At 42.5% G+C, this 72,089-nt stretch overlaps 1 long non-coding RNA gene across 15 annotated transcripts; it reads left to right on the top strand.

Moving 5' to 3' along the window:
• Window positions 1-14,899: 14,899 nt before the first annotated feature.
• On the top strand, window positions 14,900-54,963 carry LOC120375535. Of its 15 annotated transcripts, none has more exons than XR_005586615.1 (6): window positions 14,900-14,988; window positions 16,295-16,401; window positions 17,761-17,829; window positions 46,984-47,150; window positions 50,581-50,815; window positions 52,475-54,963. It is a non-coding gene; the product is annotated as an uncharacterized LOC120375535 (long non-coding RNA). The 15 variants fall into 15 exon arrangements; XR_005586623.1 differs by lacking the exon at window positions 14,900-14,988 and adding an exon at window positions 15,943-16,102; XR_005586606.1 differs by lacking the exon at window positions 17,761-17,829 and having other exon boundaries at window positions 46,981-47,150.
• Window positions 54,964-72,089: the final 17,126 nt, after the last annotated feature.

Raw genomic sequence — 72,089 nt, 5'->3', positions numbered from 1 at the left:
ATTAAACAGCTAAAATGTCTTGACATATGTTTCATTTGTATTAGTCAATCATATCACTTCTAGCCCAGCTGACATTACAGTGTGACAAATGCAGCCTATGGAGAGGCATCTTGGGAAGGAGCATGAGGCCAAACACAGAGTATAGTTTTTCCTCACTCAAATACCTCATTTTCTCAAATTAGAGCAAAATTCTGCCGCCCTTACTCAGGCAAAATTCCCACTGATGGGTGTGGGAGTTTTGCCTGAGTAAAGACGCAGCTTTAGCCCATAAATTAGTATGTCCTTTCCCTCATCAGGAGGCTGGTAATATAATCTTCCTAATACATTTGTATTGTTGGGATTTATAGCTATAACAATTTATAGTGTATGATAGTCTGAACTCAGAAATTTTACTCTAGAATCTTTTAGGTGTAGTGCTGCTCCTCCTCATCTCTAAGATCTAATCCATAAGTGTTTAGCCGAGTATTAAGGAATACTGTTGGCTTGTCATGTCATCATGTTTCAGTGATGCCTTGTTTCTCAACATCCTCTTCTATTTCCAGGCATTCTTCACCTGTTCTTGCTTTTCAACTTCTCACATTAGTGTATAGGTATATTTTAATTTTTATTATGACCATGTGCTGACCTTTGTGAGTCTAGTCTGATATCCTGCTACCTTTCCATAACTTACCACTGTGATATCAACCTATCCCTCCTTCAGTTCATCTGTAAGCTTGGTCCTACCCTTTGTCAGATACAGAGTTACCGTTGTATTTACTGCCATCCTTAGTAGATGGTTTTATCCAACCAGACTGCTTCTCAGCACATGCCAGCTTTCTACCTGCTCCTAGTTTAAATAATAACTCTGAGTCTTGTAAGTTTTCTGTGACAGCTATTTGGTTTCACTTTAGTTATGATGGAAGCCACCCTTTCTGAACAGATGTTTTCTTCCTCAAAAAAATTTCTTGTTGAGCTGGTCAGGAATTTTTCAACAAAAAGATTATTTGCTGGAAAATGCTGATTCCTCAAAACCAAAATTTTGTGAGAAAAGATTGTTTTTTTGATAGATTTGCCAATTTGGAAAAAGATTTTAAAAAATCAACATTGTTGACATCCCATTTTGACACATTTGAAATAAAAAAGTGCTTTTTTCAAATCAAAATATTTTTTGTTTTGATATTTAAGTTAATCTATAGTAAAAAAAAAGTAATAAAAGTAAAAGGTCAAAAATAGCAATGAAATATTTTCAAATGGTTAAAATGCGATGTTTTGATTGACCCACTATGAATTTAATTTTTTTAAATTTTCCGTTTGCAAAAATTTTGAACTTTTTGACTTTTTGTGGTGATTTGGGACAGGAAAATACTTGTGAGATTAGAAAACTTTTTCCTTCCAATTTCTAGTCCCCAGTGCCTAATAAATGGTTTATCTTCTTAAACCATCTTTCTGTCCACACAATAAACCTCTGAAATTCCCCCTAGTTATGCCTGTGCAGGTAACCAGAAGCACTTCAGAGAAAAAAAACATTGAAAACAACCTTTGCCCTAGTACTCGATGTAAATTCCAGAACCTCTGCCTTACACCTCCTTATATTGCTGGTACCACCACATAATACTGCTATGGACCGGTGGTGTTAGAACAATTTTTATAGTGGGGATGCTGAAAACCACTGAACAAAACTGTAATTCCTGTATATGATGGAAAGCTCTCCAAGCCAGGAGGTGCTACAGCACCCCCAGTTCCCCTAGTTCCAGCACCTCTGCAATAGACTCCTCTCAGCAATCACTAGAAAGTTGTCTAGATGCTGAGAGCCATCATCTTTGCATCTAATAGGTGTATCACTGAGCACTTCTCAGTCAGTGCATATGCAGCTACCAGCCAAATCCATAAAACACTTGAATGTTATTTATAAATCTTCCTAGAGTTGTCTCAACTATAGTGAGTGTGAATATGCTGCTACTCAGTAAAGTATTTTCTCATGTGATTGATTAAATGTTTTTTGCCCTAAAGGCAAGTTCCAATAGTTCTTTGCTTTGATTTGGCCAAGTAATGAACTGGAAAAAAATATCACCCCTGCTAACCTTCAAGATGATAAAGGCAGAGTGGCTTATACGCACTGGTGAATTACTATGGGGCATAGAAGAACAACCCATGTTCCTGATGGAGAGAATAAAAGGTGATGTCTCCTACTATATCAGGCTTATATAGGAAGAAACAGTTCAAACTCAGTCACTATTTCAGACAAATTTGGCTATTTTCTGTTTCTGTCCTTCCCTTTGCTTATGTTATGGCTCAGTGCCCAGCTATCTAAACAGATGGCATATATCAGATGACAGCGATGTACTGTATATGTTTCTGACAGGTGCCATCCCACTGACTTATTGTGCAGCCTCATGTCAAACATCACAGAGATGCAGATAACTTTTATCAAAATAATAAAAATATGATCTGTCCATCGGTTAGCACAGTGTTTCTCAAACTGGGGTTGCCGCTTGTGTAGGGAAAGCCTCTGGTGGGCTGGGCCAGTTTGTTTACCTGCCCCGTCCGCAGGTCTGGCCGATCGCGGCTCCCACTGGCCGTGGTTCGCTGCTCCAGGCCAATGGGAGCTGCTGGAAGCGGTGTGGGCCAAGGGACTTACTGGCCGCCGCTTCTAGCAGCCCCCATTGGTCTGCAGAGGTGAACCGCAGCCAGTGGGAGCCACGATCGGCCAGACCTGCAGACAGGGTAGGTAAACAAACCGGCCCAGCCTGCCAGAGGCTTTCCCTATACAAGCAGTGACCCCAGTTTGGAAAACACTGTGTTAGCATCTGTTAGCCCAAAAAGCGTTGGAAACTGGCCAATGGGAGCGGCGGGGACGGTGCTTGTGGGCACAGGAAGCACACAGAGACCTGCTGCCCTCCTCCCCCCAAGAGGCATACAGAGATGTGCCAGCAGCAGCCGGCTGCAGCCACTTCTGGGAGCGGTGTGGGGCCATGGCATGCAGGCAGCCTTCCTGAGCCCTGCTGCACCGCCAGCCAGGAGCCACCTGTGGTAAGCGCCTCCCGGTCACAGCCTGCATCTTGCACCTCCTCCCACACCCCAACACAGATCAAAGACCTGTTTGCTGGGACCAACCCTACCTCCAGCATGACAATACTTTCTTTCCTCTGCTGTTCCCTAAATAAGGCATGGCTCTTCCTCTCTTCATTAAAAGTCATTCTTTTTCACTATAAAATTTTATTTAATATCTGGGAATAGTTATGGTAGTTAGAAGTGATGTTGTGAGCATGTTGATTGGGAATTCTGAGGGTAGTGGACAAATACAGCTGAGGGATTTAAGTAGCTGTCAAAACAGAGAGGTTTACACAATCTTTGTGTGGTTATTGCACAATAACCATGTCTATATTGAAAAATAACCAGACAGTGATTATATAAATTCTGGTGCTTGGTTATCTGACAGCCATTGTTAGGAAATCAGGGCCTTTGAATACTGGAATTTGAATGCTGTAATGTTATTGAGGAACACTGTAACTGTTCAGTCATTAGGCAAATCAGACGCCCACGTCAAAGTGAAGGGAATTAAAGAACTGAGAAATAAGTCTGTAGTTCTGGGTCAGTAACTTCCATCCTGATAAGCTGAGGGAATTCCATTTTAATGGACAGTGCATAGATTTTCTTAACATTATATAGAGAGGTGGCAGAAGGTGTGAAACAAAATGTTTTGTTGGCTGATACTATCATAGAAATATCTTGTATTATGAATGAAGATAAAAGTATCTTCAACCTTGCCCGGCTGAGTACAGTGGCCTTTACTGGGATAGGGAGGAGTCCCACCATGGTGGTGTGTGGATTTAGCCCATATACCACCTTTGTTAGAGATACTCCACTATCTCTCATTCTGACTCTGTTGTGAAACAAAGGAGTGAATACAAAAGTGCTCGACTAGTGTTAGTAATCCTTGTATAGTGAATACGTCAGCTCCAGAACTGCTTATTATTGGCATGCTGCGGCAACAGATTTGACAGTAACATTGTAGTTGTTGCTGTTAATCACTGTTTATATTCTGGAACAAAAAACTAAGTTTCTGATATGGGATGTCTTGTCAGATGAAGAGGGGAAATATGTTACTGTGCACATACTGTGTGTGACGTACTATTAATAGGGCAGGGCAAACTTGTTTGGATACAATGAGAACAGATTTGAATTTTCACTCAAACTTGATCTAAATCTCTGAATGCTGAAACTCACCCATTGCTCATTATTATATACAGCTCCATTCTGTGTGATGAAAGTGCTCCCCAAAGGTATCATTTGATAGAGTCCTGGATCCTGATGTCCTTGATTTAAACACACAGCGAGTGAAATGCAGGCAGTGAGAGTGGAGACCTCCCTACCTAGCACTGACTAGGTGCCTCTACCCTAAGCAGCAAGGCCCACCTCTCAGGTGGCAGGAAAAGTAGTTTCTGTTCCCATTCTAATTCCAGTCTTTGGGCCTGGATGAGCAGTGCAAAGTGTGAGATCTGAGGGGGGCAAGCTGCCTTTACTCCCACTGATCTGCATGGATCACTGAGTTGTTCAGCTCCTGGAGCAACCTAGAATCATCTCAAGACTGCTCTAAAATATACCCTGCTGCAGCAGTTCCCTAGGGACCATTCCAGTATCCAGAGATTGATGAAATGTACCTAATTCTGCCACAGTGCAGGAGGATCGACCAGATGACCTCTTGAGGTCCCTACCAGCCCTATATTTCTATGATTCCATAGGAGGACCCTCTTGCATCATCCTTTTTATGTTGAAGGCTGGGAGAGAGAACAGTGTGAGGTTGGCTACACTGGCTTTATGCTACTGCACCAATATTCCCCTGCTCAGAAGGAATGACCGCTAATGCCCAGAGATATGCAGATTTCAATTCTGCCATTTCTACATGAAAAATTAATTCTCAGTAGAGAACAATCACTTAAAATGTGTCAGCCATTCACATAACACACACAAGTATAAAACCACATACAGAACTACACACAGTGTAACATGAAAGCTACACTAGCCCTATACCAAGCATTGAAACACATGAGCACATAACGAATTGCCATGTTTGGTGCTAAGGCTGCGCATTAGTTGTTCACAAGGAGGGTAGGAATTTGTCAGCTGTGAGTAGCAGGGAGATAGATAGCTGGGGTTGAAAGGAGAACCATTGAATGGAGTATAAATGGGGTGTTGTATAAGTGCATTGCTTAGTTCTTTGCTTATTATCATTTACCTTGGTGGGCTATGCAATTTTTCATCCTTCACTCTACATGAACAAAGGGCTTTGCCTATGTTGTTATTGGAAAGGACAGGCAAACCAGTTTTGATGAAAATAAAAACTGGCTCCAACCTTCTTCCAGATTTGAGAAATTTAAATGGCCTATTATTGGCTTTTGTCTCTCTAATTGCCTATTAATTTTTTGAAATTATATTTTATTTTCACGCACCCTTGCACTTGCTGGCTTTGGCCAGAAGTAGAAGTGCTGAAACTACCATGAACCAGGCTGTTCTTTGGGAAATCTCCAAGTAAGACAATGAGCAATTTCTTTTTTGTTCTAGGTGCACAAAATCTGTCTTACTTCCTCCCCATTTTATCTTTCCGTTACTTCTTCTGCCCTGCATGTTTTCTTTGTCAGAAAGTAAGGAATGACTAATGCCTGCTTTAGATTTACTCAGGACTTTGTGTGAAGTAAGATGTATGGGCCCCCAGGCACTATCCCAACACACTTTGTGGGAAGGGGGTGGCAGCCAGGCAGGGGAGAGGGAGAGAAAGCTGTCAGAGCTGCTGGGAGGTTTGAATTGAGGTACTTGTCATTGATAGGCCATGGAGAGTTGGATCCTGAATCTGACCTTTCATGATATGGGCAGGCCACAGCAGGGAAGGAGAGGTTGTGTCCAGTGGGAGGGGAGGTTGAATGAGCAGAACCCTCAAAAAGTGCAAGGCCCTGAGAGGCTGCACACTTAGCATATGCTTAGGGCTAGCCCTATGGATGGGCAAACTGGTTCCGATGAAGAACAAAACAAAAAGTGCCTAGCCATTGTTATTATCGGAGAAGCTCTATGGGGGCCGAGTGTGTGCAAGCCAGGAAAGCATGTGTGGGCATCTCGAGAGGCATCTTTACAAGATGAAGATGCTGGAGCCTGCAGTCACTTCAGTCCTGTGATAGCTTTGATTAAAAGACCAAAATGCAATGACTAATATGTTGAATGAAGATGATAAAGATAATTAAAAACTTCAAGGACAAGATTGTTGTTTTCTATTAGTACCTAGCAGTATCTTACCCACCCACGGTTATAATGTTGAAGTTGATCAGACCTATGTTTAAATGACTGTACCTAGTGGAGAGTCGTGAGAGATTAACACACTGTAGGTGTTCATTTTCTAGGTTTTTTGCTCCATTTTTTTTAAAATTGCTATTTTCTTTAAAAGTAAGAAGCTTTTCTATTTTGTGCCTTTCTTCGGGTTTTTTTTTTACAGATGTCTCATTGTTTTATGTACATATTTATAAGCCACAAAAGTGCACTAGTACCGGAACAGGTTTGGCCTCTAATTTCCCCGCAGATCCCAGAAGGTAATTAGCAGCTGCGATGACAATAGCGCCAGTCCTGAAAGGCTCTGAGCACACTCAACGCCCATTGAAACCAGAGGAACTGGGTCCTTAAAAAAGCAGTGTTTTTTACATTACCTTAGCTGGCTATCCAGCTAGTCATCCATCATTTCTCTCATTTTGTCATTAGAAATTATTCACAACTAACCTCCAGCTGACCTCACTCCCCTCCGCCTTTGTATATATTCATCCAACTCCTGTTAGCCTTGCTGTCTGACTACTTTGCAGGCTTCTCCATTCTACTATGAGATAAATCCATTTTCCTCAGCTCAGCTGGGGCTAGATAGTCTAGGGTTCTCAATGTGTCCTGTGAAGTGCTCATAGACTTTAAGGCCAGCAGGGACAATCGTGATCATCTAGTCTGACTTACTGCACATTGCAGGCCACAGATCACTCACCCACTCCTGTAATAGACCCCTAACCTTTGGCTGAGTTACTGAAGTCCTCAAATCATGATTTAAAGTCAAGAATCCACTTTACTCTAGTTTAAACCTGCAAATGACCTTCGGAGGAAGGTGAAAGCCCCCAGAATCTCTGCCACCTAACCTGGGGGAAAATTCCTTCCTAACCACAAATATGGTGATCATTTGGACTCTGAGCCTGTGGACAAGACCCTCTAGCCATACACATTGGAAAGATTTCTATGTAGTTACACAGAGCCCTCCCCAACTAGTGTCCTGTCTCTGGCCGGTGGGGATATTTGCAACCGGCAGTTGCAGATGGGCCACCTGCCATTGTAGGCAGTCTCATCATACCATCCCCTCCATAAACTTATCAAGCTCAGTCTTGAAGGCAGTTAGGTTTTTTGCCCCCACTGCTCCCCTTGAAAGGCTGTTCTAGAACTTCACTCCTCTGATGGTTACAAAACTTCATCCAATTTCAAGCCTAAACTTGATGATGGCTAGTTTATAGCCATTTGTTCTTGTGTCAAATTTGGCGCTTAACTTAAATAATTCCTCTTCATTCCTGGTATTTATCTCTCTGATGTATTTATAGAGAGCAATCATCTCTCCCTTCACCCTTCATTTGGTTTGTCTAAACAAGTCAAGCTCTTTGAGTCTCATTTCATAAGGTAGGTTTTCCATTCCCTGGATCATCCTAGTAGCATCTGCAAATTTTACTTGTGCACTCCCACTTTTTGTGCCAAGGTCATTAATGAAAATATTAAATAAGATTGGCCTCAAGACCAATCATTGAGGAACTCCACTAGTATCCTCCCTCCATCCTGACAGTGCACATCTCAGTATGACCAGTTCGTTACCTGCATTTCAATTCTCATATTAATCCGCATCTTCTCCAATTTAACTAAGAATTTCCCATATTTAATGTATCAAATGCCTTACTGAAATCCAGGTAGATTAGATGTACTGCATTTCCTTTGTCTAGTTATCATCTCAAAGAAAGAGATCAGGTTGGTCTGGCACAATCTACGTTTTGTAAACCATGTTGTATCTTATCCCAATTACCATTACCTCTATATTTTTAACTACTTTTTCTTTCAAAGTTTGTTCCAAGACCTTGCATACAATTGAGGACAAACTAACAGGCCTGTAGTTTCCAGGATCAATCCCTCCCCCCCTTTTAATATTAGCAATTTTCCAGTCATAGGGTATGACTCCGAAGTTTATGGATTCATTAAAAATCCTTGTGATTGGGCTTCCAATTTCATGTGCCAGTTCCTTTAATATTCTTGGATGGAGATTATCCGGCCCTTCTGATTTGGACCCATTAAGCTGTTTGAGTTTGACTTCCACCTCAGATGTGGTAATTTCTACTTCCCTATCCTTGTTTCCAGTAGCCACCCTGCCACTATCCCTAAGCTCCTCAATACCCTTGTTAAAAACTGAGGCAAAGTATTTGTTTAAATTGTTGGGCCATGCCTAGATTATCTTTCATTTCCACCTCATCCTCTGTGTTTAGTGGTCCCACTTCTTCTTTCCTTGTTTTCTTTATATTTATATGGCTATAGAACTTTTTACTATTGGTTTTAATTTCCTTTGCAAGATCCAACTCAGTTTGGCTTTTGGCAGTTCTCACATTTTCCCTATGCTTTCCGATCTCCATGAGATAGCTTTCCTTGTTGATCCATTCCATCTTCCATTCCTTGTAGGCTTTCTGTTTTCTCTTAATGATCTGTTTGAGAGGTTTGCTCATCCAGCTTGGTCTGCAACCATTCCCTATGAATATTTTTCCTTGTTTGGGATGCAGGCTTCAGATAGCTTCTGCAACTTTGACTTGAAGTAATTCCAAATGTCCTCCACATTCAGATCCTTGAGTTCTTCAGTCCAGTCCACTTCTCTAACTAACTCTCTTAATTTTTGTTGCCCTTTTGAAATCAAGGACCTAGTTGCAGACCTATTTTTGCTTATCCTTCCATTTAGCTCATAATCACTCAAACCAAGGTTGTCCCCTCCAACTCATTCTTCTATGAGGTTCTCACTACTTACCAATACCAAATCTAAAATGGCATTACATCTTGTTGGTTTGGTGACTATTTGGTGAAGAAAACTGTCAGCTATCACATCCAGGAAAATCTGGGCCCTACCATTATTAATACCATTTGTCCTCCAATCTATATCTGGGAAATTAAAGTCTCCCATAGTCACACAATTCCCAGTAAGTATTCCAATTAAAAATATTAAAGAGGTCTCTATCCAGATCCAAATAGAATCCTTGGGGGTCTGTAGCATATGTCAAAGCACTATCCCAAGGGAGCCTCTAGTAACTTTCTTCCTCAAAGTGATTTTGACCCAAACAGATGCTCTTTTGTCCTTTCCATCACTTCTAATTTCTTTATGGTCTACTTCATCATTGATATGCAATGATACTCTACCACCTTTACCTTTATTTCTGTCTTTCCTGAACAGCACACATCCTTCAATACCCATACTCAAGTCATGACTACTATTCCATCATGTTTCTGTTATCCTTATAATATCTGCTTTCACTTCCTGCACCAGTAGTTCTAGTTCCTCCATTTTGTTACCCAGGCTCCTTGCATTGGTGTACAGACATCTTAGTTGTTTCTTCTTGGCTTCACCCAGATTACTTACCCGATTAAGTACAGTCATTCTACTGCCAGTATCACCTACCTGACTGTTCGCTTCATTAGTATCAGCACTATTTTTCTTCCTGATGTGCTTTCTACTACTCTTGGCTATTCCTTTCTCCATTTCTGTATCCTCTCTTTCATGATTTTCCTCCCATTCAATACTGGAATCAGGTATGGAGATTACATGAGCATCTCCCAACCATCTCCCCTGAGTTCCTAATTTAAGGATCTTCAATTGTGCCAACCTCCATCTCAGAAATCTATTTCCCTCCCTATTCAGATGGAGTCCATCCCATGAGAACAGTCCTCTGTTTGTGAATGACCCCCAGTGTTCAAATATCCCAAAACCCTCCTTATAGCACAACTACCTGAGACATCTGTTGATCATCATACTCTTGTTTTGCCACAGGCAACTGGAAACTGCTGATGGGAGAGGTGAAGCGGCAATGGCAGCTCCTCCACCTCCCACCACGGTCAACTTCCTGGTGACTGCCAACACTTTCGACCATGGCGCCACCCTGAGCACAGCACCCTGGGCGGTTGCCCACGTCGCACTCCCTTAAGGCTGACCCTGACAGGGTTGGCCTTAGGAAAAATGGCCCCTGAGTGAACTTGTATTTTGGTGCCCTGACCCATGCTGCCTCCCCCAGCCCATCACCCATCTCAATTGCCCCTACCCCCCCGCCTCCCCAAGCTCCCCCCATTGCTTCTGGCCCCCGCTGCCTCCCGCAGGATCCCATCCACCACCCCGACCATGACTGTCTCCCTGGGCTCCCCACCCCCAGCTCTCCTGGGCCTCACTGCCTCCTCCCCATTGCGCCAACTGGCTCCCTGAGCTCCCTTCTGCGCACCCCAGGCAGGCTAGTCCAGACACATACTCGAGCAGGTAACTGCAGCTGCTGGCCTGCAAGGAAGGGATGTAACTCAGCAGGCTTCCCTGTGCTCCCTCTGGCAGGAAGCTGTGCTTCCAGCCTGGTCTCACTTCCCTGCTCTGGGCGATACCTAGTGGAGCTCAGCAGGAGCACTCGCTGCTGGTGTCTTTCTCAGCAGCAGAGTCCCTTCATCTGCTCTCAGCCAATGCATCGCCTGTGTGTCTTGCCTTCATTCTTCTCCTCTAAGGACAGGTAGAATCCTACTGAAGATCACCTGAGCCTCCATTTCTTTAAGTGTCTTCTCCAACCTGACATAGCCTCCCTTAATACACTCCAGTGAGATTCTAGCAGTATCATTCATTCCCACATGAAGGACAATTAGTGGATTCTTTCCTGTTCCCATTTGGATCCTCTTCAGCCTCAGCACCACATCCTGTATCATAGCTCCTGGCAGAGAGCACACCTTTCTGTTCCTTAGATCAGCTCTGGTGACAGGCCTGTCCATTCTTCTTAGGGAGTCTCCAGTCACTCAGACCTGCCTCTTCCTGGTGTTGGTGTGATTCTCCAGCCTTCCTCTTGTTCTTTCTGGCTGTAAATCCTCGTCTTTAGTTCTCCCTTACAATCTTCTGTGAGTCATTCTCTATCCTCCTGGGGCTCCAAACTTTGTCTCTCTCCCCTTGTTGTGTAGGACTAGCCCGGGGTCGGCAACCTCTGGCACGCGGCTCACCAGGGTAAGCACCTTGGTGGGCTGGGCCAGTTTGTTTACCTGCCACGTCGGCAGGTTCGGCCGATCGCGGCTCCCACTGGCCGTGGTTCGCTGTCCCAGGCCAATGGGGGTGGCGGGAAGCCGTGGCCAGCACATCCCTCGCCCGTACCACTTCCTGCCACCCCCATTGGCCTGGGACAGCGAACCGTGGCCAGTGGGAGCCGCGGTTGGCCGAACCTGCCAACATAACAGGTTAACAAACTGGCCCGGCCCGCCAGGGTGCTTACCCTGGCGAGCTGCGTGCCAGAGGTTGCCGACCTCTGGACTAGCCACTCTTCTCTTCCTTCTTGCCCTCCCACCTTCTGTTACTGCCTGCTGTGCCCCTTCCTCATTTTCCAACTCAGCAAACCTGTTCCTGAGCTCTATTTTTCCTTTACTACCTGGTCTTTTCCTCAGCCTAGTTTGAGTAGTCACTTTCCTCACCCTGCAGTCTGCCCTCACAGTTCGCCAGTTCAGCTTGCATTTGTGAGTCTTGAGTTTTCCCTTCAGCCTCCTCTTGCCTTCCCTCCATCATCTACTTGAATTCCCTTTTAAAGTCAACCTGCATCTCTAAACCTCAGATCTTCTCTTCCATAAGCTCTATCAAGGGGCACTTCATACAAACCAAGCCCTTTTCAGGTACCCAAAGGTGGGAACTTCCAAGGAAGCTGAAGCCCTCAGCACTTTGTTAGACTCTTCCAGACTGTTTTCAACTTCTCTTTCTTTCTCATGTTTACACTCTCATGTTCAATGATGCATGAGTAAAATCATTTTTCCAGAATTTTTAAACGTATCTATTTTAATAATATGTGTTGTATATTCAGGTGTTGAGACACCTACCTAGTGCCTAATTAAATTACTTTATTGCACCTCTGTACATTACACAAATGCGAATGTTTCACTTTTTATAGTACAAATTACACCTAAAGGATGTAAATCACAAGCAAATTATATGAAACATGACTCATGTAGGTCATGCAACTTCCCATAATGCCCAGATGTATGTGGGTAAAGTTTAATGAATGGGTAATTTATTTCTGTGTTATTGCCATAATCCATTATCTTGCTATTATAATCATGTATTGCAACCATAATTGGAACTTTTCGATGTGTGGGATACACATTTTCCAAGCCTGACCCTTTCTTTATTGTGGATGATTTCTGGTTATTAAATCATGAAGGTTTTGTTGAGGTAAATATTATGTACCTACTCCATAAAGAAATACAATAGGAAGATATCTGTCTGGCCGTATATCTGAGGAATCTCCCAAAGGATTTTCTCTCAGTTGCATGGATGGGGAAGGTGAATAAAATGATCAAATCTCTAGCCTAATTCAAATATACAGAGAGGAGCTGATTGGTTTGTACAGCCCTAAGGATGCATTTGTGTATACATTATTAATATAAAAAGTCAGAGAGGTTCCTTTTGCCATGAATATGCTTTTAGAATACAAACCCACACAGGAAATACATTAGAAGGCTATTTGTGCAACCTTTGAATTTAGCCAAGTGTCCTCAGCCACCTGGGAAGTGCACTGGCTAAAGTACATCCTGTACAGAAACCCACTGCTATTTTAGCATGGCTCATCCATCTACAATTTAATTTTTTTTAAAAACGCCAACTCAATAGCTTACAACAAAAATGTAGAGGGGTTTATGCACGTATTCTTCCACTAGGGTAAAAAAGGTCCTCATAGCAGGATACAAAAAAATTGGACAGGAATGTTTATACAAATCTCATCTTTACAGCTACATTAATTGTTTCAAACACACTCTCGTTAGGTTACCTGGATTTGCATTCCTGTTCCCAGGAGCTCGGCTACATTTCACTTACCATTTGTGCAACATTTAGCCACTTTTGAGTCAGCTCTTTTTGGGAAAAAAAATGTAATGCATCCTTAATTTAGTTTTTTTTCCAATATAAAATTAAAGTTGAATGTGGGCTTTCGGCAAAAATCTGCTGTTAATAGAACAGCTGGGTTCATGAAGGACAAGAGGATGGGGACCGTTTACTTTTCCCTCCAGCCCCTAGTCTTGCCTCCTATCACTGGAGTCTTTTGTTATCCCTCTACTGCTTCCCAGCACCTCCTATTAACCATTTCCACACTCCTTCCTCTCTTCTAAATTCCTTAGAAACTGATCCTGGAGTCTAAAACCAGTTTCCAGTTCAGGTCCTTCCACTTCTCCAGTGCACCAATTAGGTTGGGAGTAGGGTGACTAGCCAGCAAGTGTGAAAAATCAGACGGGGTGGGGAGTAATTGGCGCCTATATAAGACAGAGTCCCGAATATCGGGACTGTCCCTATAAAATTGGGATATCTGGTCATCCTAGTTGGGAGTGCTGTATAAAACATATAAATATAAATATAAATAAGGGGTCAGCAGATGTGCTCAAACTTTCTGGGTTTTGTAGACCAACAGAAGTTCTGTTGCTGTGCCAATGGCTGTCTCCGGGCAGCTCTTTAACTCAGGTCTTGACACATGCAACAGGACTTCAAAGGGATGTATGCAGTATTGTGGTAGGCATATTTGTCCTATTAAAGAGATAAGGTGGGTGAGGTAAAATCTTTTATTGGACCAGCTTCTGTTGATGAAAGAGACAAGCTTTTGAGCTTACGTAGAGCCCTTCCAGACCTGAAGAAGAGCTCTGTGTAAGTTTGAAACCTTGCCTCTCTGACCAACAGAAGTTGGTCCAATAAAAGATATTGCCTCACTCACCTTGTCTTCAAAGGGATGTGGTACTTCTGTTCTGAGCTAATCAGTGTGTTGGAGACGGGGCCGGGCAGCATTGAAGGTTTAATTTAGTAAAGGGACATGAATTGAAAGCTGTTCTAAGGCTCCCAACTCAAATTCTGAGGAATGTGGGAGCTGAGGGCAGAAGAGAAAGGCAAGGGGGATGGAGAAAGAGAGCTAAAGGCTGAGGCAGGAGTGAAGTGGGAAGTCTATACAGTAGGTTCAGGCTGCCATTGTAGTTGAAGTCTGTGAATCCTGGGCAAAAGGGAAAGGTGGCAAAATACATATCTTCTTCTATTTCCTTTTTTTGGTAACAAAATGGGAATAGTAGAGCTTGTTTAAAAACATTTTTTTTTTTTTAAGATATTGTGGGAAATACTGATGTAAAACTAAACCATTTTTGAAATTTTCCACTGAAAAATGTAATAAGTGATATTTTTTTCCACAAAAAAGCCTCATTTTAATCAAACCCTCATAGTTTTGGAGGGGAAAAAATAGAACGTTTTGGCTATGTCTAGGGAAGAAGGAATCTCCTCTTTTTGGTAATGAGGTCCCAGTTTTGCATGTCTGCAAATCAGTGCATGACTCAGATCATCTAATGACCATATGCACCAATCAGTTTCCACAGACAGGTTCTTTAGATTCCTTTGGCTTTATTCTTTGGGACGCTCTGCAGTGGATTGGGTCGTGTTGAGGGAGCAAAGACTGTATGTAAATCCTTTAGTGGGGATACCATATCCTCAGATGGCACACCTCCAGCCTATCTGCTTCCTAAGCCTCCTTCTGTGCAGCCCCGAGGACAGGGAAGGGCATGTCAGGTTAGGGAAGATCAGTGGCCAGAGTGCAATGCACTCAGCTATTGCTACCTCATAGTTGGTTGCTTAGTAACAGTTGCCAGTTGGTGCAAACTTGATTGGACTACAGGCTGCTTTAGCCTGAGCAAGGGTTGAGTTTCAGACAGAGTTAGGGAGCCCTTAGGGGATAAAGGCCCTTTAAGGTAATCTGAGAAGCCAGTTATCCCATTCCAGGTGTCTGGAATAACCATTGGGAGAGAAGCAGTTGGTCCTGGGGACAGTCAGGCCTGGATCCACAAAGGGACATAGGCATTGTGATGCTCATCATTGGATTGCCTAATTTGTAGTTTCCTAGGAAATCACTGGAACAACAATGCGATCCACAAAAGTTAGGTGCCTAAACTTCCTATACAATGAATGGGCAGAGAGAGGCACCTTATAGGGTGGTATGCAAAAGCTATCCTGGTAGGTGGGAAACTGCCTAAACCAGCCAATGGGAAATGCCAAAGAGAGGGGTATACCCTAAGCCCTGCTCTCTACAGAGATGGCTGCCTAAATCCAGACTGCCTCTGAGCATGCCTATTGGATGCATGTGAGATAGGCAGGCAAATGCCTATCTTCCCCTTGTTTGTGGATCACTCCAGGCTTAGGAGAGAGATAGGTATCAGGACACCTGGAGTGAGGCAGCCTTGGGCATGCTCAGAGGCAGAAACACAGGTGCCCAGGGAAATTTAGGCACTGAATGAGTTTAAGTGACTACAGGATTAGGCAGGAGTTTTGTGGATTGCAGTGGAGCCTAAACCCCAGATTTAGGCACCAAGTCTAGAGTTTAGGCACTAAAGTACAGTACTTTTGTGAATCCCACCAGTGTCTGGGAGAGGGAAGGTGTAGGGAAATACCCAGACCACCACTGCTCTAAGGGCCTGGGACTGGAAGCCTTGTAAAGTGGGTGGGGCAAGACTCTCTTCTCTCCCAACCAAGCACACATAGGTGTCTGGCATTACTAGACCCACCTGGGAAAGATTAAGAGATTGATGACATAACTGGGAAGGTGGGTCAAAAGGAATGTCTAAGCCAATCAAGAGAAAGATGCTGCAGGGAACTCGGGGGCCGGGGGAATGTCAGCCACCACACAGCCCCAGGAAGGTAGGGCTATGCAACTGCTAACTTGAGGGGGTAGTTTGCAGGCCAGAACTTAAAAGGACATAGCTTTGAGGTGCTGTGAAACCCCCCTGAATTTAAGCCGTGAAGAGCTGGAAGGCTGTTTAATGAACTAGACTCCAAGAGAGGGAAATATTGCTTTAAAGACTTCCTGTTGTGAGTAAATTTCTTCAGGGGATTCATAGAGAAACTGAAGCAGGATGTATCCAGGGCTACCCCAGGCCACAGATGGGTGCCCTGGAATGGCACCATCTACTGACCCATATCTGGTTCCCTCAGAGCCCATCAGGGAATTTGGCTTTTAGTCTACATCTCCTTTCTGTGACTTGATTCCTTACTTAATTTAAGGACTTCTTATGGTCAGAAATGAAGCATGCCCATACCATTATAAAGAGACTTGCCTTGTTCAAAAGAGAGTACACTGGGAAAAGTGCACATTTTTCAAAATTAAAGAGGTGAGTAGTAGCATTTATCATGAATATGTCCAAGGCACAGATAATTAATAGAACTGAAGTAGCACACAGCCTTAGAATTATATCTGTATAGTCAAATTATAGTAGGTGACTCCCACTTAATTACTGTAGAATTTCAGTTGCTTGATTTAGTGGAAATTTTTAAAGGGGAGTTATTAACTATATAAAAGAATTCAGAGCTCTTTTCCCTTAAAGATAGGCTCAGCCACTTTGGAGAAGTGTAGGTATTTCTGAACAGAGATGTATTTGCCATCAGCTGCAAACATTTCACTATGCCCTACTGACAGGTCACAGAGTTCAGGTTACTTTTCTAAATGTATTTAAAAAATTCCATTGTAATGTATTGGCTCATTTCAGTGACAAACACAGAAAACGACAAAATTTCAATAATGTTGACTTTTTCCTGCAGATAATTGTTTTTGAGAAAGGGCCATCTTTTTAATGATTTTTTTAAAGTTAGACTACCTTCAACCAATTCTAGTGATCAGACCTGTGTGAACTCTGTTTTCATTAAGATGTTCACAAGTCAAGCTTTGCAGTGAAGCTAGCAGGCAGCAAAACTCTTCAGGTTTGTATTTAGGTTCAAGTTCAACAGCTCAAACCTCCTAGCAAATGTCCCCTCTCCATTCTAGGTATCCCTGTAACCTCCCCAAGGGCTTTTACAGAGGTACCAGCAAACTTCTCCATCATCTGTTTTTGCATAGGCCACCATTCAGGGCCACTACCACCCTCTCAGAAATCCTCAGGGTATTCCATCAGGCCAACACGTGATCTGAGATTCACATGCACACATGGCAACAGGAGAGAAAAACTCACTCTCTCCAACTGTAGCATGCTCTGCATTGAGCCCAGTGGGAGATAGCACCCTCTAAGGCAGGGCCCTCAAATGTATGGCCTGCAGGCTAGATCTGGAGCACAGAACAGTTTCATCTGGCCTGTGGGATTCCTGTGAACCTTTGGCCTTGCCTGCATGTCCCTGAAGTCTGCACAGGGTTGTGATTTATAGAGGATGCCAGTCTGCTGTGCTCTAACTCCCCCTGTAGTCCCTGATAAGGTGTATTGATGTCCTGTTTCAAACAGGCCTACATCACTGCACAGTAAGGAACATTTAGTGTGCGCCAGCAGGGTCTGTATGGGGGAGTTAGAGAGCAACATACTGGTGCACTCTACAAATCATATCCCCATAGTCCAGACTCGAGCACAGCAATTCAGCAAAACTTCGTGTGCAGGTGTAGAACCATTTTGGTTGTATTTAAGAGGCACTGGAGTGATATAAATCTGGTAGGAGCTGGTATGTGTCTGGTTGAGGGTAAATGGCACTGAAGAGCACTTAACTGTCAGCAGGAGAGTAGATAGCCCAACATGGCAAGTCAGAGAAAAGGAAACTTCAAGATAAGTCAAAGGACAAATGTAAGTAATTACCAATGTGGTTTATCTTTATCTATTTTAATAACTTTTGCTGAATATGGCCTGCACGGAGTGGCAGGGTATCAGATTAGGCCCACCATATGAAATGAGTTTGACATCCCTGCTCCAAGGTCTAGTGCAGTAGTTAGGATTCCATATCAACAGTGTGGGAAAAGGAGAGCGGCCCATAATTTTTAGCACATAGTTGCTAGGGAATCCCATTGCATTTCATAGCTGCTACCTTAAGCCTAATGGGAGCTTCCTGCTCCTGGGCTCAGAGAAAAGCTGAGTATGGTAGGGGGAACAGAATTTCCCACTCTCCCAGCTCACGTAGCCCTGAAAAACAGAAGATGTCTCTCAATGTCCCTGAAGACTTCAGGAAGGAACCACCCAGGAGGCTGCAGGAGGGGAAAGGAAGCCAGCAGGACCTTTCTGCTGAAATCCTATGGTGCTTAGAGCTGTTACAAGGTTTCTTGGGGGGGGTCAAGTCAGGAGAGAGATGGAAATCAGATGAGCAGAGAAGTCATGGATTTCGTTACTTCTTCCTGTCTCAGAATCATAGTGAGCTCCACATCCAGGCTCATTTTGAGAAAATTTAAGATTCCTAATGAACAGTTCATCCAGCTCTATCTAACATTAATAAGTGAGTGATACATTCTTATTAGGAAATGAGTTAACAGTTAAATCTTTTGATGCTAGGAGATAGGAATAAAATAAACACGGATTAACCAGGCCTGATTGTAATCTGTATTTAATTGACTCACATTTTAAATATTTGCACAGATTAAGCAGCTGGCGCACTGCCGCAACATTTTTTGTTCTCATCTATGGAAGCATGTAAAATCCCTATGATGCTCAGGTCTTAACTTCTGGATGCCGTCCACACCTATACTGACAATATTTAGTGTGCATAAATGTTAAAGAACAAACATCTTACTTAAAATCACTATAGCAGGCTTTATTTACTATACTTTGTCATCAAAGGCTGAAACATTTTGAAAGATGCCAAAGCAGAAGACTTTTTAGCATTTTATTCTTGTGATTTTTTTCATCTGGTGGTGTTGGTGCAACATATTGGCTTCATTTATATAAGGTAGTGTGCAATGTATGTTACCAGATAATAGCTGGCTCATGGAGAATGTTAAGAAACTAGCTTTTGCTACCACTCGTTGAGCTCAAGCTTAGAGTCTGTGCTTTAGGACCAGAAGTAGTGGTCCCAGCTCCTGCCGTGTGCGCCTGTGAGTTAGATACAGTGATCGTGTTTGTTTGACAGTAAATCCTTCTAGTTCTTTCAGCACATCATCTCAAAATATCCAGCCGTTTCCCCTCTTGCTCCTTATGACTTAAACGTCTATTTGTTTATCTCCTACCTCAGTTAGTACAACCATTTCTTCTCTGTCCTCCCTCATTCCCATCTTGTCCTTTGGCACTCTATAACAATCTTCTTCACCTGCTCATACCATGTCACTTTCTTCTTTCAATTTCTCCATTGGTTTCTTCTCACCCATTGCATACAGCACAAGCTTCTCATCCTTGTCATCAAGGTTGTCATCAATAGGACAAGAAGCAATGGGCTTAAATTGCAGCAAGGGAGGTTTAGGTTGCACATTAGGAAAAACTTCCTGTCAGGGTGGTTAAGCACTGGTATAAATTGCCTAGGGAGGTTGTGGAATCTCCATCATTAGAGATTTTTAAGACCAGGTTAGACAAACACCTGCCAGAGATGGTTTAGATTGTATAATCCTGCCATGAGTGCAGGGGACTGGACTAGATGACCTCTCAAGGTCCCCTCCAGTCCTATGATTCTAAGCTTCTATAGAAATCTACTCTCTATATCTCTGCTTTTAATCTCTAGCACTATCTCTCTCCAACTCCCACCCCCTCCCCAGCCAGCTTCACTCTACAAATGTATCTTTCCTTGAATTTCACTTTTTGTCTCCTCTTACTCCTGTCTACAATCTTTTTTTCCATGCTTTCCTTATTCCTAGACCACCCTACCTACCCCAGTACAAAAGGCCACCACTACCTCTTCTTTCAAATCTCTCTTCAAAGATTACTTTTTCCTCAGATCTCACAAACATTAACTCATGCCAGTGAAAATGCTGTTACCCTCCCCCCACCACACACTAATATAGATAAATGAAAAATATACCCTCACACCAAGACAGAACCTTTCTCTGAATCTCCCAGGGCATTTTGTGGCATTGGCCTATGTAGGTTGTTTCTCCTCAGGGCAGGAACTGTGGGTCCAATCCTGCTGCCATTGACTTCAAAGCTATAGGCTTGGTTCCTGTGTCGCTTTGTGTGGCTATGTCTATACTGGAGCTGGAGGTGTGATTTGCAGCTCAGGTAGATGTATACCTGCCAGCACTGAGCAAGCTAGCATGCTAAAAGTAGCAGTGTAGTCACAGTGGCATGAGCAGTGGGACAGGATAGCTGCTGTAAGTACGCTACTGCCTGGGACCCTAGGTACTCAAGGCAGTTTGTCTGTGTAGCTGCAGCTATGCTGCTATTTTTAGCACTCTAGTTCGATCAGCACTGGAAATTGCACCTCCAGCGTTGACATGTCTTGAACAGCACTGAGTGGACAGTCAGTGTTTAACAAATAATAGTAACTATCCCCTCCTCCCAGCTTCTTCTTTTGTGGACATTGCCTAGCACTTCCTGCAACTGTGTACTATTCAAAGGCCAAATACACCATGCTTGCAGCTTCTGTAGATTGGACAATATATTGAATATAGAGGGTGAGTTCACAAAACAGAAGGCTCCCACCATCACTGATAGTTTTTAAATGAAGATTGGATGTTTTTCTAAAATGATCTGCTCTAGGAATTATTTTGTGGGAATTCTGTGTGGCCTGTGTTATATAGGAGGTCAGACTAGATGATCACAGTGGTCCCTTCTGGCCTTAGAATCTAAGAATTGTGAATCATAAAGGAAGGGAGCTCCTGACAGAGAAATGTTTCCCCAGCACATGTTATTTTCTTGCATCAGCTTTCAGACTTCAGAAGCTCACTGGCCTGAATTGTTTCATTAGTGCTCTGATGAATACCTGCTAATAGGATCCTAGGACTCAGAGATGGAAAAGACCAACTCTATCACTGAGTCCACCCTCATACAAATAGAGGTTATGATCCCGTGGCATTTCAGATATTAAAATTATCTTATGTTTGATCTTCCTTCTCTGAAAAACTCAGAATTGCTTATCATGGTAAAATGTGAATTATGTAGATAGAATAGCTGGATTTTCTACAACTAGAATGATAATGGTTTTTTTTAATTACTGCGGGGGATTTGTGTGATCATCTCACTGCCTGTGTGCACTTTTCTTTTCTTCTTAGATGATAAACTTCCCTTCTGTTAAAGGTGTGAAAAATATGTTGAAATTTGAAAAATAAAGATTCTGGCTGTCTTTGAAATGTCTGGAAGCCCTCCAGCCAAAAAATCAGGCTGAGACTTTTCTGCAGGCTATCTTGGCTGTTGGAATGAAACAACACAATTAAAAATATAATGTTTTAGACAGTTTTTAATAGAAGTTAATTTCCAGCACATGGGGCCAGGCAGCAGGCCCCAAGCAGTAAAGTACTCTTTGATCAGTGATAAATTAAAGCATGATCTGGGCTCCACATATCCCAGCAGGCTCCCACAGAGTGAGATTAAGGCAATACATGGCTATAGGCATTTCACCATAGGAGGTCCCTGAGGCTTGCCACTGCTTGCAGTGCTGTTGGCAGAGGCTACCTACATGAACCATTTTCTGGTCTAGTATAAAAAAAAATTAAAAAGCCTTCCCTGTCATATTGAGTCCACTGGAAAGCTGTTTTCAAGAGTGGACATTGCTTTTAATTTACATCTGTTTCCTACTGCCTGTTTTTAAAAAAAAAATAGAAAAAGAAAAAAGAGAGAAAAAGAAAACCTTCTCTGGGAATCTTGTGCACCTCTCTGAGTCTATCTGTACCCATTCCTTTTGTCTGTCTCCAATAGAGTTCCAGGGTATCACTTGTAGAAACAAAGGGGTTTACTCATTTTCTGCAATGGCAGGAATTGAGGCCCAAACTGACTAATATCACTGACAGCATAGGTGACTGCTGAGTGTAGTATGCCTTCGAAAAATAGCTTCCTGGAGGCTCCCAATTGGACACCAGCTGAGACTGCTGGGAAGCTGGAGAGCTGTGTTTGTAGCATCTCTTCAGCCAGTCGTTTGAAAAGAGGAGGAATTCCCATTGGCCACCAGAGCTGCCATGAGTTTCAAAAACATTCATTGAAACACAATTTGAATTTCAAAGCATCACCAGTGGCTGCTGCATATTGTTGTGCACTGCAGCTCTGTCCTGGCTACCTCAATAGATGAAAGGATACCATGGAATAATATCCCTCTGGCATACCAGTTAGTCAGGAGCCTGTCACGTGGGCAAGGTGGAGCCTAGTGTTGAAGGTGGAGCCTACTGTTGAATGAGACACCCTCTCAGAATGAAATGAATCACTCAGTAACCTTGTTTGGGCCTACATATTTATCTACCTGTCTGTCTGATTACATAGCATGCATCACTGTGGTACCTGAGTATAATATGTAGAGCCTTGGGATGAAATCTTGAAGTCAATGGCAAAACTCCCATTGACGTCAATAGGTCCAGGATTTCACCTTTGGCCTGCAACGGGAACAGGGCTATAGCCTTGAGTAACTTTGCAGCAGCAGTCATGGAAACAAAACATAATCATTTCTCCCCCCCCCCCCCCGATATTATTTTCACAAATCAAACTACAGAATTGGGATTGTGTGTGTTACCTTGCATCACAACTAACAGAGTGGACATTCATTTTCATCAAGTGTACGGTTAAAAATCTCGCCTGAATATTCTAAACCTTCCATCACAGCGTGTGCGTCCCTCTCCCATCCAGTGTCACAGACCAAATTAAATTGTGACAAACAACAACAATGTACCTGACTTCATATTCCTCCATGGTCTCTTTCCATCACTCTTTCTTCCTCTCACTTTCACTTTGGATTAGAAGAGAGATTTTGCAGTACTCCCTACTGACCCTTCTTTTAAGCTTGTGTGATTCCTTTAGTTCTTCAGGGGAAAAACACAGTCAGTTTAATCAGTGCATGAAGCCAAAAGTGTTGAATTGATGAGATTTTGACAGTATACTGTAGCAAATGTATTCTAAAAATGTTCACACTGAATAAACCACTCAGTGACCCCTACTAACTCCTGATCTTCTTTTCACCTACCCTCATCCCTTCACTTACTCTTCTCCTTAACTTCCCACTGTCCTCTGGCTTTTTCCCTCACAATACAAACATGCTTTAGTCTCTCCCATCTTAAAATCCTACACTTAACCTCACATGCATCTCCAGCGACTGTCACATTTCCCCTTTGTCTTGTTAGCCAAAAGGGCTCGTTTCCCCCTGGAGCTTACCTAATTACACCAAGGAGGCACGGAGACAGGAAGACGTGTACCACACCCTTTATTGATCGGTCAGCTGAGCGGGTGCTCCTCTCGGCTAGTGCCAGAGAAAGAGACACACCTTTCATGGCCAAGCGGCCTACCTTTATAACCGGTAACAAACAACTTAGCCTACGTTTGTCTACGTCATTTGGTTGACCTATAGACCCTGTACATGTATCTATTAGGGGATAATTGGATATGCAGGATACATATATCATTTTGTGGGGGCTACAAGATACACACAGCTGTTGAGGATACATTTGTCATTCTGAAGGGGAAACAAGATACACCCGTCGACCCTTTGTGCTATATACTTTGGAAACATTCATGGGAACACAGCTGCATATACTGGGGAGCCAACATATACTTGGGGAGCCAAATAAAACTGATAAGCAAAATAGCTGACATAGGTAAATACACGGCCTTCAGTCTAATGAGTTCTGTAAGCTTTCCAACACGGTTTGGGCAAGCATAGCATAACTTTGGTTCACTCAGGCCTAATACAAAAAGGCTTAATTAGCACTATGATTTTCCAACAACTCCCCCCTTTGAGAATACTCACCAAACCTTTTGGCTGAGTTTTCTCACTTTGAGGCCAACAAAAAAAAGCAATTAAGCTCTAGGGAGCTGGGGTTAATAACGAGGGGGTATTAAGTCCCACATGCATCCTTCCCATGGACCCAGCAGGATTCGGTATGTGGGAGCCCACACCCTAACCGGTCCAAATGCTTGGAAGGAGCACTGTAAATGTACACACTTCCACCCAGAAAGTGTCCAAGTATGTCTTCATGACCACAGATCAGATGGTACTCCTGATATGTCTGTAAGGGCAGTGGGTCAAGTCTGGTGCTCAAGATCACTCCAAATGGCCATCAGCTGGTCATTCAGGAAATCCTGAAATTTTAAACATACTAGATCCCACTGCAATGCCTTCCCAGCCTCAGTGATATTCAATACCATCTCTGTCAGTAACTTCTGGGTTATAGAACTAAGGGTGGAAATGACATGTAACTCACCAACTTCAGCCTATACTTGGGTTAGCTGAACTTCAGAAATAAGGCTAGTGGCCCTTTCTAGTCGGCCCAATTTCTTATTATGTTCTTGGCCTTTAAGAATATTCCAAATGGCTGTTACACTGTTAGCCCTTGCCCACAGGGATCTGCCCAATTTCTTCTTTTTCCAGAGGAAATAACCCAGGCTCTTTGTTGTGCTAATCTAATGGCAGCCCCTTGTGAGCAATCTGGGTATGTAAAAGTGATCTGAAAACTGGATAAAGGCAATGTCATTTAAAATCCAATTAGGGAGGGCAATACATGCTGAAAGATTTATCCAAAACACAGGGCGCAGCCTGTAGAATAAACCGCAAAATCCAATTAATACCACATTCCCAAACATGGGTCCCACAAGTTGTTGTTTTTTTCCTGCCAGTGTATAATTCCTCGGGTTTCTTCACCAGGGTCAGTTCTCAATGTCCTTTCTGGTCAGGAATTCCTGGACTTTGGCGATGTCAGTGAAATGAGTGTTTTTTCTTCTTTCCCCAAACAGTTGTAGTTCAGCATTCTACAGGGGAGGGATTAGGAATACACCACCCTGTAATGGTTTTGCTTCTTTTAGAAAAATTCAAAGGCACGGTAAATTTGTGCATGGACAAGGGAGAGGTTCAACCAGCACGTCACCTTGTCCTTTTTCCCTGCTGTCCAGAAGCACAATAGAACTAGAAAAAGAAATAGGCTAATCATCAGTAGGAAAATTCTTCTGAGGTGGAGGGGTCTTTTTGCAGTGAGAATCCTGGGTCCAAGCAGTCAGTCTTTGGCACTCCACAGCGGTGTCGGTAGTCAGCAGGACTCAATAAGGACCTTTCCAGCATGGAGCCAAAGCAGTCTTTCGTTGGTGGACCTGTACATTGATCCGGTCTCCAGGTTCCATGGAGTGGCAGGGCTGCTAGGGTCTTCGGTAGTGCGTCTTTACCTGTGTAAAAAGGAAACCTAACACATTGCATTAGTGTCTTTGCAGATTTTACAGCTGGTTGGGCATATTCAAGCCCCCCTTTTCTGGTTGTTAGCCAAGTGTCCTTGAACGAAGTCAGTGTATCTTTTTTTTTTTTTTTTTTTTTTGGACTGAGCTTGCTAATTAAAGTTTTTCTCAGTTAACTCGTTCTTTTTCCTTTTCCCCTTTTTGGCTTCTTTTTTTTTTTAACCTACAAAGAAAACTTTTACTTTTTACTTATACACCTTTTGTTAACAATGAACACATACACATTGCTGTTATACAGTACATTAGTCTTATTATTTAATGTATGCCACATATACCCTTCTACTAAAATAACCTTATTACAGAGCTTTGGAACAACAAGCCAGGACAAGCACATCCACTTTGATGAGTTCATTGAATACAACCTCTAGTCCAATAGCTTCCCACCATCCCCAGCCCTCTGGCTAGAAATCTGAGGTAGCCAGAAGGATCCCATGTACAATATGGGGAGTGGGTTAACTTTTTATGTCCTTGCTTCCAAAGACTGTTAGTATGCAATTTGGCCAATGCAGTTTTTTTCTTTTACTTAAGAAAATACATAAGACTTTAGTATATCACATTTTTCTGATGTATCCAAACACTTTGTATTTTAAGTTGAACAAAACAAATATCTGCATTTCAATTCAAGCCTTCTGCTTTATTTCAAACCAGACCATCCCATGAAAATATTAAACACAACAATTCTGACCACGAGACAAACACCACAAGACAGAACATAGAACACAAATCATAATTTTTACTCTGCCAGTAAATCATGGTATGTTGTATGCTGTTTAGCTGGCATTAGTTTTCACATTTTTCCTGATGTATCCAAACACTTTATATTCTAAGTTGAACAAAACAAGTATCTGCATTTCAATCCAACCCTTTCACTTGATTTTAAACCAGACCATCCCATGAAAATATTAATCACAACAATTCTGGCCACAAGACAAACACCACAAGACAGAACATAGAACACAAAACTTAATTCTTTACTCCATTAGTAAATGCATGGTATATTGAATGCTGTTCAGCTGGCATTAATTTTCTTTGATTATCTGAAAGACAAAAACAGAGGTCTGCCCCTTCTGGGCAGTCAATTATTACTTAAAATACACAAATACCTTTATTGATTTCAGACAACACAGGGGAATTACCCCATATTTTCTTGTATGTGTTTCATAGACAGCCCAGATTTCAGTGGCCTCTACCTTATCAGTTAAATAATTTGCATTAATACAGATGCTTTCTGGCTTGCTTTTTACTTTTAACTCCTGCTTTTAAACACTGAAAGAAAACATCACCACTTATAGTGCCTTAGAGCCTAATAAATTTTCATTTACATAGCACTGTATACATTCTTTAGCTAATTCAACAAAATTGTTCATAGCCAAATGATTGCAATCTAATAATTTCTTTGCCTGAATTTGCCAAAAACTTTTCTTTTTAGCATTTTTACAAAGTTCAACTGCTGTTCCCTCCAGCAACTACAGAGTTAACTCTTCACTCTCCTTTAAATCACTTGCTCTTCCCTTAAATCACTTGCTTTGTCTTTCAACAGCCACTTACCAATTCAAATCGCCATTCCAAATATCCTCCTGAGTATTTGAAATCCCCATGCTTATACTCACTTACTTCTTCCTTCCACTAGACCCTCAAAAGTTTCCAACCTGTTCTCCAAGCTCTCTGTCTGTTGCCTGCCCGCCTGGGCCCAGTCCTTTTTTTTTTTTTTTTTTTGCTGAACCGTTTCTTTCATGGGCTTCTGCCCCCACCCTTCTGGTCTTTTCCCTAAAACATTTTATTCACAAGACTACCCGAGTCCTCCCGTGTGAGGCTCGCCACCTGGGCAAAACGCATGGCCCACTGGCGTTTAACTATTTAATTGCCTCTTGTAGCAAACACACTGCTGTTACGGCATATGCTGAGCGTGAATGGTTACATTTTAACAAGTCCCTGAAGGACTGGTACTTGCTTAGCCAGGGCTTCCTTTTGTAACTGGAAGTCCTGTCTCAAGGCCTGCAACTTGCCCTGGGCGCAGGTTTGAGTTGCTGCCTGGTTCATGATCTATGCTCTTAATTGCTCAATTCTAGTTATCAAATACACATTTTTTTTCCTTTTCTCCAACTACTCTATTGCCTAGTCCTGCTATGACTGGGGGTAGATCCACCTGCCACCCTTCCTGGTCAACCAGGGTGGAGAGAGGAATGCTAAACCCTTCTCCAGTTCTCAGACTTACTGCAGCTGAGAATGGGCACACCTTTAATTATGCAATCCTCAACATATAACACCAACAATACCAAACAAAACAAACATAAAATAACAAGGGTAAAACAAATAGATGGTGTGAATTCTGCAGGGCTCCCCCATTCTCTATTGCTCACCAAACTGTGACAAATTTCTGTTACCAATTTATGCCTCATGTCAGGTGATCAAACTGACACTGCAGGACGGTGGGGGAAGATAGAGAAAACACACCATATTACCAAATTTTAAAGCTTCATTACAAATAATAAAACAACAATGGAGAGTGTTGGGAACGCTTCCACATCACTCAAAAAAAAATATAAATGCCCCATACTTACACATATCCAGACTGGCCACGTCTGTATATAACATTCAGAAAAGGGGAATAGGTGGACGGGAGATTATCCTGTATACAGCTTGTTCAGAATTTCCAACATGCTTCCGCTTTTGGGAGGGCTGTTCTTTTACACCCTGGAATCTCCTGCGGTGTCTCTTTCAGAGATTCCTGTCCAGGTCAGCTACCTGTGGCTTCTCCAGTGTCACCAAGCCACACCAGCACCGGCATCCGTCACAAAGTCAGACTGTTGGATCTCACCAAACAGTTAAGCTTTGCAAATGTAATCTCAGTTCTGTAACTTGTACTGCCTTTGGTTTGCCTGTCTCTATTTTTCCACAGCCAGCTGGGGCTGAAAGCAGTTTTTCTTTGTACTTAACATAGTCTGTACTGATTCTTGACCTTGAGCATAAAACAACTTTCTCTTTTTATCTCTGGGCGAAGCTGAGTTTTAAATTAACCCGTTTCTAGACAAATTGCTCACACTGTGTCAGAGGCTTTTCTTTAGTGATTAAAAGCTCCTCTGAGATATATGATCTTATCTAGATTAAAGGTACCTTTTAATGGGCATTGTTTAGATAGATTTTCACGTGTGTGAAAATTCCAATCCTCTAAATACCTGCAGGTTTTAGGACCATAATGTACGTACATATAATATGCTGGGGTACCCTTAGGGGGTGAGGTGGAATGTTTAAACTGTCCCTTACCCATTTTCTACTTACACACGCAGAGAGGGTGTCCTGTCCGCGCTAGCGGCTCATAAACCAAGGATCTCTCCCACAGGGTACCCACACAGGAGAGACTAACGAAGATGACCACGACTCTCCCACACCTCCCCTCAGCAAAGAGCGTCGGCCAGTCTCCGGGAGACGGCGTCGCCCACTCCGATCGCATCCAGTGAGACGACCAGACTGTCAGTAGCCCACACAGAAAGGAAAGGGGGGAGAGAAGATGGGTTCACACACTCCTAGACCCGGTTATCACAGTTTCGGCTTCCAGTACATCAATATAACGAAAAACAAAAGTACCCCTACCAGGAATAAAAACAACAGCATAGTAGTCACATTCCCATAGTCGTTCGGCATGGCCCCGAACTAGTGGAGTTGACAGAATTATTCATTAGCCATGGCTGTACCTAGGTATCTTAACCAAAAACCTGTTAAGGGCCCAAGGTCCAACCCGCACTTCGGGGGCGTTAATCCTCAAACCCAGGAGGTAACGCACTTACCACGCCCGGAGTGGCCGCGTCTGGCAGGTGGACTCCCCTCTTCTGGTACTGTCTTGTCTCCGTGTCGGTTGGAGTTCTCTATGGAGGGAGCGTAGCCGTCCTGGCCGATTGCGGCGACCCGGAGCTCGAGCAAACCAATAGCTCAAGGTGGCCACTCTCCTGAGCCGTCCTCGGCCGCCGGTCGCGCCCCCTACAGGGAGAGAAGTCCCATCTGGAGTCGCCATTTGTTAGCCAAAAGGGCTCGTTTCCCCCTGGAGCTTACCTAATTACACCAAGGAGGCACGGAGACAGGAAGACGAGTACCACACCCTTTATTGATCGGTCAGCTGAGCGGGTGCTCCTCTCGGCTAGTGCCAGAGAAAGAGACACACCTTTCATGGCCAAGCGGCCTACCTTTATAGCCGGTAACAAACAACTTAGCCTACGTTTGTCTACGTCATTTGGTTGACCTATAGACCCTGTACATGTATCTATTAGGGGATAATTGGATATGCAGGATACATATATCATTCTGAAGGGGAAACAAGATACACCCGTCGACCCTTTGTGCTATATACTTTGGAAACATTCATGGGAACACAGCTGCATATACTGGGGAGCCAACATATACTTGGGGAGCCAAATAAAACTGATAAGCAAAATAGCTGACATAGGTAAATACACGGCCTTCAGTCTAATGAGTTCTGTAAGCTTTCCAACACGGTTTGGGCAAGCATAGCATAACTTTGGTTCACTCAGGCTTAATACAAAAAGGCTTCATTAGCACTATGATTTTCCAACAGTCTCTAAGCTCATTGAATGAGCTGTTTACAATTGCTGTCTGGAATTCCTCTCCTCATCCTCCTCTACCTCCAACACTGTCAATCATGCTTGTATTGAAATCTTGTCCTCCCTTGGTCTGTGACTGTCCTTTCCTGGTTCTCCTCCTACCTTTCAATTCACTCCTTCAGCATGTCCTTGGAGGATCCTCCTCATTCCACCTCCAACTTTCTGTGAGGGTTCTACAGGACTCTGTTCTTGGTCCCCTTCTCTTCTCCCTCCACCCCTTATCTCTGGGTAATCTCATCTGCAGACACACATTCAACTATCATCTCTATGCTGACAACTCACAGACTTACCTCTCTACTCCAGATCTGTTTCCTTCTGCCCAAACAAAAACCTCAGCCCATCTCTCTGACATCTCTTCATGGCTATCTTACCATCAACCAGGGGCGGCTCCAGGCCTCAGCACGCCAAGTGCATGCTGGGGGCGGCATGCCACAGGGGGCACTCTGCCGGTTGCCGGGAGGGCGGCAGGCGGCTCCAGTAGACCTCCCGCAGGCGTGCTTGCGCAGGGTCCGATGGTCCCGCGGCTCCGGTGGAGCATCCGGAGGCACGCCTGCGGGAGGTCCACCGGAGCCGCGGGACCGGCGACCGGCAAAGCACCCCCCCGCGGCATGCTGCAGTGCTTGGGGCGGTGAAATGGCTAGAGCCGCCCCTGCCATCAACTCAAGTTCTAGATGGCTGAAATAAAGCTCTTAGGGGAAGATTAAGCTGTCCCCACTACCTTTTTTTCTTGATCACTGTGGACATCATCACCATCCTTCCTGGACTCAGGCCCATAACATGGGCATCATCTTTGATTTGGATCTCTCCCTGGGTTCTCATGTCCAGGTTATATCTAAATCTTGCAGATTCTTTCTTTATAACATCTCTAAGATATGCCTTTCCTCCCTCCATACCGCTAAAACTCTCCTCATCTTGTGTCTTGATTTCTGCAACATTCTTCTCGCTAGCCTTGAAAAAATTCAGTCTTGTCCTTATATCCATTCGGAATGCTACTGTAAAGATCATTCTCTTTTTCTGCTGCTTGACCATGTCACTCCTCTGTTTGCATCCCTCCACCCCCACTTCTATACAGCATCCAACATAAGCTACTTGTTTTCACTTTCAAGGCCAATCCCCACCCTATGTCTCATTCACTATAGAGATGTTGACTCCTGCCTTTGATTGGCCCATGATGCCAGCCTCCATCACCTGCTTGTTCAATTTTCCAACAAACAGCTTCATGCTTTCTCCCATGCTGCCCCTCACCTTTGGGAGGAGTCCCTCGTAAACATTCACAGAGCGACCTCATTATTCTCCTTAGAACTTCCCTTTTCCATGATGCCTATTGTGGTTAGATGTTGATAGATGTTTGCAAGGTAAAGGTAATAGTAAGAAAATGTCAATTTCTTATTTGGGTTTTTACAAACTTGTTTGTATTTTTAAATATAGTTATCAAAATGTCCTAATAAAAATATTTAAAAATAACCAAACAATTTCAACAGGTTTCCACCTTTGGCTCCCAAACACAACCAAGTGTCATAAAAGTGTAGTACCCTCAAAGTATTTGCATAAACCTGTATTTAAAATTCATTTTGGTTTAATTTTTATTCTCTTTTATGTTATGACCTTATCTTTTAGGAGGGGTCAGTGTGTTCCTGTTATCCCTGGGGAATGTTTTTGTACCATTCTTAATATCAGGTACCACTTAATATCAGGATGTGTTTGCGTGAGCACTCTGTGACTAGAACTTCTTAGGAATGTATATTTCTGCAATATCAGCTCTATTCTTGCCAAATTCTATGAGCAGGTCCTGCCTCATACCAGGCCTCTAATACAAGGGCTTATGTCTCAGGATCTCTTCCTACTACACCTACAAGAAACTTGACAATGGTTAGGTCACTGATGGGCTGTTACAACTGCCCCTTGTGCTGGCCAGTGTTGTCTCATTGTTTCTTTGTCCTCCCCCATCTAGTTGTCTGTACCCATTAGATGTCTCTTGACTTATGCTTAGATTATAAACTCTTTGGGATGAGGACTATCTTTTTGTTCTATGTTTTGTACAGAGCATAGCATTATGGTGTCCTGGCTATGATTGAGGCCCCTAGGCACTATAATAATCCTAATAATCATACTAGTTAATAAACCGTATCTGTGACATGTATACAGTCTGAATGTAAATAGTCTTCAGAACTGACTTTGTGGTATATTTTTGACTATAGCTTGTTTGCCGCTATCTTTGGTTGTAAAACAAACATCTGTAGAGCTCTGTAAAGTGTGTTTGGTGCTGTAAAATCATAAAGGAGAACATGATTCATTTTAAGTAGGTTTAGTCTCAATTTTATCACATTTTTCTGGGAGAAAAAGATTTAAGAGCACTCTTTTTAAAAATGTTAATTTCTCGTGTTTCCATTCACCTGCCGACTTATTAGCATTGTTCGCAAGATGCCCGATCCAGCTGCTCTGTTCTTAACGTTATCTCTTCCTCCATTCCCTTCTCCCATTTGATGGTATTTTCCTTCCAGATAACATGTCTATATGATCACTGCCTTGTTTTACCCTCCTATTACATGATCCACCTGTTACCTGACAGGTTTCTTTATCTGAGCACTTTATTTGAAAATTACATTTTAACTGCTCCATTGTGCACCTGAGATCACTAATAATGACTGCTGTGGAACGTGATGTGCACCAGTTAGCTGTCACCTTCCACATAAATGTTATGCTCACAGCATACACACAGATGGTCAATAAAAACATAAAATACTCCTGCTGGAAGGCTGCACTATAACACTTTTATTTCTTAGAATTCGGAATGATAATACACAAGAACCCCAAACCAGAGAGACAAACCAGGCTGCTCGCTAAAACTGAGAGGTACCACTCACCTCAACCTTACTCTAGGTTGTCTGTCAGCAGAACTGACTGCTTCTAGTCCTGGACCATAGGTTTCCCTGCAGAGGTCCCTAGACTGCAAGCAGGAAAATGCCCTGAGCCTTTAAAGTGACAGTTTACTGTGATTTACTGAAAACTATTACAATTGTAAATATGTTTGCATTTCAATTATTGTGTATGTATTTAGTTTTTAAAGCCCAGTGGGATTATGCAGAATGAAAAGGGCTATAGAAATATTAATATTGATAATATTTTAATATCCTTGAAATCATCAAACTTGGTTCACCAGACATTGGGGAAACAGTGCATCTTTTTATAAAGAACTAAAATATATAAAGATACAGGGCCAAATTCTGCTCTTGTTTACAACGATGCAAACCCCACTGAAATTCCTAGGGTTGAAAAGGCATAAGTGAGAGCAGAGTTTAGCTTATTATATTTACAAATTATATTCATAAATGCTAGATGGTTGAGTAAGGTATCAGTTCATAATTCCTCCTGAAGCTATAGTATCTACCATAAATGCAATATACTACTTGTGCATATTATCTAAAATATAGAATATGTATATAGAAAAACTCAAAAGACATTGTTAAGGGAATTAATCCAATTACAACCATCTCTGGTAGTCACTCTTCCTACATTCCAGTCACAAATCAGCAAGGACTACATTTTCATAGCCCCTGCAGAGAGTGTTAAAATGTGAGATCTTATTTTTTCTGGTCTTCATTTTATTTATTTTTCAGAGTTAGATTGAGTTTAATATTGTTTATATAACAGTTTTCTTATAGCAGTACAAAGAACACAGGAGACCATATGACAGTCAGCCAGAGGCTGCTTTTTTCCTGATGGACATACAAAGTCACACAAAAATCAGTTCATTTCTGTATAGCAGGGAGGTGTGGAGTCTGCCTGAGTGATTGTATAGTGTGACATGTGGATGTTGTTGCATATGAAAAAAGGTTGATGATCTTGCTTTTCAGAGATTATATTGGTGGGCTTTGCACCAAAGCAACCTCACCTGTATTCTGACTAGGTTTTTGGTTAATGGGGATTTGTATACTGCAACTGCATCACATCCTAGTAAGTCATCCAATGAATCCTACTGCAGTTGATCTAGTGCAACTCCACAAATGTGCAGTATGTGCATTTTGTTTATATAATTCTGATTGAAAAGAATCCAGACTCCAAAAGCCGGTTACCTCCATCATATACGATTGTCTTCTTGTGCTTTTCTGTTGCGCTGTTTGGACAATTACAATCAAGATTTTGTGTAGCTGTGGGTGAAACTGGGGCGGGGGGGGGGGGGGGCAGAGGGGAAATGTGAAGATTTGTGAGAAATGTTTTGCCAGTCCATTTCTGGAGATTTCAAACCCACACATTTCATTTTCTGAAACATTTGTGGAGAGACTTTTTCCCCCAGGGAAATTTAAACTCAAAAGACATTTTGGGTGAGTGGTTTTTTTTTGCACATGTGAAAATCCGGGAAATCATTTAGGTCAAAATGTGTGAGATTTGATGAAACTCAGGTGGTGGTTACCCATGTCCATATAGTCTAGTGGATGCAACGCTGGCATGGAATCCTAGAGCTTCCTTTGAGGGTTCTACAGGATTTTTTATTTTTCCCCTCTGCTCATGACTAGCTTTTTTTACAAAGATTATTTAGTAGGCTAATTTCACTTAAGAGCTGCCATACTATGAGAGTAAGTCAACACTGCAATTCACACACACACATACACCCCCCCCCCCCCAAGTCTCAAAGCCCAGGTCAATTGGCTTGGGCTCCAGAGTTAAACTGTGAATGTTTACACTGCAATTTTTAGCCCCATTAGCCCAAGTCAGTTGATCCTGGCCGGCCATGGCCATGACACAAGTCTTTTATTCCCATGAAGATATACCTTTAGACTGATCTTTATGTCAGCTGAGATGGGAGATATTTGTGATTGCCACTTGAAGGGCTCAGGTGATAGTAAAATTCCTTACTAGGTGCTATATGTAGAAAGGGGGTTCATACCCACAAAAATTAGGAGTAGTTTGGAAGCAGGTGTTTGGTGATCTGGGTCTGGGATTGAGTCAGGTCCCAAACTGTAAAAGGGAACTAAGAAGTAATGGTAGAAAAGCCTCTTGTGTTGTTTCTTTATTTATTACTCACTCAAGATTGCCTTTGGTATTTGTTTCTTTGCTGAGGGAAAGCTACAAAAAATGAAATTACCCATCTATTAAAAAGATTAAATTTGCAACAGTCTATTTTTCAATCCAGAATTGTCATAAAAGTGAGATATGGTAATGACCTAACAGGTCACCTAATCCATCTTCCTGCTGATTCAGGGTTGTTCACTGAGGCATAGCTTCTTCTGGTGGTTTGTTCAGTCTAGTTTTAAATGTCCTAAGTGACCAGATTTCAATGCTTTCCTTTGGGAGATTATGACACAACATAATAGATCTCACCGAGAAGAAGTTTTTCCTGATACTCGTCCTATCTTTTCCCTGTCTTCATTTCATTCCATTACTACTAATTATACCTCCTTTTTACAACTCTACATTTCTCTCCATCCTTGGTTTTGGCACCCTTCAAACTTGTTTAGTCTTAACCATATCCCTTTTTTGATGTCTTTTAGCTAAATTATTTAGCTTGCAATATCTTTCCTCATGCATGAGTCCCTCTAGCCTCCTAATCTTTGTTGCTCTTCTTTAAACTCCCTCCAACTTGTCAATATCTTTCTGGTAATGTGGTTCCTGGAAAAGAAAACTCTATTCCAGATGTGTTCCCAAGAGAGCTAAGTAAAGCAGGACAATAATCTTCCTGCTCAGAGATATGATGCCCCTGCATATACAGACCAAACTTGCATTGGCCTTTTTTTGCCATCCCACTTTGCAAAACATGTCTGATTTGCTATGCCAAGATCATTTGCAGCATTGTTGCTTTGCTCTTTCTCTCAGGGAGTGTATATAGAACTATTTCACCTCCAGTATACCAGCCAGCATTTTTCCAGAATGAATCTGTCTGCTTTTTTCTGCTCAGTTTCTAATCTCACAAGGTACCTATGTAATATGTCTCTGTCCTCAGTGGTAAATGCAACTCCTCCTGTGCATGCCATTAGCATGCCAATTACTCCTTTTCCCACATTCATGAAGATGTTAAAAACACCAGACAATACAGATCCCTGCAGTATTGCAGGAGATAATTCCCCAGTTAATTGTCATATTGACATAGAGTATTCCTGTTTGTTTAGGTCTCTCAGGCAATTTTTAGTCCATTTAAATGTGGCCCTATCCAACTCAATTATGTAAGACACACAACTAATTGCTTTACAGATTTCTAAATATATTACATATACTGTTTTCTTCATCCACTCGTTTTTGTTGTTTTATCCCAAAAGAAACACATTTTTCAGGCCAGATTTTTTTCTTTATAAAACTGTTCTGGTTATTGGTCAAGGTTCTAACAAAGCAGTAGCCATACTATAGCACTTGCTAGTCTCATTGCGATCTTGGTCATGAGAATGAGGTTTGTAATCTCATACCTTCCCAGATAGACAGACGAATGTTGCATTACTTTGAGCTTTCTAATGTTTTATAATTTGATTGCCTGCTCACTGCATCTCCACTAGAAAACAAAACCTTATTAAAAAGAGAACTTTTACATAAAAATGAATGCATGCTGATATTTTTCTGTATGCCCTTTGCTATTACTAGAGAGATGTGTGTTTAGGAAAGGTTTTCTCCTGTCTGACCTGTGTCTAGTTCTGGAGTAAAGTCAGGAGTCCTTTTCTTATGACATCATAATCTGTCCTCTGAGAAATTATTGGATTGTTGCAAATTCAGCATTATGACTTTACTATGTCCTTCCCTTCCTGCTGGAGACAGGGCCGGCTCCAGGCACCAGCAAAGGAAGCAGGTGCCTGGGGCGGCCAATAGAAAGGGGCGGCACTCCGTCTGGTATTGGGGCGGCACGTCTGGGTCTTTGGTGGCACTTCAGCAGCTGATCAAGTACTCCGCATTAGTCTTCGGCAGCAATTCGGTGGCAGGTCCTTCACTCCGTCTGTTTTTTTTTCGGCGGCACTTCAGCGGGAGCTCAACCATTCCCCTCCCCCGCTGCTTGGGGCGGCAAAAAAGCTGGAGCTGGCCCTGGCTGGAGAATGTTTGTGTTGTGGGAGGTTTAGAAGCTCTGCTAGACAGAAACTGACTGTTATCCTGTTCCTGTAGGTTTTCTATGCCCTGCAGAAGTTCCAGCCCCTAACCTATCTATGCATTTCTAATATGTCCTCCCCATAGGTACAGGAAGAGCCTTACCAAGCTACAAAAGTCCCAGTCCTCTCTCATGTCTATGCAGATTATATAAGAACTCCATGGTCTGTAGTTCTACAAAGTTTATATTCCTCAGAAGGAGCTGCTGGGTCTTTGAGTTCAGCTTGCTCTGCTCCTGCAGATCTTATAATGGGGTTACAGAACCTATAGAGTTTAGTTCTGTGAAACTATTAATCGCTTGGTCCCCAGTGGTACTCTGCTTCTGCAGAATTTATAAACTTTGCAGACACTTGGACCCAGTAGGTGTGTCTGACCATAACTGAAACTCAGAGCAGAGCTCATAAACCAGATGCGAGTTCCATTGAGAGAGTCTGCAGAATTTGTGGAATCACTAGGGAGCCTGCCCATTGCCAGGAAAGTATAAAGCACTTGAGACTCCTGTACAGGAAAGCAAAAGACTAGAACAGTCACTCTGGGAGGGATTATCATATGTGCCTGTCATAAACATACAGCTAAGGGTAGCATAAAATCCCTCCTTTCCCTGTAAGGGGTTAAGAAGCTCAAATAACCTGGTTGGCACCTGACCGAAAGGACCAGTAAGGGAAGAAGATCCTTTCAAATCTTTGGGGGGAGGTTTTTGTTTGTGCTCTTTGTTGTGCTCTCCCGGCCAGAGAGGGACCAGGGCAGGAAAAAAACATCTCCTAAACCCCTACCTGAAATAAACATCTAAGAGTACAAAAATTGTAAGTAAAGCAAGGAAATGCATTAGATTTTCTTTTGTTCTAGCTTGTGAATTTTCCCTATGCTAAGAGGGAGGTTTTTTGTAACTTTAAAGTTTTGCCTAGAGGGTAATCCTCTGAGTTTTAAATCTTATTTTCCTGTAAAATTACCTTCCATCCTGATTTTACAGAGGTGCTTCTTTTACTGCTTTCTTTATAATAAAGTTTCTTCTTTTAAGAACCTGATTGGTTTTTAGTGTCCTAAAAACCCAGGGGTCTGGTCTGTGCTCACCTTGTTTACCTATTTGGTTGGTATATTATTCTCAAGTCTCCGCAGGAAAGGGAGTGAAGGGACTTGAGGGGGCATATTTTGGGGAAACAGGAGCTCCAAGTGGTCCTTTTCCTGAATCTTTGTTTAACTCACTTGGTGGTGGCAGCAGTACTCATCCAAGGACAAGGAAGAATTTGTGCCTTGGGAAAGTTTTTAACCTAAGCTGGTAGAAATAAGCTTAGGGGGTCTTTCATGCGGGTCCCCACATCTGTACCCCAGAGTTCAGAGTGGGGAGGGAACTCTGACAGTGCCTGTTCTAGGACTAGCTGGATTGGATGCTGACAAGGATTCCCAGTATAGGGTAGGAAGTGGCTCACAACCCTCATCACAACGCTGCTGGCTTTTTTTGTCCAATGGGTTGCCAGTGAGGGTCATGGCAAGGAGACAGTAGAGACCATGGAGGATGTCCTGGAGGATGAGGAGCATGTCATTTTGCACCTCTACCCAGAGGAGCCAGTTGAGCAACACCCCCCACCCCCAATGAACGGCCATACTGGGTCAGACCAAAGGTCCATCTAGTCTAGTATCCTGTCTCCCGACAGTGGCCAATGCCAGGTGCCCCAGAGGGAATGAGCAGAACAGGTAATCATCATGTGATCCATCCCGTTGCCCATTCCGAACTTCTGGCAAACAGATCATTTTTGTTGCCCTTTTCTGAACCTTTTCCAAGTCTAATATATCTTTTTTTGAGATGGGGCGACCACATCTGCATGCAGCACTCCAGATGTAGGCATACCATGGATTTATATAGAGGCAATCTGATATTTTCTGTCTTATTATCTATCCCTTTCTTAATGATCCCAACATTCTGTTTGCTTTTTTGACTGCCGTTGCACATTGAGTGGATGTTTTCAGAGAAATATCCACAATGACTCCAAAATCTTTCTTGAGTGGTAACAGCTAATTTAGACCCTATCATTTTATATGTATAGTTGGGATTATGTTTTCCAATGTGCATTACTTTGCATTTATCAACATTGAATTTCATCTGCCATTTTGTTGCCCAGTCACCCAGTTTTGAGAGCTGCTTTTGTAGCTCTTTGCAGTCTGCCTGGGACTTAACTATCTTGAGTAGTTTTGTATCATCTGCAAATTTTGCCACTTCACTGTTTACCCCTTTTTCCAGATCATTTATGAATGCGGAATAGCACTGAGCCCAGTACAGACCCCTGGGGAACACCACTATTTACCTCTCTCCATTCTGAAAACTGACCATTTATTCCTACCCTTTGTTTCCTATCTTTTAACCAGTTACCAATCCGGGAGAGAACCTTCCCTCTTATCCCATGACAGCTTACTTTGCTTAACAGCCTTTGATGAGGGACCTTGTCAAAGGCTTTCTGACAATCTAAATGCACTATATCCTCTGGATTCCCCTTATCCACATGCTTATTGACCCCTCACCTCAAAGAATTCTAGGAGATTGGTGAGGCATGATTTCCCTTTACAAAAACCATGTTGACTGTTCCCCAACAAATTCGTCAGACACATAGATGAATATATTTTGTTCTTTACTATAGTCTCAACCAGTTTGCCCAGTACTTAAGTCAGGCTTACTGGCCTGTAATTGCTGGGGTAGCCTCTGGAGCCCTTTTAAAAAAATTGGCATCACATTAGCTATCTTCCAGTCATTTGGTCCAGAAGCTGATTTAAATGATAGGTTACAGACTACAGTTAGTAGTCCTGCAATTTCACATTTGAGTTTCTTCAGAACTCTTGGGTGAATACTATCTGGTCTGGGTGACTTATTACTGTTTAGTTATCAATTTCTTCCAAGCCATCTCTAATGACACCTCAATCTGTGACAGTTTCTCAGATGCGTCAACTAAAAAGAATGGCTCAGGTTTGGGGATCTTCCTCACATCCTCAACCATGAAGACCGATGCAAAGAATCCACGGAGGACCACAAGCCATGGCAGGAATAATAACCCAAGGCTTCTAAGTTACACTGGATCCCCACCCTCCCCACCAATATCTCCTCTTGCTCTGGTGCTACATTCCTGATTTTTAAGCCCAGTTCCCATCCCAAAACAGTCCCTGAGCAACACTTTGCCATAAACCAATGATTTTATTAATTTCACATGAACCACTATTATGCATTTGGCAGAAGCTATAAAAAAGATCATTTAAAAAAACAATCATTGCACCCCTGTGTCTGCATTTCTTGGCCAGTACGCAGGAAGCAAAGGTGAGTGACGTTGTACTCCATATGATGATGTGAGCATAAATATAATGTAACTGGAATATGCTTCATGCAAAAGGTCTCTTGTAAGGTATCATTACAAAGCTTATAATCTACTGTGTGTGTTCATCCTATCTGTATGAATGTATCATTCTTGTATCTGAAACTAGGAATATAAAACATAACTCTGAGATCCTATTGTAGTTGTGCAAAGTGTGGGTCATTAATGGTGGTTTAGAATCTTGATGACTCCCATCAACTAGGACAATTGTGCTTGTCTCCCAACCCCTTGCAAATGGGAGCCAAGTTGAAGGGAAGGGGGTTGAGGTTGGGGGGGCAGGATAGGTCTGGGAAGGAGAAGGGAATCCTTTGGTTGTCCAAGGAACATCATAGCAGTCCTTTCTCCTTTCTAGGAAGATTACAAAAAATGTTACCGCCCCTATCCCCGGTGCCTGGCCTCTCCCCTCACCGAGCAATGGTGCACAAGCTGGTGGAAATGGGGGTGTGAAAAGGATATGGTCTGGCAAATGGAAAAATATAGTGTGGTGCCCCATTGCTGTGGAGGGCAAGAGGCTTGTGGTGCTGATCTGAAACTTCAGGAAAGCAAATACAGTTGAAGTGTCTTTCTTTCTCTGTCCATTTCACCTCTGTTAGCCATGTACAGGCACAGGATTTTCTGGTGATGCTGTTGGGGGTGGGCAGCAGTCATGGTTTTCTTCTATTTTCCATGGAAACTCTGTATGCTAGTTGAGAATACCGTCAAATTGCCTCCCAGTCCTGTAAGCATACTTCAGCAAATTCCTGGTGTAGCAAAAACTCCAGTTGGGTCTGAGATTCACCAACAGTGCAAATCTGCTTGGGTCACCTTCATAGTAGACTAACCCCCCTGATCCCTTCAGCAATACGTAGAGGGATGATCTTTAGCAGAAATATCTCTCTGGCATAGATTGCTGGATCTCCTCCAGAGGACTGGAGAGCCACTTCTGTTTTCAATTTTTTTACCTTGAAAACCTCTTATGTTCTCCAACTGTTGCTTCAACTGTTTACCTTCAAGAAACACTGCAACCTACTTGAAACATTTAAGAAGCAATTGCAAACTGGTAACATAGGTCCTGGAAGGAACTGTCCCCATCTGCTTATGATACTTCGAAAATTTCAATTTTTTAAAAAACATTAGTACATGTATTTTACCATTATTAGCCTCTGTTCCTTCATCAGAGGCTGCAAAAGTTATCTGAGAACCTACAGTGGCATTCCCAGAATGCTGAAAAGTATCAATATTGTGGCCTTCTACAGGAAAGTGTGTTATGTGAGGGGATTTCTCATCTTCTTCCAAAGGGGGAAAAGAATGCTAACCATATCATGGCAATGCCAGCATTCACCATGTCTGTTCCATGGGACCTGTATGGATTGTCATTGCCCCTCAAAGTCAGTCAACTTCAGCATGTCAGAAAGTTCTGCCCAGATTCCATCCTGCATCTTGCCAATCACCTATTCCATAAACATCTCTCCTGCAGACAGGAGCAGAACCACACTGTCATCCAGTTGCTTCATGTCTTCCATCCAGCCTGGCAGGAATGAGAGGTGAGCAGGAATTGCCATTGAAAAATGTGTGACAGTGTGGGATAGCACCAACAACACACAGCAACGCAGTTCCTAGAGCATCTCCTCTGCACACTGTCCTAGGATACGGCCTGTGATAAATATAAAGGGAAGGGTAACAACCTCTATGTATGCAGTAACATAAATCCCTCCTGGCCAGAGTTACCGAATCACTTACCTGTAAGTTCAATTAACCTAGCTGGCACCTGACCAGGAGGACCAATGGGGAAAGAAGATACTTTCAAATCTGGGGTTGGGGAAGGTTTTGTTTGTGCTCTCTTTGCGTGTGCCCTCTCGAACAGAGAGGGACCAGGACAGGAAAAAATATCTCCTAAACAGATCCTGAAATGATACATCTAAAATTACAGAAATTGTAAGTAATAGCAAGGAAATGCATTAGATTATTTTTTGTTTTAGCTTGTGCATTCTCTCTATGTTAAGAGGAAGGGTTTTTGTAACTTTGAAGTTGAGCCTAGAGGGGAATCCTCTGTACTTTAAATCTTTTTATTTACCCTGTAAAGTTACCTTCCATCCTGATTTTGCAGGTGTGATTCTTTTACTTTTTTTTTTAAATAAAATTCTTCTTTTAAGAACCTGATTGATTTTCAGTGTCCTAAAAAACAGGGATTTGGTCTATGCTCACTTTGTTAACCTATTAGTTGGTATATTATTCTCAAGCATCCCCAGGAAAGGGGGTGAAGGAGCTTGGGGGGGGGATATTTTTGGGGAGATAGAGCTCCAAGTGGCCCATCCTTGAATGTTTGTTTAAATCACTTAGTGGTGGCAGCAATAGCATCCAAGGACAAGGAAAGGAATTTGTGCCTTGGGGAAGTTTTTAACCTAAGCTGGTGGAATATAAATTTATGGGGTCTTCCATGCATGTCTCCACATCTGTACCCCAGAGTTCAGAGTGGGGATGGAATCCTGACACCTCTTTTGAAATGGTAGCGCTAATGTTGTGTAACAAAAGAGGCAGTGTGGTCTTGGGTGTACACACTGTTAGGCTCGGCTGAAGACAGATTTATGTGGACACTCAAGGTGGGTATGGGGAACATAAGCGAGCATGTGCATGGTCAACTAACCAAGTGTTAGCACAAGTGTAGACATAGCCTAAGATAGTTAATGTCTCTTTGATCTCAGGGAATCTTTCCTTTTATTTTAGACAATGCCTACTACATGAATTTAATATTGAGTAAACAGTGTTAAGCCTTCAGATCCTAGATAAACTTCTTCCAATTTCTCTTTGTACTTTTCTAAGTACATAATAAAAATCATATGAATATGTTGTCCTGAGTCAAGTTCAATCATTTTTCCATCATTTTGACCTACTCAGTCCCTGTTAGTTATTGATTTCAAGTCAGCCATCTCATTGAAAAAGCTTTTCTCAACCTCTTTAATAGTGTAGTCGTTGGTAGGACCCAGAGTTATAAGAATGAAAGCTAATTCTTATTGATTTATCTGCCATGTTCGATACCATTGATCATAATATTCAACAGTTGTCTTTGACTCTTGGATACCAGAGTGGTGTTCTTATTAATTAATTTAATATTTTTCTGTCATTGAGGTGTTAGGTAATAAGAACTGTGATTGGATTGCAGGAGTTCCTCAGTGCTTAATGTGATCTTTCTATCCTCTTGGTGAATAATTCTTATCACAGGAGTTAGAACCATTAGTTGATGATGTCTGGATTTACTATGTAGGCAAGTAGATGCTTGAATTCAGAATTAAGGAGAATTGGATCTGGGATTCATCACATTTTGGCCTTCAGATAAATCTACCCTGATTATTCATTTCATCTCCTTCTCTTTTTCTCTTCACCACTGTACAGTTCGAGTATCAAGGAAAATTCTTTGAGATATTGTGCCAATGTGTCTTCCTTTTCAGTCATCCTCCCTCCCTGAAATGAGAGGGAGGGCACTGGCAGTAGTGATTTTTGAATGGATCATGTGGATGTAAGGAGAACAATCTTTGAACATTTTAAGAGAACAAAATTGTTTGTCTTTAGGAATACAAGCTAATTAAGAGTAATTCTTTTAATACTAAACCATGCGCAACCAAAACTCCTTTGGAAGCGCTTTTGAGTTTTTAATATCAGTCAGAACCTGAATTTCATCGCTATTAAAATTTATTTTGATAAGCATATTGAAATATTATCTATGCAAATTAACTTTTGACTTGGATGCTCTTTGGAGAGTTAGGTAAGGCCCAACTGGCTCCTCCACCTAGACTTGAAATAATGAACAACAATATTTCCCCTTTTTTTTTAAATCATGGAGATTTATATTCAGTTACATTCCCAAAAATTTATGGTTAAAGGATTTAAGATTGTTTTGTATTTTCCAAAATACAAAAATTTCAATCTGAGGAACAATATTAACGACCTGGGGGTCACTACTAGTGTCAGGATATTTAAATCCACAGTCCTCAATCAATTGAGCTAAAGGAGTAACTGGTAGCAATAGAAGGCTGTTATCTTCTATGTGGACCAGTCACTAGAACTGGAAGGAGATCCACACGTTGCCTGGGGATCACAGCTGTTTGCTAGACACCAGAGGAACATTGAGACTCAGAAATAATGGTTTCAATTTCATCTTCTACAGGAGAGGGTTATCTCGTGGTTACAGACTCTTCTGCCTTTGTCCCACCCAGCCTTTTCCTGTCCCTGTCTGCTCCTATCCCTGTTTCTCGAGATCCTATCCCTGTTCCTTCCCTAGCTACTATCTCTGACCATATCTTCCCCCCTTCTCTTCATCCCATCTCCTGCCCCTATTTCTTCCCACCCTGCATCTTTTTTTCTCTCTGCTGTCCCACATTACCCACCCCTCACCATTCCTGTCAGGTTGCTTCCTCCTTCTCCTCCATGCTGCTATAGAGCACCAGCAGAGGAAGCATTACGAGTACAGGAGAGACATTCTCCCTGCTCTCAGTTCCAGTGACTGATGCCATAGCTGCCCCAGGTAGCTGGAAGGAGCAATTGCAGGGAATGTCCTGCTTAGCCCCTGCAGCCCTGGGATGCAACATGCTCAGTGTCTCTGAGGGATGGTGCATGCAGTCTGGTTAGCACACAGGAGTTGTGAGGAGATGGTGCACACTCAGTGCAGACAGAATCTTTGGAGAAGTTAGGTACCAAACTTTAACAAGTCTTCACTGAGCATGTACAAACTGAGACTTTTTTAGAAGCTTATAGGTTGGCCTAATTTGGGCAAATTTTCATAGGGATGGCAAAATGAGCATCTCTGATGCCACTGTGATCTCCAGCCAAATTTCAAGTGTCTGTTCCAAAGCATGGTGGCATAGGAGCAATAAAACATATGTAAGAATTTTTCAACATGGGTGAAACAACATATTTTTCCCTAATCTTGGTCTTGGAAATGACTGAACCATTTTAGTTGAAACTTTTCAAAAAAAATTACAGCTTGCGGAAAACAGTCATGATAGAAAATCTGAGCCCAAGGGTTAGTTTGGCAAAGTTGTAACTAAAACCAGGGTCTTATAACAAAATTTTAAGTTTTTCTCACCAAAAAAAAACCCCAAAGAAGTTTCATTTTTTGTCAAATGAAACATTTTGCTTAACCTGAAATTAAATGTTTTGCTTCATTTTCAGGTGACTTTTTTATCCTTTTTTGTTTTGTTTTTTAAAATCAATCTAGTTACATTTCAAAACAAAATATCATTTCAAAATGAAACGTCAAAACATTTTCTTTAGAATATGTCAATGAAACATTTCAACTTTTTATTAAAAACATTCTTTTCTATTTCAGCTGCAACTATTCACTGAATTTGACCCTGGTGACCTGAAACTGCATTTTAAATGAATTAGCCAGTTGTCTAAAAAAATTTCACTGAGCTCTACTTATAATGGAAAGTGTCTGGCAATGAAAAGTGTATTGTAATAAAGAACTGGATGGCAGCTTGATTTTTAAGAATGAAGCTGCCATTTTATTTTTGGTACCAGGAGAAAAACATCATTGTATCTTGTCTGAAAAATGTGAATGGTTCTTTCTTGAAGCCAATAGAGAATATCATTTGTGTCTGTAGAGCTACACATTTCTTCATTGTATCCTATCCGGAAAACTGTCTGCCTTCAGCTGTTTCCAATTATTTGTATAGTCAAAATAATGGCCTCATTATTCTTTTAGTGAAGGCTGCTCAAGGTAAAAATAAACACTCCCCTGTAATTCCTGGGATACATCATCATCCAGCTGTTGTATTTTATCAAATATAAGCATTATGACATTTGTAATAGCTAAATGTAACTAACTGATCATATTTAAAGTTTGCTTAATTCAATGTATTTGTTTTTTTAATTTTGTTGGCCTTCTAACGATTGCTTGCATTGTTTTGACTTTTTGTCTTTTTGTACTTTGTTTGCTTCAGGATATTTATGCAAATGAGTTCTCCAGATGTCCTATTAGAATCTGAGTTTAAATTATTCATCTCTCACCCCCAATTCTATGGCCTTTAGAGGGAGAGGAGTCTTCTCTTTACCATCTCTTCCCCTTTTCCATATAGCCAGGAAGAAGGAGATGTCTTGGCACCTCCCACCTAGCTTGGTCTTTTGCAGGAAAAAAGGAAATATATTGAGCTGTCTGTAAGCAGTGTGACATTACACCCCCATATTCTTCATAGAAATATTATTATGATATGAATATGGCATAACTAAGATGTTTTATGCAAGATGCCTCATGTGAGGTATCATTGAAAATGTTATAATGTACTGAATGTAATTATCCAATTTGTATGCATGTATCATTTCTGTATCTGAAGGTAGGAACATTGACTATGTAACAATTACAACTGTCTGTGTACTTGGGGAATGCCCACCAGACAGTAGATAATCGGCCCGGATGGATCATTAGGAAGAACAATAAGACTAATATCCTGCCTTCCTGAAAAACTTCCTGGATTGCTGCTTTGACACTACAGGATCATGTGATCGGGTCACCTGATACTTGACCACCATCTTGGGCTTCCAGTGTTTTTTCATTAAAAGAGAGAGTGGGGGTCAGACTGGGAAACAAAAGGTTCCCACCATATGTAAATGCTATTTAAGGCTGGGGAGTGAATTAATCGAGGCTCTTCTCTGTTGACTCCCTGCCCAAGAAGGAAGACTCCTGAAAATACCTGAAGAAACAAAGAAGCTAAGCTGGGGGCAGGGGGCTGAGTCCAGGCAGGACACATCAGCCTGTAAAAGGAATCCCTGGAGATTTAAAATGCAATCAGTCCAGTTTACCTTCAAGAAACACTGCAACCTACTTGAAACAACATTTAGAGTAAGAAATTATTATGTGTAGCCAGGCTCCTTTAGTGTATTAAGTTTAGTTTGTGTGTTTTATTTGCTCAGTAATCTGCTCTGCTCTGTTCTGTTTGCTATCTCTTATACACACTTAACATTTACCTTTTGTAGTTAATAAACTTGCTCTTTGTTTATCTTGTTCTTTGTTTATTTCAAAACCCAGTTTGTACAATTCATAACCGGGGGCGGTGGCAAAAGCTGTGCATATTGCTCTCCACATTGAGGAGAGGGGGCAAATTTCATGAGCTTGCGCTGTATAAAAAGTTATACAACTCAAGACAGTATAATTTTGGGTTTACACTCCAGAGAGTATGTGCACCAAAGTGCTGGGCAATTCCCTGAGCCTGAGTCCTCCCACACAGAGCTGATTGTAGACTGTGTGATTCTACACCTGGACATGTCCCTACCTGTGTGTGTGCTGGAAGGGGGCTTGAGAGCCTGACACAGCAGCACAGAGTGGGGGGGATGGGTCCCAGGCTGGTGGGACAGGTGGGCTCAGTGGGACCCCGGCACATCAGGTGGCACCCTGGAAGTGGGGTCCAAACTGTCACAAGCAGATTTTTTCAGTGTTGATGAGGCCCATCAGTGGCAATCTCTGTGGTGGTTTGTAGGACAGGAAGTTCTTTTCTAGGGATCCAACAGGCTCTTCAGGCATGCACATCCCCATCACCCCCTGGCCAAAACTCACATGACACCAGGATGTGATTTTTTTTTCTTGTGAATTTTTTTTTCTGTTATGGAAAAAATGGCCTTTTCCTTAAACTGAAACTTGTTGTGAAATACAGTTGACATTAACAACATTTGCCATTTCTTTGGATGATTCCATGATATTTTTTATCACTACTTTTATCAAAATTTAATCAAAATCATTTTCAGCAGCATTATTGGCATTTTTCATTCCCCGGTTTTCTTTTTAAGAAACTATAATGATTTGGATAAAAATGGTGATACAATTTTCTTAAACATTTCAGTAAACAAAATGCTTCAGAAATATTGGTGAAAATGGCTCTATTTTGAACCTTATGGAATGGTAACAAGTTAGATTTTTTTTCTTCAAAATAGTTTTCTCATTTGTCAGCTACCTCTGCTCTTCAGTGATATTGAGGGTTAGACTTTATTCCTAAGTGTCAGAATATTTGTGAATTTAAATGCATGCTCATTCCTCTAAGATTTACCTCTCATTACCTTCTTTGTATTTCACAGCCTTTAGCAATGTTTAGTTCCCCAATGTGATGAAGGATGCATCTGAATTTTGACTGAAACAGATTTCATTGCTGAACTCTAAAGTATCTATAGTTCTTCCTTGTTCTCATTTTAAGCTTGACCCAACTTGTATAACCCCTTTATTGTTGGGAGACTTTTTTATCATGATTAATTTTTTATTCATTATTTAGTTATTTATGATTCTCTTAGGTAGTCAACATAATTAATCATCATAGCTATGTAAATTTTCTGCTACTGAAATGCTGGTTCACACTAGTTTTCTATTGTTGATAATTTAATTGTCTTTTTGCTGGACTTCTTGATTCCACTGTCTTTTCTTTACAGGCTCTTCAGAATTATGCAGCTTCACTTATTTTTGATTGGTTTTGTTACTCATTTAGTCGTTCTTCTATGTTGAGAATTAGACTAAAAGTTTGTGCTATTGATTTTTAACTTCACACTGATATTTCTCTGACAGGCCAGAAAACAAGTGTTTATGCATGCCCTGGCTCAAAATTTCAGTTGACCACCAAACATATATGCACAAACTTTGCAGCCATGTCTGCTAGTGTACATAAAAATCTGTTTCCCTGCAGAAAATGAGTAATTTTGTGTGGAAATCAGAGCATTTGCAAACCTAAATGGGTACATCCAGCAATCTAGAACACAAATTTGTGCACACTGGTTTAAAAATTTTTCTCTGCCTGCAGAAGATCAATCTCTTTATCTTTGGCAGCTGAATCACGTATCCATATGGATGTCCATTTCTAGCTTGGCCTTTCTCTATTTTGCACACTCAGAAGTATCAAACTTTTCCTCTCTTGTGCATTCAGATACTAGCCTATAGTGATGGAAGCCTATGAAACCTGAACTGACAGAAAGGGGAGGAGCAAAGTCTGTGCCAACAGTTTTGCTCTGTGAGTGGAAACTCTGGGACTGAGGGATGGGGGATTCTTGATATCCACAAACCATGCTTCATCTGTAACTGAGCTGCTGGGACTAATACAGGCCATGTGGAGATGTGTGGGAGGTAACCCTCTGTTCCTTAATTCTCCCCCACATACAGGATTTTGGGCCAATAGATTGTTATGCTACATGGACCCAATGACTATGCCCCTGGCCCACACACAATCCTCCTCCCCTTCTTCGGGAGCTATGGTGATCCACAACATCCAGAGGCTCTACCCTTTGCATGATTCACATTTTTAGAACTATAAAGCCCAATTCTGCAGCCTTCCCACTGAGTGGTACTTACTGACGCAAGTCATTCCGTCGAGTGTAGTGAGAGCTCAGTGTGGCTAGTAATTTCAGTACTACCCAACATGTGTAATGGGTGCAGAATTGGACACCTGGTGAATAACAGTAGGAAAAAATAATCTTTCATGTTATTGTATCTATCCAAGGATTACAAATTTTAGCCCTTTTATTATTTCGCAGTCTATAAACTAGTTCTTCATTAGTAGTGCTATAGACAATGAAACTTCCAAAGCCCATTTGTGCATTGTTAGAGACCTTGTCCATTGCTATGAGATATATAACAATGTACAACAGGAAGAGTGTGCAGAAATTTGTGAGCTGAGATAGTTATCTTCTGCAATACTATCCAACAGACACAGAATAGACCCAGCCTTGGCTCAACACAGAATCTTCCTCCAGTTTGTTCACTCATTGTGTGCTCTCTCATTGTGTGCAAGAGTGTAAAACTACAATTGATGCATTTGGTCAGAGAGTGAAATCCTGGCTTCACTGAAGGCAATGGCAAAAAATCTATGATTTGCAATGGAGACAGGATTTCATCCACAGTTTTTCTGAGTTGTGTCTCTAACAGTAGTCTATCACTGACATGTATGTGCCTGGCTTTTCAAAAAATAAATGATTTATTATTTGTTATCCTTGTCCTTCTTGATTTTGTCTAGACTTGGAAAATGAGTAGTATTTTAAAATATGTTAGCGAACATGCGAACCTAATGTAGACCAAGGGTTGACATGACTAGCTAAAATATTGTTAAAGATGTTAAACTCTCTTTACTCCAGTTATTAAATGGTATTTAAAACATTTTAATTAAAATGTACTAATGCATTATTAATGTTGTTAATCAATTAAAACATGTATTTTTAAAATCACTGTGGACATATGATGGCCCTATATGAATCATGGTGCATGAAGAGAGTTTGAGGTTTGGCGTATTTCCTTTTTTTGGCAGGTAACTATTGGTGGGTCAGATTGGCAGATCCCAATGGCATTGCATGAATAATGAAAATTTCAAAAGTGATCAGAACCCAACATCTCCCAATAAGGTACCTAAGTTACTGCCTAGATACTAAAGAGAGCTCAGCTCCCCTTTGGAGAACAATGGGAGCTACCGATGCCGAGTCCCTTTGAAAATCCGGTTCATAGTTTCCCACGATGTGCTATACTGCCACGCACCCATGCAGTTGGTAAGTACAGACAGTATGGAGCACGATGTCTGGCTGTTGGTTTTTTGTTTGTTTGTTTTTCCTTCTTTCTAGCAACAGGGCATCTGGTGCAGTGGCCAACATTTTTCATACTGGATGTTAATATTTTCAGTTTAAGGTTAATTGAACAAGCAGTCCAAGATGCACTGCAGTGATTTTTGAAGTTGTTCTAATCTCCTTTAATTTATAGTGGTGGATGGGAAGAAAATTAGCCCAGTGAGCTCCCTCTGTTTCTCTCTTCTCATTAAACTAATGACAAGCTATTGCTGTGACTCATTCTGTCTCTTTTGCTCTCTCTCTCTCCCCTCTAATAACCTGGCAGCAAATAGTGGACAGGAAAATAGAACAGTGTCTGCCTCTTTTCACTCTTGCAATCACAATGTGAGAGGCAATTAGTCTCATTCTGTGGATGGAAACCAGAGCACAGCAAGGAGAGTTAGTCCATTTGCCCATAAAGGAAAAAGGCTCAACACTTTGTATGTTTTTAATCACATTAAGCCCAATTCATCCTTGCCCTTCACTTTGGGTAGTCACATACACTAGTGCAAAGCGGGTATAAAATGCTACCAATTGGGATGTAATGCTTTACACCCAGGAGTACTGGAATAATTTCTATAGTGTGGGTTCTGATGATGGAAACCATGTATTTGGTGTTTGTTATTACATCTTCAAGCCAGGGGGTGCAGCAGCACCTCCATAACCCCCCTAGTTCCAGCACCACTGTTTACACTCATTTTTCACTCATGTAAATGACTATGGCAAGTACAGGACAATGGTGATCAGACACATTGTCTTCCCCAAGGAGATAGATTCCTTACATGCTCTTCAACTCCCTTAAATCCCCAGCACAGGTTGAATATTGCATAGTCTAAGTGCTATGAATCTGATTCTAATCTCACTCCTGGTGTAACTCCATTGACCTTCAGGGAATTATTGCAGGCTTATTCTGTTGTAACACAATCTGAATTCCATCCAAAAAATTCAGACCCAACAAATGGAAATACTTGATTTTGTACAGTGGAATTCACTGACCAATGTGGCTGAATTTTTTTTTAAAGGGCTGGGTAATTTTATGACCTCTAATGGCATTTGTAGTTATACAAGACAAGTCCCATGTCCTGTTATCAATTTCTACCCGAATCTTCCATTGACTTTGAGAGTTATGGAAATGAAATGGGGGTTGGATATAGCCCATAATAAGATTCCATCCTTCAGGACATAAGCTGATTGCCCGTAGGAGCAAGGAAGGATTTTCAGTCCCTCATTGAGCGTTATACAATTGGTGAGATGAATCCGCTCTGGAGGTTCATGAGGTAGCAGACTTAAATCACACTATTCAGACTGTATTCTTGCATGTTCACTGGGCCGTGTACTTGTTAAATAGCACTCTGGCCTGTCACCCAGCCAATCTGACCCTGTTTATTGCAAGTCTATTCGAGTGGACACATGTATGATGGAGCTGGAGTTTTAATTTGTTTTCTCCGCTGTTGGAAAAGAGTATACTGTGTTTTTCTGGATTCAGTTTATAAATAGCGTAAATGGAATTGTATAAATATTTGGGGGTAAGATGAAGTGAGAAATTCAGATATTACTGCCATATCATTTAACTATTACAGACAAGTTTGTTATCCTCTGTTTCAGATGATCAACCAGGAACCTGAGCTGATGATTCAAGCTTATGGCATGTGCCACCACACAATCTGAGTGTTTCTTACTCAAACAACGCAAACTGAATTTGTAAGGATAACAAACAAAGCCACGTAGCTTGTAAACTGTCACAAAGCCTCCAGAATCTGTGAAATATCTGACAGGAAAGAATATTTATGGCAGTTTTGCTTGATCCACATTTTTAAAATGTTTAAGATCTAAAAGAAACACTCAGACAGAAAGTATTCCCTTCCAGCTGGTGCATCTTGAAACCAGTAGCCATAGTGAACTGTCACACGTGTAACATTGAACAGCACTAATCACACTGTATTTCTGGTGCTGGCATGTTGTAGTGAGGATGGAGTACCACAGTGAAGGTGGTGATATTTGTGGGTTTTCTCACCCCATCGCTAAAGGACTTTAGTGATCCTATGCATTAATCTGTCCCTGATGATAGCAAAAAGATATCTCCCAAACAGGGTCTACTGCACCTTTACATTGGTAAAACTGAAAGGAGAATTTGGCCCACAGTTTGTCAGATTTTACACAGAATATGCGGACAGACTAGAATATACCCACATCCTGAATCCCTAGTTCAAATAACCTAAACTTCTGTGTAGCAATCTGATTACATTTATCCAAGAGAAGGGCACCATAAACACCCTTCTTGGATAGAAAGTATTCTATTCCCCATTACAAATCAAATGTAAAGGTCAAATTTTGGCCCTGTATAACACAGTTGATCCCATTGGGTTCACATGTGTGTAAATTAGGACAATATTTGGCCTCAGTTTACTGGCTTCTTGCTTAGCTGTGATTTATATTTGTCTGTCTATTTTCCTATTTGGGCTTTTGCACTAAATCCATCACCACAGTAGCTGAAAGTTGCACAAAACATTAAAAACTAAAAATAGACCCATAGGCTTAATGCTTGGCATAACTCAAGTAGCTCATTTTATTATCTGAGCAATGAAAAATCCCAGTGAGTCAACTTCTAAATGTTTTCATTGTACTAACATGAGCACTGACAATTATAGTATCCATTTAAAAAATTAAAACAGAAAAATGTTTGCTTACAGATTTTACTCCTCTTCCCATGTGCTAAATTTAATCTAGTTCTGCCAGAGTGGATTTTTGATAACCTTGTGAAAACAGGGCTTCTGCCCGGACAAGCAAACAGACCCATGACGATGGGGGTGGGAGCAAGTGCAGCTCAAACAGAGTGCACAGATAGTGCTCTCAGTGATGAAAATGCAATTAATAATGAGTAGTGTCTGGAAAACCTCCTAGATTATTCAGCTGTCTTTAATTTACCTTTCAAAGCAAACCAGGGGAAATGACAGTTGCTTTGCAGTTTTTAAGAAGTGGCTGCTGTGACATTAACCTATTATTTTCATGAACTCTTCCACTGTTCACAACTGATATCATTTGTAATATACACTGACAGATATTGCTGCACCGAGAAGCATTCTCTCATGTTAATTCTATTGGATGCCATGGTATTTTCCTCATAACCTGTAGTATATCATCTCTTGGGACAAAAATCCACCCCATCCCGGGGGGCCATCATAAGACCTATGTGTCACTTAAGCTCTATTTGAGTACAATTGTAAAAGTAAAATATACTCTCAATCTCATCTGCACCACTGCTACAAAGCTCAAAATGACAATTGGCAGAGGAGGAAAGCTACCAGCAAAGAAATAGTTACAATGAACTGAGTTTCTGCCTTATGTGTTATGTCCTCAATCTATTCGGTAGTATGTCAGTAACTGGTATATATTACATTGCATTTTCTGAACAGAAGATGTTAGGGGAAAATTAGGCCTAAAGCATTCAATCCAGAACAGCAGCTAATATGGCCCTGATCTGCAAATACTCATGTGAGCACTCCTATATATACAGCTAACACTGGAGGATTGAGATACATCCTTACCTGCTTTATTTAATGATTTGATCTAATATTGTAAACAAAAATGTAAAAAAACTATGACTATTCTTTTGGATTTTTAAACAAATTCACATCCGCTGTGTTCATGCCCTATCTGTGTTTGCTTTTCATGAGTACTCTAGCAAATGAGTTTACTGGCAGGAATATGCTCCAACGCAATTTCATTGTCACTGCATCTGATGACAGCAAAGTCTCATTTGCCTTTCCTTATCTCACTGCTCAATTGTTATCCCCTCTCCTGCTTGTTCCTTTGGCTTTTTATTTTTACTTTCTTCTTCTGAGCCAATAGTCCTGAATGTTGCCAAGACAAAATGAAGAGGAGCTCGGTGCTGTCATTTCTAAGTGCTACACTGGATAGCGAACACCCGATCCACATTGTTTTGGTAACTAAGCGTTTGGGTTTGTTTTTGGAATGGTCACTGCAGCTACCAAAGCAGGCTCCCATCTCTTATGTGTGTTACTTTTCTTCCAAATATACTGTAAACGTATCCTTCAAACACATGTTAGTGATGTGTTTGCATTTAAATTCCTTTGTTCCAGAATAAATAAGTTATTGCATGTTCCCATGGAATGTGTGCTTTTATGTAATTGGATTTTAATGACCATGAAGCATGCTAAAATGTTGATTCTGAAGGGTGCTCTACAAATATGTGACTGATTGTGCTACATTTTTCTTCTAATTGTCAGTGTTGGTGGGTGTACTTGTGCCAAAGCAGCAGGAAGTGAAATGACTGCAAGAGCTGAAGAATATGGATTCGGCATTATTATTTGAATACATACCCGACAAAGCGCTGTATAATCAAAGCATTCTTAACATCCGCAGTGTGACTAGGAAGATATGATAAAAGTCTAAATAGCACATAAATGCCACTGCCTAAGAATTATACTGGTTTTGAAAAAGCAAAATTCCTTCCTTTTACCACCTGTGGACAATGGTCCTGAGTGTTCTATTGAGTGCCTGCCATTCGTGAACCTTCGATGAATCCTGTCTCTGGAGCGCCCATGCTGCCAGCAGTTATTGCCCACATGTTACAGTTTCAAACAACCACCTTAATGTTTTCTCCTACTCTAGCCCCTTGTGCTTGGGCGGAGCTCCCTGTAAACCTTCACAAAACTCATTCGTTATCCACCTTCTAATCCCTCCTTCAAGATTTTCTGTGCTTCCCCGACAATAGTTGGGTTGCTGGTGTGCTGAGAGTGCTGTCTGTTGTGCTGACCTGTACTGTCACGTTGTTTTCTTGTGCTCCCCCATCTGTCTGGGGCAGGGACTGTCTTGTTGTTTTATCAGAGGTGGGCAAACTCTGGCTCACGGGCCACATCTGGCCCGCAGGACCCTCCTGGCCCTTGAGCTCCTGCCCTGGGAGGCTAGGCCCTGGCCCCTCCCCTGCTGTTCCCCCTCACCCGCAGCCTCGGCTCACTCCGCCGCCCGCACAATGCTCTGGGTGGCGTGGCTGCCTGTCCTGGTGCTCTGGGCAGTGTGGCTGTAGCACCACCAGCCACCAGTGCTCCAGGAAGCGCAGTAAGGGGGCAGGGAGCTGGGGGGGGGATTGGATAGAGGGCAGGGGATTTTGGAGTGGTGGTCAGGGGGTGGGAGTGTGGATAGGGGTTGGGGCAGTCAGAGGGTGGGGAGCAGAGGGGTTGAATGGGGGCAGGGATCCTGGGGGGGTCAGTCAGGAATGAGGGGGGGTTGGATGGGGCAGGGATTCTGGGGGCAGTGAGGGAGAAGGGGTGGTTAGATGGGGCAGGGGTTCCGGGGGAGGGCAATCAGGAATGAGAGGAGGGGTTGGATGTGGTTGGGGGGGCAGTCCCGGGCGAGGGTTACAGGGGCTGTCAGGGGACGGGGGCGTTGGATGGGGCAGGAATCCTGGGGGGCCATCAGGGGATGAGAAGCTGGAGGGGTCAGATAGGGGGTGGGGCCGGGGCACGCCTGGCTGTTTGCGGAGGCACAGCCTCCGCTAACTGGCCCTCCATACAATTTTGGAAACCCGATGCCACCCTCAGGCCAAAAAGTTTGCCCATCTCTGTGTTATATGTTTGCACAGTGTTTAGCACAATGGGAACCGAGGTTTGTAGGTGCTATGACAATAGAAATAATAATAAATAAAGATGGTGGGAGGAAATAGAGTTAAAGCATCGATATGAAAGACTGTTGCATTACTTTGATTGACACATCCTCTTTCTTTCAAAAAGAAAGAAAGAAAGACCAGTGAATGCAATATTGATCTATGTGTGGTGTTGGCCAAAGTTTCACCCATCAACACCAACAGAATCAAGTTACTCTTTGGAAGCTCGGTTGCTGCGTGGCAAGATTAAATAACTCTAAATGTTATCAAAAGCCTTTTCACATTCAGTTCTTCTAAATGCTAAAGGTATCATGGAGTGAAATCTGAAAATAAAATTAGAATTTATCTAATTTGCATTATAGTAACTGCAAAGGCCCTAACCAAGCTCCGAGGCCCATTGTTCTTGACAGTGTAATCACACGTAGTAACAGACAGCCTTTGCATGGAAGAGCTTACACTTGAAGAGCACCAGTCCTGCAACTGATTACATGTAGGCACATCCCCGCAAACAAGCACAGCCCCATTGAAGTCAATGAAGCTGTGTGTGGACACAAAGATATGCCTGCAAACAGTGGTTTGCAGGACTGGAGCCAAAATAGACAAGACACACAAATGGAGAGAGAAAATAAGTATGAATCACATTTTACAGAAGGGGAACCGAGGCACAGAGAGATTGTGTCCTGCCCAAGGATATGACAAAATGGGGAACTGAATCCCAGTCTCCTGAATCGTAGCCTAGTGCCTTAACCACAGGACAATCCTTCCATTAAATGAGAAAACAGTTACATTGCAAAGGAAAGCATGTGTGGCTCTAGCTCACAGCCAGGCCTGGTCTACACTACGATTTTAGGTCGAATTTAGCAGGGTTACCTTGATTTAGCCCTGCACCTGTTCACACAACGCCCTTTTTACTGACTTAAAGGGCTCAAAATTGATTTCTTTACTCCACCTCTGATGAGGGGATTAGCCTGAAATCGGCCTTGCTGGGTCGAATTTGGGGTGATGTGGATGCAATTCAACAGTATTGGCCTCCGGGAGCTATCCCAGAGTGCTCCATTGTGACCTCTTTGGACAGCGTTCTCAACTCAGATGTACTGGCCAGGTAGACAGGAAAAGTCCTGCGAACTTTTGAATTTCATTTCCTGTTTGGCCAGCATTGTGAGCTGATCAGCACAGGTGACCATGCAGAGCTCATTAGCAGAGGTGACCATGGTGTCCCAGAATTGCAAAAGAGCTCCAGCATGGACCGAACGGGAGGTACGGGATCTGATCACTGTATGGGGAGATGAATCCGTGCTAGCTGAACTCTGTTCCAGTAAACAAAATGCCAAAACAGTTGAAAAAGTCTCCAAGGGCATGAAGGACAGAGGCTATAACAGGGACTCGCAGCAGTGCCGTGTGAAAATTAAGGAGCTCAGGCAAGCCGACCAAAAAAAACAGAGGCAAACAGCCGCTCGGGGTCACAGTCCCAAACATGCCGCTTTTATGATGAGCTGCATGCCGTTCTAGGGGGGTGCAGCCACCACTACCCCAACCCTGTGCTTTGACTCCGTCAATGGAGTAGGATGCAACACGGAAGCGGGTTTTGGGGACGAGGAAGATGATGATAAGGAGGTTGAAGATAGCTCACAGCAAGGAAGCAGAGAAACCGGTTTCCCCAACAGCCAGGATCTGTTTCTCACCCTGGATCTGGAGCCAGTAACCCCCGAACCCATCTAAGGAGGGCTCCCAGACCCTATAGGTGGAGAAGGTACCTCTGGTTTAAAAGCAAGCGTGTTTAATGATTAATTTGCCCTGGCATTCGTGGCCAGTACAGCTACTGGAAAAGTCTGTTAACGTGTCTGGGAATGGAGCGGAAATCCTCCAGGGACATCTCCATAAAGCTCTCCTGGATGTACCTGCCCCATTAACACCATGCTGTGCACATTGCCGGGGCCTGTACTTTGTGAGAAGTCTATGTCCATGTCTATGTCCTCATCACTCTCATCACCACGCTGCCATCGCCTCCTCGCCTGGTTTCACTTTTGCAGGTTCTGGTTCTGTATATACTGCAGGATAATGCGCCTGGTGTTTACAGTGCTCATAATTGCCGTGGTGATCTGAGCAGGCTTCATGTTCCCAGTGCTATGGCATCTGCACTGAAAAAAGGTGCGAAACGATTGTCTGCCATTGCTCTGACGGACGGAGGGGCGACTGATGACATGGCTTACAAGGAATTAAAATCAACAAAGGGCGTGGCTTTTCATCAAGGAGAAACACAAACAACTGTCACACAGAATGGCTCCCTCAAGGACTGAACTCAAAACCCTGTGTTTAGCAGGCCGTTGATTTCACGGAGGGACGGGGGAGCAAATGAATACAAAACAAATCTGGCCTATTTCTTGTTTTGATCCACTCCATCTATCTTATACATCTTAGGCTGGCAGCAAATGGTGCAGTACGACGGCTAGCCATCGTCATCTCCTGGGTGCTAGCCAGAAGATGGTGCAGTACAACTGGGGAATGACCTGGCTGAGTCACTCCCATGTCTGCCCTGGCACCCCTGACAGACCTCACCGAGGTCGGCTAAAAGAGCACCCAGGAGTACGACGACGATGGCTACCAGTCGTAATGCACCATATGCTGCCAAAAGGCAATGGGTAGCAATGGGCAATTCTGCTGGGTAGCAATGTAGTCCCACATCTGCCAGCACCCAGGAGATGTACAGTGATGGTGAGCTGAGCAGGCTCCATGCTTGCCATGGTATGGCGGCTGCACAGGTAACCCAGGAAAAAGGCGCAAAACAATTGTCTGCAGTTGCTTTCACGGAGGGAGGGAGAGAGAGGGGGGCCTGATGACATGTACCCAGAACCACCCGCGACACTGTTTTTGCCCCATCAGGCATTGGGATCTCAACCCAGAATTCTAATGTGCAGCGGAGACTGCGGGAACTGTGGGATAGCTACCCACAGTGCAACACTCCGGAAGTCGATGCTTGCCTCGGGACTGTGGACCCAGTCCACCGAGTTAATGCACTTAGAGCATTTTGTGTGGGGACACACACAATCGACTGTATAAAAATGATTTCTAAAAAAATGACTTCTATAAATTAGACCTAATTTCGTAGTGTAGACATACCCTCAGTCAGCAATGCGGTCTTGATTTTCATTTTCCTTTTCGGATGGAAAACTAAAAATATGTTCAAGTGTTAGCTGTATGGCTCTGCAGTTTGCATTTATCTGTTGAACAGGCCCTAGCATTCACAGTTTCCGATGTGCAGGACACCAGCTGGTAAAATGTTAAGAATTTAATTTCTTCCATTTTTTTGCTTTTTCAAACATCTGTTCTGTTTGTAGAAATCTGTATGTCAGAGGGTTAAATTCTTTTATGTAAATGAAATAATGATATTGTCAGTTTCTATTTATTTGATTTGCTTGCTAATTTTTTATCATTTCAAATCCCAACACTAACAGTGATGGGAATGAAGATATGGGGGTAGACATTACGGTATCTGAGGTAGAAGCCAAACTTGAACAACTTAACGGAAGTAAATCGGGGGGCCCGGATAATCTTCATCCTAGAATATTAAGGGAATTGGCGAGTGATATTGCTAGCCCGTTAGCGATAATTTTTAATAAGTCTCTAAATTCGGGGGTTGTACCGTTTGACTGGAGATTAGCTAATGTAGTTCCTATATTCAAGAAGGGGAAAAAAAGTGACCCGGGTAACTACAGGCCTGTTAGTTTAACATCTGTAGTATGCAAAGTCATGGAAAAAATCTTAAAAGAGAGAGTGGTTCCGGAGCATGAGGCCGATGGCAACTGGGATAGATTACAGCATGGATTTACGAAAGGTAGATCGTGCCAAACCAACCTGATCTCCTTCTTTGAGAAAGTAACAGATTTTTTAGACAAGGGAAATGCGGTGGATCTAATATATCTGGATTTCAGTAAGGCGTTTGATACGGTACCGCATGAAGAATTACTGGTTAAATTGGAAAAGATGGGGATCGAAATGAAAATCCAGAGGTGGATAAGGAGCTGGTTAAAGGGGAGACTTCAGAGGGTAGTATTGAAGGGGGAACTGTCAGGTTGGAGGGGGGTTACCAGTGGAGTTCCTCAAGGTTCGGTTTTGGGTCCGATTTTATTCAATCTATTTATTGCTGACCTGGGAACCAAGAGTAGGAGTGGGCTGATAAAGTTTGCGGATGACACCAAGTTGGGAGGTATTGCCAATTCGGAAAAGGATCGGGATATCCTCCAGGGAGATTTGGATGACCTTGTAAACTGGAGTATTAGTAACAGGATGAAATTCAATGGTGAGAAGTGTAAGGTTATGCATTTAGGGATGACTAACAAGAATTTTAGTTATAAGCTGGGGACGCACCAGTTGGAAGTAACAGAGGAGGAGAAGGACATAGGAGTCCTGGTTGATCGTAGGATGACTATGAGTAGGCAATGTGATGTGGCCGTTAAAAAAGCTAATGCGGTCTTGGGATGCATTAGGCGAGGTATTTCTAGTAGGGATAAGGAGGTGCTAGTCCCGTTATATAAGGGGTTGGTGAGACCTCATTTGGAGTATTGTGTGCAGTTTTGGTCTCCCATGTTTAAGAAGGATGAATTCAAACTGGAACGGGTACAAAGAAGGGCCACTAGAATGATCCGAGGAATGGAAGGCCTGTCGTATGAAAGGAGACTTGAGGAGCTCAGTTTGTTTTCCTTAACCAAAAGAAGGATAAGAGGAGATATGATTGCACTCTTTAAATATATCAGAGGGATAAATGCCAGGGAAGGAGAGGAATTATTTCAGCTCAGTGCTAATGTGGACACGAGGACAAACGGATATAAATTGTCAGTCAGGAAATTCAGGCTTGAAATTAGACGAAGGTTTCTAACCATCAGGGGAGTGCAATACTGGAACAGCCTACCAAGGGAAACAGTGGGGGCGAAGGACCTCCATGACTTTAAGATTAAGCTAGATAAATTTATGGAGGAGATGGTATGATAGGATAACGGGCTTAGTCAATAGGTCAATTAAGTGCCACACTGGTAAATAGTACAATGGGTCAATGATATGATATAACCTTTTTCCAGAGGGTATGGCTGGAGAGTCTTGCCTGCATGCTCGGGGTTCAGCTGACCGCCATATTTGGGGTCGGGAAGGAATTTTCCTCCAGGGAAGATTGGCAGTGGCCCTGGAGGTTTTTCGCCTTCCTCCGAAGCATGGGGCAGGGGTCGCTTGCTAAAGGAGTGGGTGGATCGGCTTATGTGGCCTGCATCTAGCAGGAGGTCAGACTAGATGATCATAATGGTCCCTTCTGATCTTGAATTCTATGATTCTATGATTCTATGAGTCACTTGGAAGGTAGCATAAGAAATAATTTTGTTATGTTTTCCCTGTATTGTGATGATGCAATGTCATATTGGATTGTACACATTGTAATGGTGGAAGGTGAAAATAATGTGAAAATATGACAGCTCCTGTTGCATTTGAAACCTCTGAGTTTGAAAAAGCTTTAGAGTTTAGGACCAGCTTCTATTCTTAGTTATACCAGGGAAATCAAGGGAGTTATTCTCAATTAATATTAGTGTAACTGAGGTCAGAATCTGGCCAACTGTCTCCACATGGCAAAAGTGTACCCTGATGTCATAGATCCTAGTATGCACCCCCTTCCAGCTGTCCATTAGGACTGCTCTGGGAGGAATCCAAGCCTCTGTGTACTGGATCCCCTGGGGGTTTCAAGCTTCTAGGGCCTCAGGAGGCTGCCCCACTGGATCCTGCTTTGGCCCATTTACCAGGAACTGCCTCTAAGTCTGTAACCCCTTCTCAGAACTAGGGCTCCTCAGCCCAATTGTCCTAGGCCCCAGGAACACTGACGTCCCAAGATACCCCGGTTACTTAAACACGCCCCTTTCCCAGAACTCCACCCTCAAAGCTCTGAAGCTTCTGGTTGATAGTTTAACACTATGGGCACACAGTAGTTGTGAAGCATATACATGCCTACACTTTGTACAGTCTAACACCGTTTATGCTCTTTTATACTTAATCATGCAAAGTTCAAGTGAACACAGATCATACAAAACAATAAACATCTGAAACTGCAATTGTACTTCACTTCCTAGCTCATCCTTCTTTTGTGAGTCCATGGGGAACCACCTGGGCCCAGGAAGGAAGGCAGGCAGCAGGGTGTCCTCATGCAGGCTGCTGCCTGTTAGCTGGCCTTTCTCCCTCCTGGTTCTCCTTAACCAGCTTCTGTGACCATACTCTCTCCTGCCCCATGTGTCCTCTTTCTGTCTGGCTCCCTGTTCCTGTATGTTTCTTTATTTAAACCCCTCCTGGTCACCTGGCCTCTTTTGTTTTTCTCCTGGTGACCTTCTATTGCTCCTACCGTCTCCCTCTCCCTTTTGGAGTCAGCTGAAACTGTTTTTCACAGGATGCAGCTCACCCATTGTCCCAGATGTTTGTACCTTAATAGGTTTGTTAAGTCTTAAACACCTTCTGACTGTATCTGTCTGGTTCATATGTGCTACAGGGCCTGTCTACAATGTTGGACCTGCATACATATAGGCACTCATGATATGGCAGATTTTCATTATGCAACTTCTCAATATTAATCAGAATTCATAAATTGTACATATATAGCCCCAAATCTGGATTAATACCAATGGAACTGAGATCTGAATCTGGCCAACTGTCTCCACATGGAAAAAGTTTACTCTGGTTCTAAAGTTAAGTTATAATCATTTTTTTCCGTAGCACCATAGTTATGCATGTTTTATGGATGGATTAACCAACAAGACAAGTCCCTGCCTTGGGGAATTACAGTATGAGGCTTCCATCTTGCAGGGTGTCCTGCTCAGCAACCCTGTGGTCATTGACCTCAGTGGGCTCCATGAAGGTCCAGGGGTCTGGCAGCATAGAGCAGCTTGCAAGATAGGGCCTATGTGTCCAAACTGGTGCTCTTATTTTTGTAATTATCCTTATTAACTTTAACGGAACTACTTGTGTGTAAGGATTGCATGATCTGGTGCTATGTTAGGACAACAAGGTGTATGAAAAGAAAAAGGGGAAGGGTATAGGGTGAAAAACAGGGATGATTCATGCAAGGGGGAGGGACAAGGGAGGAGTGAAGGTTACTTTAGTTACATACACATTTAATTGTTTTCTCTTTGTGTAAAATGTTTTTTAAATGATTTGTGGAGCTATTTCTGTTGTTAATATACCATCTGAATGGGAAGAAGCACCACAGTCATGCAGCAGTGGAAGTTATGTTTTTTCTATATACAAGGAGAATAATAGGTACTTCTCGTTCAAAATGACTTTTACTTGTAGATTAAGGGAAGAAAAATGAAGAAGGAAGAACACTGAAGTCTCCATGAAAGCAGTGTGTTCTGTCTTCTCTGCAGTAAGCTGTAGCTTTTTGAAAACAAAATGGCTGCTATCTCTGCACCACACATATGCAGAATTCTTAAATGTAATGGTGAAGAACACATGAGAAAGAAAAGCTTAACAATTAGGAACTACAAAGATCATAGAATCATAGAAGATTAAGGTTGGAAGAGACCTCAAGAGGTCATCTAGTCCAACAACCTGCTCAAAGCAGGACCAATCCCAACTAAATCATCCCAGGCAGGGCTTTGTCAAGCCAGGCCTTAAAAACCTATGTACAAGATCACAGAGGTCATTACTGAGTGGGTACCCAGAAGATATGAGTCTTGAGGAAGAATTTGAAATGGTTGGGGGGATGCAGGGAGATTTTGTTTCACTTTAAAATAGATGGATGTCCATTGCAATTGTCTTTGGTGTAAAGAACAAATTGTAGCTGTCCTGATAATTACAATAGATATAATTATAACTACTTAGTAGCTACTATTTGGTTGCTAATTGATATAGACCAGGAGATCTCAGCTTTCAAGGGATCGCTAGCAGTCTGTGTGATTATAGCTAGGCTTTTTAATATACTTTTCTATTCTGGAAGAAAAGAAAAAAGAAATCTGGCTCAGATCCAGCCTTTAATTTATTGTATGATTTACTGGAGAGGTCAGGAAAATAGCAACATCAATTCACATATCAACTCAGCACTGTTTTCATTAGAAATCTGGGTGGATGTATATACACTATATATTTAGTTTTTATTGCCACCCTTTCTGGTCTCTGTCAGTTGGCTTATGTCAAATGACTCATGTAATTATTGTTACTGTTCAAACTACAGCCAAATTGCCACCCCACTGATAGACCTGACCAGGAAAAAACAACCAAATGCAGTTCAATGGACTGAAAAGTGTCAGAAAGCCTTTAACCAGCTTAAGGCGGCCCTTACGTCTGACCCTGTACTGAGGACCCCGGACTTCAACCAACCGTTCGTCATAACCACAGATGCATCCAAGCATGATGTGGGAGCAGTTTTAATGCAGGAAGGACCAGATCAACAATTCCATCCTGTCGTGATTCTCAGCAAAAAACTTTCTGAGAGGTCAGTCTCAGAAAAAGAATGCTACGCCATTGTGTAGGCTCTGGAAAAAGTACACCCATACATTTGGGGACGGCGTTTCCACCTGCCGACTGACCATGCTGCACTGATGTGGCTTCACACAGTCAAAGAGACTAACAAAAAACTTCTTTGGTGGAGTTTAGCTCTTCAAGACTTTCATTTTGAGATACAACCCATTTCAGGAGCCTTTAACAAAGTGGCTGATGCACTCTCCCAGAAAGGTTTCCCAGAATCAGCCGGGTAAAAATGTCCCTGCATTCTAAGTCATTGTAGTCCTTGAAACGTAAAAAGTACTGTTTAGTTCTTCATGTAATTATCAGTAAAATAGGTGCATGTATCTTATTAACTCTATTTCATAAACCTCCAGGAAGAAATCCTAGCTGGTGTGGACCCAACCTGAACCAGGCTGGCTAACACTATCTGTGATTTGGGGTGTGTGTGATACCGGAAGGGGGTAGGGGAGAGTAGCTCCTTTTGATGGACACCCAGCCAGCCAGTTAGCTTTAAAATCCCTCTTGGTCTGTTCTCTGCTTGCTTTACCTGTAAAGGGTTAACAAGCCACAGGTAAAAGAAAAGGAGTGGGCACCTGACCAAAAGAGCCAATGGGAAGGTAGAACTTTTTAAAATTGGGAAAGAAACGTTCCCATTGTCTGTTGTTCTCCAGAGAAGGAGAAGGAGCTGCAATGCTGTGTAAGACTTGAACCAGGTATGAAAATTCATCAGATCATACCTAGAATTACTTATTTGGAACCCCCCAAATATGTAAGTAATTAGGGATGTTTAGCTAGGTTTATTTTCTTTATCTGGGCTTGTGGACTCCTCTGTGCTAACCCCAGATGCTTTTGTTTGCTTGTAGCCTTTAAGCTGAACCCCCAAGAAAGCTATTTTGGGTGTTTTATTTTTGTAATTGTTTCTTTTAAGAGCTAGCAAAAAGCCTAAGTTCCAGTTGTATTATTTTCCTTTTTGTTTTTAATAACATTTACCTTTTTTTAAAGAACAGGATTGGATTTTTGGTGTCCTAAGAGGTTTATGCATGTTGTTTGATTAGCTGGTGGTCACAGCTAATTTCCTTTGTTTTCTTTCTCAGCTCTTCCCCGGGGTGGGAGGGTGGGTGAGGGGGAGTGTGTGAAAGGGCTTGAGGGTACCCCACAGGAAGGAATTCCCAAGTGCTCCTTCCTGGGTTCAAAGGGGATATTTTGCATTTGGGTGGTGGCAGGGTTTACCAAGCCAAGGTCAGAGAAAAGCTGTAACCTTAGGAGTTTAATAAAAGCCTGGAGTAGCAAGTATTATTTTTTAGAATCCTTGCAGGCCCCCAACTTCTGCACTCAGAGTGACTGAGTGGGGATTCAGCCTTGACACCACCCTTTCTGATCTCTGTCAGTTGGCTTATGTAATTATTGTTACTGTTGTCCAGTTACATTGCACAGTTTTTTCACTTTACTTCTTTGCATGGGGATTGGGAGTGTGCTGAGACTGTCTGTCCCTGGTGGGCAATATAATCTCAGCTATGTTGAGAGCTCCAGGTACAGAGGTGCAGAGAGGAACCTATTTGCAGGCCACAGCAACAAGTTTCACTGGTCCCAGGGCTTTGGAGCTGTGCTCCGGCTCTGCTCCAGCTCCAGGCAAAAACCTGCAGCTCTGCTGCTCCGCGCTCCAGCTCCAGGCTCCGCTCCAAAGCCCGGATTGGTCCTATCAAACCCAGAACTATGCTAAATATTCTTGAGCACCATATACTGACACCCTAGCTATTAATTATTTATATGTATCTGGAGATAGAGCACTGTTGTAATGAACTGACCCACTGGGTGTGTGAGAATAAGAAGAAAATTCAGATAACCAATGCCTCAAAACCACGAGACAGTACCCAATTTTCCACTTTTTTGTGGTTGTTTGAAGAAGCTTAGTATGTTAAAATTATTGCACTGTACTCAAAAAACAACCCAGTGAGTCAGAACAAATCCACTCTAATCTACCTTGTAGTCCTTCCATAAAACTTTGGCAGGGGGATGAGAAGGAAAGATAATTCTTGTGTATTTCCCCACTTTTTACACCTATTCTCTAGACTCAACTAACCAGGAATATTACTGTGCAAATCCAGTTAGAGTGAAATTCAAGCCACAGGCTGCAAACATAAACATGTGCTTGAAAAACCACAGCTGGGAGGGGAATTGTGAAGTGCAAATATTCTACCTGACACCCCCCCCTAAAACCTGGGTAGGTCACACTGCAACTTCCTGACTGTCTGAGCCACAGAGGGGAGTTTGGGGTGAAGACTATTATCAAGATTATGTTTTGTGCAATTCTACTCTTAGTACCTGTGATGAGGTGTACAAACCCCATATTGGGCGACAAGGGTTAACTAATTACTTTGGGCCAAGCCAGTCCCACCCCACCACACCTGCAGCAAAGGCTCTATCTGGTGGAGGAATTAAAAGACAGGGAAAGAGCTCATTTGGGGGCAGACCTGGAAGAGAGCAGACTTGCAACCTGTGGCTCCAACAGCGCAGAGTGGCGGGAAAGCCACAATCTGTAAAATAACTGCCCCAAAGGGCCCTCAGATAAGGGAGGACCCACCCTCTTCCCTGCATATGGACCCTAGTCATTGGTAATCCCTTTTTATTTTCTTGGTTTGAACTATTGCAGCAGGGGAAAGCCTTGGACTGAGGTGGCCGGGGGATGGCTGGGAGGAGATCTAGGAAGTGGCCCAGAAAGGGCAGCGTTAAGCAACTTCAGTTGCCAGGCCACTGGTAGCCCCAAAGGAAGCCTGGTAGAATGGGAGGGCCCACACCGCCTCACTACAGGATCCATGACTAAATTGCTGTGAACTGATTGTGTTCACCAGCCTGTGGGGACCATTATAGTACCATGTAGCATTTCAGGGAGGGATTTTCAAAAGTATCCAAGTCATTTACTCACTTTTGAAGATGATATCCTCAATGATGACTGGGGCAGCTTTTGGGATAATTTATCTATTTAATTAGTAACTAGTTATAATTTATAAACACAATACACCTCTACCCCGATAGAATGTGACCCGATATAACACGAATTTGTATATAATGGGGTAAAGCAGCAGGGAGCCCTGGGCCCTTTAAAGCGCCACCCGAGCCCCGCGGCTTTACCGTGTTATATCTGAATTCATGTGGAGCTCAGGGCCCGCCCGAGCCCCGCTGCCAGAGCTCCGGCAGTGTTTTAAAGGTCCCAGGGCTCTGGCTGCTGCGGGAAGCTCCAGGCCCTTTAAATCCCCACCTGAGCCCCGCTGCCGGAGCTCCGGCAGTGATTTAAAGGACCCCGGGCTCCCCACAGCAGCTGGCGCACTGGGCCCTTTGAATCCCAGCCAGAGCTCTGGCAGCCAGGTTCAGGCAGTGATTTAAAAGGGCTGGAAGTTCCAGCTGCTGCGGGAAGCCCTGGGTCCTTTAAATCACCGCCAGAGCTCCAGCAGCAGGGCTCAGGTGGGGATTTAAAGGGCCTGGGGCTCCCTGCAGCAGCCAGAGCCCCGGGCCTTTTAAATCACCACCAGGGAAGCTGGTCCAGTTCAGCATGGTGTACCAGCTCTTGCCGGTATGCCGTACCGGAGCAAACCCAATATAATGCGGTCTCACCTATAAGGCAGTGAGATTTTTTGGCTCCCAAGGACCGCATTATATCAGGGTAGAGGTGTACTTATGCTCCTGAAATCTAGCTTGACTGTATCTCTGTCTCAGCCATTGTAACTGGTTCCCGTGTCAGTATGTAAGAGTCAACAGAAAGTGCGGCACTAGAGCATGTGTGGCAGAATATTTGGTAACACTCAATCATCTCCTGTAAAGCTTAATCCTTTATAATCCAGAAAACCTGATCTCATCCTTTGTGCATACGGGTCCCTGTGTCCATTGGTCATAAGGTGGGTCACCATGCCCCTGAAGAAGACGTAAAAAGAGGGTCTGCCACCCCTTGTGGCTCAGGAGTGCCCCAGCAGTGGGGCTTCCTAGGTGTGAATCTCCTGAAGAATTTCAGTCAGAGCCTACTTTGTTCTTTACTCTAATGTGGCCTGTGAAACTAATTTTGTTTGTACCTGCCTTGCATTTTTGTCATTATTTTCCATTGTATTTGGTAGTGAGTGTGACGTTATTGACATGATCGTATAGATCATTGTTGCAACCAAGGTTGCAAGATCACAGTTGCACCGAATCTTGTACAAAGGAGGTCAAGTTGAGTGTCTATGGAATGGCTGTAATTTGCTGGTTATTATGCTGTCTGTATGTGTGTATTATTTTTGTATTTGAAGTTATGAACATTGGCTATGTACTTGGATCTCAATGTGTTTGATTCTAAGTAGTCTCAGTTAAACATTTGGTCAGTTTCTTGAGAAAGGACTATTCTCAGTAAGTGCCCAATCAAGAAACACTTAACTGACAATGGACTTTGGGAGATGCCAATCCACATCTGAGCTTTCCTGGGAATGTTCAAACTAACATGTAAACAATGGCATCAGCCTGCAAAAAAACTGACTCATTCATGGACATGTGACTTGCCCAGGTGGCTACAAACTCCATCTTGTTGCTGTGATTTTGCACAGAATAACAAAGAGGTTTCCGCCCACAAGAGAGAGAATATAAAAGGCCCTGGAAGCCCCTCAATTTTGTCTTCAGCTGGCTCAAGAGGTGGCCTGTCCACCCCAAAGAGATGCCTGAAAGAAACTGGAACAAAAGACAGTAACTACCAGGGTGTGAGTGATTGCTGGACCCAGACTAGGAAGGAGTCTAGTCTGTGAAAGAAGCAATTAATACCTGGGGGAGCAAACAGCTGTGCATATCTCTCTATAAGTGTTATAGAGGGTGGACAATTTATGAGTTTAGCCTGTATAAGCTTTATACAGAGTAAAATGGATTTATTTGGGGGTTGGATCCCATTGGGAGCTAGGTGCTGGAGACAGGAGCACTTCTTAAGCTGTTTGCAGTTAAGTCTGCAGCTTTGGGGCATGTGGTTCAGACCTGGGTCTGTGTTGCAGCAGATTAGCATATCGGGCTCAACAAGACAGTGTTCTGGAGGCCCAAACTGACAGAGAAAACAGGCTCAGAGGTGATCTCAGCACATCAGGTGACAGTTCTAAGGGAATTTCTGTGACCGAACCTGTCACAGTGAGACATGTTCAAAGTGGACGTGCCCTTTCCAGCATTTGTTTTGAGTCATATGTGGTTCTTACAGAATTATAAAATGGTATGCCATTGCCTCACCACCTTCATTTTTTGTTTGTCTTTTATTACTGCATCACATGATATATACACTTCTTACTAGAGTCAGTTGAAAACACTGGCCCTTTTTGATGAAAAATTTCAAAATTCTCCAACCAACTCTATAGGTAGTGAAAAAGACAGGGAAATTTTTAATTAAAATTCTCATGGGAAATTTTGAATTTTTTCAGCCATCTCTACTTACATTAACCACTGTCGTCTATATCCTGTCTGACCAGACATTTTTTCCATCCTCCCAATGAGCTCTGTAATCACACAGCACTCGTCTTCATCACCTAATGGACTATCCTACTTTAATATTTCATCCTCTGCATCCTCTTGTAAGGGCATTTCACATTTTATGACAACGTTGTGAAGCACATAACTTACCAGCAATGTCCCATTGACTTTAGATAATAAAACAGTATACCACAAGAATTATCAAGGTGTGTGAACTGGAACGTGAGGGTGAGGCTATCAAAGGTTCTCTTTAATCGGATGAGCCAAAAGTCATTGTAAATTTCCATTGAGGAAGTTAGGTGACTTGGAACAGGTGTCCTTAACCAGAAAGAATCTGCCTTCTGGAAAAAAAAGAGTTAACAGATTCCCTGCCAGGAGCGGGGAGATGGGAGGCTCCGGAAGCAGCTGGACTCCCTGTGGGGAGACTAGGCAGCAGCTGTGCTGGGAGCGGGGAGTCTGTGGGGCAGCTGGGCTCTAGCTATAAACTCTTGATGTAACCCACCTGCAATGTCTACACAGACTCTGTCATCCTAATTACACCAACGTAAGCCCTGTGCCTCTCGTGGAGGTGGAGTTGTTATGTCAGCATAGTATGGCACTTACATTGGTGGGAGCAAGTCTGTAGTGTGTACATTGACATAATTAGGTTGCCATAAGATGCTTTATGCCAACCTAACTCTAGTATAGCCCTGGCCTTAGAACTGGAACACATGAGACATTGGTGCTGAACTAAACTAATTTTATTCCATCTAAATGTACTTAAAAGTCAGCCTCCCAGATTGGGATCAGCTCCACAGATTTGCCAGACCAGATTATCTGGGTATGGAGGAGTTGTGAAATCACTTTGGGTAATTGGCAAATACATCGATGATGCCTAGTTTTACATTGCACATAGTAACTGTGCTCATGTGGAATGTGTGGGTTTATTGTTCTTGTGAAGACTTAGATATGGTAGTATCAAAGGATTTGTGTGCAGTCTACAATACACAGAGATGGAAAATAAGCTTTTCATTGTTAACTACTGAGGCTGTCTTTCTTTGAGAAAGTGACTATATTAACTTGTCCTCTGGAGAATAGCATTTACTTGCTGAGCTATAAAATGGGAGGTGGCACTGATTTAAAACCAATAGTGTCCCCATGTTTGGAAAAATCCCGTGGCTAGTGAATTTGACCTCCATTGGCAGAGCAAGTCTGTGCTACTTGTAACTCTCCAAGTCCTCTTTTACATCCTCAGACATGATGGGTTCTTTCTCGGACCTGTATCTGAGAAATATCTGTGCCTCTGTCAGATCTGAGACATTTACAAAATGCCTGTAAATCCCATACTCGGGTTACTGGCATCTCTGCCTTCCCCTACTTTCTCTCCTTGAAATCATAGCGAGGGCCAGCCCTAGACCAAATGGCACCCCAGGTGAGGAGTGTCTTTGGTGCCCCTCCCCCCCATTTGTTAAAGTTTGAATACCTTATTTTTATTGCATTTGTAGCCCATTCCATGACTTGTCATATAAGATAATAAATGTGCACATTAGGATCTGTAAATCTGTATTTATTCATGCCATATAGAAGCAAATAAAAAAAATAGTTTCCTCTAAGCTTATAGAAAGTTTTTAATTTTAAGAATACCTGAAATGTACTAACATCAGCTCTGGGTGGACCAGTATTAAATAGTGTTAC

The sequence above is a fragment of the Mauremys reevesii genome, linkage group 1 (genome assembly GCF_016161935.1).
Source record: "Mauremys reevesii isolate NIE-2019 linkage group 1, ASM1616193v1, whole genome shotgun sequence".
NCBI lineage: Eukaryota > Metazoa > Chordata > Testudines > Geoemydidae > Mauremys > Mauremys reevesii.
This window is presented reverse-complemented; position numbering and strand designations above follow the sequence as displayed.